General features: G+C 42.4%; 1 protein-coding gene across 10 annotated transcripts; it reads right to left on the bottom strand.

Moving 5' to 3' along the window:
• Nucleotides 1–15567: 15567 nt before the first annotated feature.
• phactr4a (phosphatase and actin regulator 4a) lies at nt 15568–62308 on the bottom strand. 10 transcript variants are annotated; one of them, XM_055894065.1, is made up of 17 exons: nt 62030–62308; nt 57416–57531; nt 50740–50822; nt 50532–50633; nt 50310–50354; nt 30892–31062; nt 30657–30737; nt 29290–30354; nt 28301–28717; nt 22558–23149; nt 22094–22353; nt 21224–21389; nt 21083–21138; nt 20194–20255; nt 19842–19979; nt 17323–17399; nt 15568–17078 (listed from the first exon to the last, which is right to left on the bottom strand). In XM_055894065.1, exons 5-17 carry the CDS (start codon nt 50320–50322, stop codon nt 17063–17065), a joined length of 3114 nt encoding a protein of 1037 aa, XP_055750040.1. In that variant the 5' UTR covers nt 50323–50354; nt 50532–50633; nt 50740–50822; nt 57416–57531; nt 62030–62308; the 3' UTR covers nt 15568–17062. The 10 variants fall into 10 exon arrangements, with proteins under 10 accessions (XP_055750040.1, XP_055750041.1, XP_055750042.1 ...); XM_055894066.1 differs by having other exon boundaries at nt 50532–50568; XM_055894067.1 differs by lacking the exons at nt 50532–50633; nt 50740–50822 and having other exon boundaries at nt 57412–57531.
• Nucleotides 62309–72089: the final 9781 nt, after the last annotated feature.

Here is a 72089-nt window from a genome sequence, read left to right as displayed (position 1 = left end):
TCAAGACATCAGTCAGGAAGTTAAAGCTTGGTCGCAAATGGGTCTTCCAAATGTACAATAGCACCAAGCATTTTTCCAAAGTTGTGTCAAAATGGCTTAGCTTGGCTTTCGAAGACCTTAGAAAGGCAGCATAGGATAGATATAGGTCTGTAGCAGTTTGGGTCTAGAGTGTCTCCCCCTTTGACGAGGGGGATGATCGAGGCAGCTTTCCAATCTTTGGAAAGATGATACGAAAGAGAGGTTGAACAGGCTAACAATTTCGGCAGATAATTTTAGAAAGAGGGTTAATAGACGTCAGCATGCCACTTTTTGTCACTCTAAACACCAACAAACAACTTAGTTTTTATTGGTAGAAGCTATTCCTAATCCGCTCTTTTCCATCAGAGGGGTATAGCCCACCCTTCTCCTCAGAGACAGAAAAACTAGCGTTACTAGGCAACAGTAGCCTTGGCAACACTGCTGCCTTTTGGTGAAAGCAAGAGAGACGCAGGCTAAAATAGTTAGTTTGCGCTTTAATATGAACTAAACACTGCACTCTGACCCACAAAACGACTTTGCTAGATTCATGATAGTGTTGTTAGACAAAGCAAGGAAAGTGAACTTCAAAACGTGATGTAGTTTGATCGGAAACTGCAGCTGTTGTTGGTAAATAATTAATCTGATAACTTCTGACATGATTTACTGCAGCTAGAAAGAGAGCAGGCAATGGGTTAGTAAAACGGCTCTAGTTACAGATTGATAGAAAATATTCCAAATCCGTTTTTGGATTTGATGCCATTGAACGTGTTTCTAACTTGTTGGGTAAGTGGTCAAAATGGCGGTTGTTTGAAAAAAGATGGAAGAAAAGATGGTAACACAGTTAATAAAACAGCTGTACCGTAAGATCTGTAGTATTTTGGTTCCGCAAACAGATATAAATAGCAGAGAAGTAGACGAATATTCCATACACTCTAACTTTGTCTTAACTGGTTGAGGGTAGTGGTCAAAACCGCAAAAATGTTCGGTATGCAGTTACTTAAACAGCTGTAACTTTTTATCAGAATATTATTTTTTGTTTAAACGCCAGATTTGAGTAGCAGAGAATTATACGAAGATGTGAACGCTTCTTGTAAAGTGGTCAAAGTAGCCGATTTGTGTCAAAAGTTTCATTATTCCATGTACAGATAATGGCTGTTGGAAGTGATGTTGTCACAATCCTCAGTAAGTAAAGTAGCTATTGGCTGTCCTAAAAGTCGCTAAATGACATCATCACCTAATTTGCCATGTGCATGTAATTGTGATGGACGCTGTAGGAGAGCGGAATAACGTTGTGGGAGAGACAAAAAGTAAATTAAAAAACATCCTAAATATGTTTAGAACCACAAATGAACTTTCTTCTGTCGATTCTTGTTTTTTTTATGTCACAATTCCAACCCTCCTCCTTTATCCGGGCTTGGGACTGGCAAAAGTGACCCAGAGACACTTTTATTTATTTTTTATTTGTTTTGTTTTAGTTTTCTTAATTTGATTTTGTTTTTAACCTTATGGCCACTTAGGAGCATACAACAAGTCACAGTAAAACATGAAAAGTTTTAACCATACATTTTTTTTTTTTTTTTGTATACAATCTACATTAACAATCTCAATGGCCCAAAAAGAGACAATAGAAAAAACTGTCAATGGCAATGTGAAAAAACTATGGTAACTAGTCTGGCCCTAATTCAGGTTAATTGTTTCGTTTTTTTACAGACCCCCTTCCACACACACACAGGCTGTGCTGGCTCACAGAAAGAATGGGTCATCATCATTTTGGTCAAGGCTCTCTATGGCAGGTTCAGCAACCGAGGGAGCTGACTTAAATGAGTAAGCAGATGATGTGCCAAAAAGCTGCAAGCCTCACCAGACAGCTTCAGTCCATATTGAATGTACAGGATGGAGTTAAGGGTCTGCAAGGACATCCGATTTCTAAGTTTGCTTTTTACCACACTCATCTGGCTGAATACTCTCTCGACTTCAGCATTCGAGTGTGGCAAGGACAACACAGACACAGCAGCCATGGCAAGTTCTTGAAACGGGTTGATATCAGCTGCATCCCTGAACTTCCAAATCTCACTCCAGAAGCCCAGTGTGTTTTTTGTCTCATTCCATTTACTAAGATGGATGGCACGTGATTGCTGGACAATCTTGTCTATCTCTGCAGGGGAGTAGCCAAGGAGCTTGGCTATTTTTTCTATTTCTCCATGGCTCTTATTTTGCTTTATTGTGTTTCCTCCACATTGAAAACTGACATGTACTGCAATGCTTCGATGTTGTCCGTTAGTCTCAACCTCAACTCATTAGTGAGGGAGATGGTGAAGGCTACACACCGCTTTCTGACATTGTTTTCATCCTCAGGCGCAAGGTGGAGGAGCTCAGCTGCCTTTGACTCAAAAAGGTAGCCAAGGTACGGTTTGGGACTGATGTATCCATCTCTTGGCCCTTTGAGTACATCAACATTTGCCAGTGGATTCAGCACCCTGCTGCTCACAGACTTGATCAGGCTAACCAAGCTGTCAAGTAGCTTAAGAGGATCTACTTGCTCTCCCTCAAAAGCCTTGATGGCCAACTGTACCTCACCCAGCACTGACTTCAAAAAAGTCAAATACAATATGTTTGAGGATCACTGTACATGGAGTATAAAACTACAGCCATGTAGCAGTGTTCACTGGACTTGGTGAATGCGAAATGCAGCCTAAGCTCCTCCCACTGGTCCAAAATGTGTGAAACCGCAGGTTCAATGGAGAGCCAACGTGTGGCAAACACCTTGGTTATCTGTAAAGGTTTCTCCCCACAGTTGATGGTCTCATATATGGCCTTGTAGGCCTCCCTGTGCTTTAGAGACACTGAAAACCAGTTATAAGTCTCTCGTACCAAGTACTCCACACTACGGGGGATGGTGTCATTGGAAGTATGACTTACAGCAAGCTGCAGAGAGTGGCACACACTGCGAATAAGAACCAGATATTTGAGGCCATACTCCTCCTTCAGCACTTTATGGACCCCATTGTTAATCCCCGTCATAACAGAGGCATTGTCAGTCCCTATCCCCAGAAGCTTCTCTTTTTTAAGACAACACTTCTCGAGGAAAGCCCCAACAGCACGGGCTATAGATTTGGCATCTCCTCCCTCCAAATCAACAAGCCCCAGAAATGTTGATACAATTGTCTGCTTGGTGTCACTAAAGTACCTTATCACAACCCCAAGGTACTTACATCCGTGGACTCATCGAGGAGGAGGCTGAAACTCTGGTCACCTACATCTGCAACCAACTTTTTCAGAAAGTATGGTGCTAGTGCACCATTAATCATTTCTGTGCACTTTGAAGTGGGTAGCAGCAGTGTAGTCTGAGAAAGCAGCTCTACATGCTTCTCCAATGTGATCACATGCCAGCATGGAACAGTGTTCAGCGATAGCTAATGCCATGGTGGCCTCAGCCTTTTATGCAGTCAATTTTTTGTTATAAGGCCTTGCCTTTTGAGTATGTTTTTTAGTTATATTTTTTTACATCTCTAAGCATAGAAATCAGCCTTACAATACAGACAGTATGCCCGTGTATCATCTCCAATAAACGGCTTCAACCAGCCTTTGAATTCTGGGTTTGATTCCCACTCCTTTCTGTATTTTGAGTGTACAGTTTAGACTGAGACATGAGCTAGCCAGTGTGAAGATTGAGCTGATTTGTTGGTTTCTACACATTCCTCAGTTCCTGTTTTCTTGTTATTCAGCATTTTTCCTACACATTCCTCAGTTCCTGTTTTCTTGTTATTCAGCATTTTTCCTACACATTCCTCAGTTCCTGTTTTCTTGTTATTCAGCATTTTTCCTACACATTCCTCAGTTCCTGTTTTCTTGTTATTCAGCATTTTTCCTACACATTCCTCAGTTCCTGTTTTCTTGTTATTCAGCATTTTTACATCTTGTCTCAACCTTGTGGTTTGCACAGTCGACACCCTAGATTAACAACAGCTTTTCTGCAGTCACGCTATGTTTTGTGATTAACATGTCCTTTTTCTATAAGGCATACATTTATGTTAAAAGAGAACAAAACCATCCTTCACACCAGCTAGATGTTTAGCTTATGTCACAGAGAGGCACAAACACAATGGACAAGGTGAGTAAGTGACGGAGGCTGTGGCTGTGTGAGTCAAATGCAGTGACTTATTTTAGACAAAGAACATTTTACATTTACATCCCGCCCTGAATGTAAGCCAGGGTGGGATCAGCCAGCGGCTGCTTCCCGCATGCGCGATTCATTTGCAGTCTAGACGTGGAGGGGTGAACATCTGCTGCTCTGACTGCAGCTGGGAGGGACTGCTGCGTGAGGACTGGGCCACCTGTGAGTGCTTTGGGACAGGGTGGGGCCCACGGCAGCACCCGCTGCCCGTTGAGAAGAGTAAGAACGATACGTGCTTTCACGTCAGTCTCCAAAAGTCTCCAATAACACCAGAAAAAGTCACTAGACTTGTCGCTAGGCGATTTTTTGAAAATGTGTTGCTAGAGGGGTCTGAATAAGTCGCGAAGTTGGCAACACTGCAATGGAGAGCTTCAGTATGTTGAAGAAATGCCGTGAAAGTGGATGGAAGACAAAGAAAATAGTTGTACTGTACACAAGCAACTTGAGTGTGACCATTCCACACGCTTCGACGTCTGAACAGCGTTTCTAGCTTAAACAGTGTAGGATGAGTAGTGTGCTAAAGAATATGAAGAAGAAAAAAAAAACTGGGGCTTTTGCTGCGCATGCCCTACAATAAAACAGGTCTACCAACACTACATAAAGGCTATGTGTAATTATGCATTTTGTCCCCAAAATTCATATAGAGGTCTACAGGTCTACACCTGTCCAATTTACATACCTACAGTATGCACCTGTGCTTGAACCCAATAAGTCAACTAAGCCAGGTTTAAATGTGACAAAGCCTGAATACTAAAATTGTAAACCTGTTCTACCCCTGCACCACAGCTCCAGTACTCTGACAAGGTCTACACCTTTGACTGAGTCCCAATACTAATATAAACCAGATCTACTCCTGCATATCTCAGTGGAAATACCAATACGAACCAGGTTTGCACCTATGGCTATGTTCCAATACTCTGATAAACCAGGTCTACCCTTGTGACTAGTCATCAACACTCACTACCATTGTGCAAGAGACACTAAACAAACCTATTGATATTATGTATTTGTTAAATTATTACATTAATTAAGTTTTCGGGTCTATACATGGCCAATTCCCCCTGAAATAAAACAAACATGACATTTCACACTCAAAATCACTTCTTAAGACTAGGGGGCGACATTTTCACTTTTGGATTAATTGGTGCCCAAATTGAACAGCCTCCTACTCTGTCCTAGATCATAATATATGCATATCATTATTACTATAGAATAGAAAACACTCTGAAGTTTCTAAAACTGTTTGAATTATATCTGTGTTTTCATGACTTTGACTATGCACATTTGAGGATCATTCTTAGCCTACAAAATGAGGATAGAGTAAGTGCCACTTTCATACGTTGTATCACTTCACATATACAGTATAATACATCTGAGAGAAGAACTGTATGGGAAAGGATTTATATCTCATTACTGTATTAAACCAGATCGACAACACAACCATGATCCCTTCCATATATCAGATTTGTCCATAGTTACCAAGCAACTGTGTTCCAAAGGTTGATAAAAACATTATAATGGAGCAAAATGACTACAAATTCAGATCCATGATCAACATTGTCCTGTACAGTAGAATTTACTAAAGTGAACAAATACATAGACAGAAATAGATGGGTAGATAAGTGGGTGTTTTGTGAACAAGTAAGGAGTGGTATAGTGCCAGTTGACATTCAGCTCAGCTGAATAACTGTAATTACACTTCAAAACCTTCCATTTGCCTGTTGTGCAATAAAATAGATTTGTTACCCAGAATCAAACGTCTGTCACGGGGAACTAAGCCTAAAGTAGTCTACATGACAACAACGATTACATGGTAGAGAGAGAAATCCGTCCACTGTCAGTCCATTGAATAGGGAAAGGTAGGGTCAGTGTTATGGTAGATATTGGGTTGTTAAAATGTCATAATCTCGTAACCCAGAAGGAAATCTCACAGTACATCAGGCTTACTGTCTTAGTAGCTTGGAAAGGTCCAACATTTCCAGGAGCCAAGAAGGTACATTAAATATACCTTCTTTTGTTTTGGTATTTGAAATGGTTAACAGGATTTTGATAATCTGTTTCAGAGGAAACACCATTTAACACTTTTTCAACAGGACCATATTGTTGCCAATGGCAACTTGAATAAGGCAGAACCAGGGAGGGCCCATGGGCTAAATGCTTTGAGATGAAATACAAAACTACAAGGGCATATAGATGGATCTCCAATATACATTATAAATAATAGCAATGTAGGTTACTGCTGAAAAGCGAGCCACAATTTTATTGTCTTGCGTCTCCCCAGATAAGTACTCTACTCTCCATTTTATACACCAGTGAGTGGAGTCTCTGGCAGAGTCCCAAATGATCAAAAGTTGTGATTATATAGGGAATTGGGAGCCATTTGGGACAGAGCCTATCATTTATCTAGTCATCCTTTTAACTCTCTTTTGAAGGAGGAAGGGGGCATAATAGGTTGCAATCACTATTACAGAGCAATCGCTAGCACCGAATGTCTCAGAGCCTGAAGCTGTATGATCACCTCTGGTAGATGTGCTGTAGGATTCCTCCTTTAAGCTCTACAAGGGACTAAATGGAGGCAACATAGCAGGAACACAAAGCCTTACCAATCTGTTAACATTTTTGGGATAGGGGGAAGCATTTTCACTTTTGGATGAATAGCGTTCCCAGAGTGAACTGCCTCCTACTCTGTCCCAGATGCTAATATATGTATATTATTACTACTATTGGATAGAAGACACTCTGACGTTTCTAAAACTGTTTGAATGATGTCTGTGAGTATAACAGAACTCAATCAAACAGACTCCAACCTCTCCACAATGGCCAAGACCAGAAAGCTGTGTAAGGACATCAGGGATAAAATTGTAGATTTGCACAAGGCTGGGATGGGCTACAGGACAATAGGCAAGCAGCTTGGTGAGAAGGCAACAACTGTTTCCGCAATTATTAGAAAATGGAAGAAGTTCAAGATGACGGTCAATCACCCTCGGTCTGGGGCTCCATGCAAGATCTCACCTCGTGGGGCATCAATGATCATGAGGAAGGTGAGGGATCAGCCCAGAATTAAACGGCAGGACCTGGTCAATGACCTGAAGAGAGCTGGGACCACAGTCTCAAATAAAACCATTAGTAACACACTACGCCGTCATGGATTAAAATCCTGCAGCTCACGCAAGGTCCCCCTGCTCAAGCCAGCGCATGTCCAGGCCTGTCTGAAGTTTGCCAATGACCATCAGGATGATCCAGAGGAGGAATGGGAGAAGGTCATGTGGTCTGATGAGACAAAAATAGAGCTTTTTGGCCTGAAATCCACTTGCCGTGTTTGGAGGAAGAAGAAGGATGAGTACAACCCCAAGAACACCGTCCCAACCGTGAAGCATGGAGGTGGAAACATCATTCTTTGGGGATGCTTTTCTGCAAAGGGGACAGGACGACTCCAACGTATTGAGGGAGGATGGATGGGGCCATGTATCGCGAGATCTTGGCCAACAACCTCCTTCCCTCAGTAAGAGCATTGAAGATGGGTCGTGGCTGGGTCTTCCAGCATTACAACGACCCGAAACACACAGCCAGGGCAACTAAGTAATTGGTTCCGTAAGAAGCATCTCAAGGTCCTGGAGTGGCTTAGCCAGTCTCTAGACCTGAACCCAATATAATATCTTTGGAGGGAGCTGAAAGTCCGTATTGCCCAGCGACAGCCGCGAACCCTGAAGGATCTGGAGAAGGTCTGTATGGAGGAGTGGGCCAAAATCCCTGCTGCAGTGTGTGCAAACCTGGTCAAGAACTACAGGAAACGTATGATCTCTGTAATTGCAAACAAAGGTTTCTGTACCAAATATTAAGTTCTGCTTTTCTGATGTATCAAATACTTATCTTTTTTTTCGGTTTTGTACATCAACTTCAAACAGCCGAAAATGATTACCAAGGTAGCTTAGCAGTTCAGACGTATTTTTCCGTGTTGTCGTGTCGTGTCCTGTATATATATATATTTACACCTTTTCTTCACATATCTGTTATTTATTTTATTATCCAAGAACTCAACTACAAAAGCTTTCCTGCAAAAGCTTTCCTGCAACCCGCTTCACCAATTACAATAAGTACTATTCACCTCAATCTGAAAATCCATCGTGGAAGATAGCCAGGGGCTAATTCAGAAGCTAGCCTGAAAGCTAATCCAGAAGCTACTCCGATAGCTAGCCAGAAGCTAATCTGTAGCTGCCCCGAAATTAGCCGGTTTGCTGGCTAGCGTTGGTGTTTCAGCTGCCCACGTTTTGCGGTCATCAGCTATTCCTCTAGCTCGATAATCTACCGGCACTTTAGTGCAACGCGACTCGGACCGGAGCATTCCGGGACTTTTTTTCTCTCAGTTTCCCCGGATTCCAACCGCAGCCTCAGCCTCTATTTTGCACCTTGATTTCGCAGCTAGCTAGCTGCATACCGTGTGACTATTGGCTTACGTCGACCCCGGAGCTAACTCAAATCATGCTGGAGCTAGCCAGCTGAGGAGTTCCATCACCATCCGGACCCGCTTCTTTGTTGCTGCTGCAGATACGGAACCCCACCGGGCCTTCACGACTGACTGCCGACGTTATCTGCCCGAGGGATTTATCCAACCGGCACCTCCGTCCCGGCGTTACCTGAACGCTCATCTGAGGCCCGCTAATCGTTAGCTGTCTTATCGGCTGCTATCTGAACAAAACCCCACTACACGGAACCTACCGACGGAAACGCACGAGGTATCTACAAACAGACCTCCATCCTATGCTGCTACCGATAGCCATATACCCGGCCAGCTGTCTGGATCGCCACGACCCCAACCAACCTCTACTCACTGGACCCTTATTTATCACTCGATTAAGCTTGCCTCTCCTTAATGTAAATATGCCTTGTCCATTGCTGTTCTGGTTAGTGTTTATTGGCTTATTTCACTGTAGAGATTCTAGCCCTGCTCTCTATACCATATCCAACCCTGCAGTTCCACCACCCACATATGCGATGACATCACCTGGTTTCAATGATGTTTCTAGAGACAAGATCTCTCTCATCATCACTCAATACCTAGGTTTACCTCCACTGTATTCACATCCTACCATACCTTTGTCTGTACATTATTCCTTTAAACTATTTTATCGCCCCCAGAAACTTCCTTTTACTCTCTGCTCTGGTAGCTCTAGGCGACCAATTCTCATAGCTTTTAGCCGTACTATTATCCTACTTCTCCTCTGTTCATCTGGTGATGTAGAGGTGAATCCAGGCCCTGCAGTACCTGGCTCCACTCCTATTCCCCAGGCGCTCTCTTTTGATGACTTCTGTAACCGTAATAGCCTTGGCTTCATGCATGTTAACATTAGGAGCCTCCTCCCTAAGTTTGTTTTGTTCACTGCTTTAGCACACTCTACCAACCCGGATGTATTAGCCGTGTCTGAATCCTGGCTTAGAAAGACCACCAAAAATTCAGACATTTTTATCCCCAATTACAATATTTTCAGACAAGATAGAACGGCCAAAGGGGGCGGTGTTGCAATCTACTGCAAAGACTGCCTGCAGAGTTCTGTTATACTATCCAGGTCTGTTCCCAAACAATTTGAACTTCTACTTTTAAAAATCCACCTCTCTAAAAACAAGTCTCTCACCGTTGCCGCCTGCTATAGACCACCCTCTGCCCCCAGCTGTGCTCTGGACACTATATGTGAACTGATTGCCCCCCATCTATCTTCAGAGCTCGTGCTGCTAGGCGACCTAAATTTGAACATGCTCAACACCCCAGCCACCCTACAATCTAAGCTTGATGCCCTCAATCTCACACAAATTATTAATGAACCTACCAGGTACCACCCCAATTCCGTAAACACGGGTACCCTCATAGATATCATCCTAACAAACTTGCCCTCCAAATACACCTCTGCTGTTTTTAACCAAGATCTCAGCGATCACTGCCTCATTGCCTGCATCCGTAATGGGTCAGCGGTCAAACGACCTCCACTCATCACTGTCAAACGCTCCCTGAAACACTTCAGCGAGCAGGCCTTCCTAATTGACCTGGCCGGGGTATCCTGGAAGGATATTGATCTCATCCCGTCAGTAGAGGATGCCTGGTCATTTTTTAAAAATGCCTTCCTCACCATCTTGAATAAGCATGCCCCATTCAAGAAATTTAGAACCAGGAACAGATATAGCCCTTGGTTCTCTCCTGACCTGACTGCCCTTAACCAACAGAAAAACATCCTATGGCGTTCTGCATTAGCATCGAACAGCCCCCGTGATATGCAACTTTTCAGGGAAGCCAGAAACCAATATACACAGGCAGTTAGAACAGCCAAGGCTAGCTTTTTCAAGCAGAAATTTGCTTCCTGCAACACAAATTCAAAAAAGTTCTGGGACACCGTAAAGTCCATGGAGAATAAGAACACCTCCTCCCAGCTTCCAACCGCCCTGAAGATAGGAAACACTGTCACCACCGACAAATCCACTATAATTGAGAATTTCAATAAGCCTTTTTCTACGGCTGGCCATGCTTTCCACCTGGCTACCCCTACCCGGGACAACAGCACTGCCCTCCCCTCTGCTACTCGCCCAAGCCTTCCCCATTTCTCTTTCTCCCAAATACAGTCAGCTGATGTTCTTAATGAGCTGCAAAATCTGGACCCTTACAAATCAGCCGGGCTAGATAATCTGGACCCTTTCTTTCTAAAACTATCTGCTGAAATTGTTGCCACCCCTATTACTAGCCTCTTCAACCTCTCTTTCGTGTCGTCTGAGATACCCAAAGATTGGAAAGCAGCTGCGGTTATCCCCCTCTTCAAAGGGGGGGACACCCTTGACCCTAACTGCTACAGACCTATATCTATCCTACCCTGCCTTTCTAAGGTCTTCGAAAGCCAAGTCAACAAACAGATTACCGACCATTTCGAATCACAACACACCTTCTCCGCTATGCAATCTGGTTTCAGAGCTGGTCATGGGTGCACCTCAGCCACGCTCAAGGTCATAAACGATATCGTAACCGCCATCGATAGGAAACAATACTGTGCAGCCGTATTCATTGACCTGGCCAAGGCTTTTGACTCTGTCAATCACCACATCCTCATTGGCAGACTCGACAGCCTTGGTTTCTCTAATGATTGCCTCGCCTGGTTCACCAACTACTTCTCTGATAGAGTTCAGTGTGTCAAATCGGAGGGTCTGTTGTCCGGGCCTCTGGCAGTCTCTATGGGGGTGCCACAGGGTTCAATTCTTGGACCGACTCTCTTCTCTGTTTACATCAATGATGTCGCTCTTGCTGCTGGTGATTCTCTGATCCACCTCTACGCAGACGACACTATTCTGTATACTTCTGGCCCTTCTTTTGACACTGTGTTAACAACCCTCCAGGCGAGCTTCAATGCCATACAACTCTCCTTCCGTGGCCTCCAACTGCTCTTAAATACAAGTAAAACCAAATGCATGCTCTTCAACCGATCGCTGCCTGCTCCGGCCCGCCTGTCCAACATCACTACTTTGGACGGCTCTGACTTAGAATATGTGGACAACTACAAATACCTAGGTGTCTGGTTAGACTGTAAACTCTCCTTCCAGACCCACATCAAACATCTCCAATCCAAAGTCAAATCTAGAATTGGCTTCCTATTCCGCAACAAAGCATCCTTTACTCATGCTGCCAAACATACCCTTGTAAAACTGACCATCCTACCAATCCTCGACTTCGGTGATGTCATTTACAAAATAGCCTCCAAAACCCTACTCAATAAATTGGATGCAGTCTATCACAGTGCCATCCGTTTTGTCACCAAAGCCCCATATACTACCCACCACTGCGACCTGTACACTCTCGTTGGCTGGCCCTCGCTTCATACTCGTCGCCAAACCCATTGGTTCCAGGTCATCTACAAGACCCTGCTAGGTAAAGTCCCCCCTTATCTCAGCTCGCTGGTCACCATAGCAGCACCTACCCGTAGCACGCGCTCCAGCAGGTATATCTCTCTAGTCACCCCCAAAACCAATTCTTCCTTTGGACGCCTCTCCTTCCAGTTCTCTGCTGCCAATGACTGGAACGAACTACAAAAATCTCTGAAACTGGAAACACCTATCTCCCTCACTAGCTTTAAGCACCAGCTGTCAGAGCAGCTCATAGATTACTGCACCTGTACATAACCCATCTACAATTTAGCCCAAACAACTACCTCTTTACCTACTGTATTTATTTATTAATTTATTTTGCTCCTTTGCACCCCATTATTTCTGTCTCTACTTTGCACTTTCTTCCAATGCAAACCAACCATTCCAGTGTTTTTTTTTTTTTAGTTTTTATTTTACTTGCTGTGTTGTACTCACTTCGCCTCCATGGCCTTTTTATATTTTTATTTATTTATACATATATCTGTTTGCCTTCACCTCCCTTATCTCACCTCACTTGCTCACATTGTATATAGACTTATTTTTTTTATCTTTTTCACTGTATTATTGACTGTATGTTTGTTTTTACTCCATGTGTAACTATGTGTTGTTGTATGTGTCGAACTGCTTTGCTTTATCTTGGCCAGGTCGCAATTGTAAATGAGAACGTGTTCTCAATTTGCCTACCTGGTTAAATAAAGGTTAAATAAAAAAATAAAATAAAAATGTCATGCAATAAAATGCAAATGAATTACTTAAAAATCATACAATGTGATTTTCTGGATTTTTACAGACCTCTACATGCTTTGTAAGTAGGAAAACCTGCAAAATCGGCAGTGTATCAAATACTTGTTCTCCCCACTGTATGTATTGTGTAACATGAAGTCCTATGAGTGTCATCTGATGAAGATCATCAAAGGTTAGTGATTCATTTTATCTCTATTTCTGCTTTTTGTGACTCCTATCTTTGGCTGGAAAAATGGCTGTGTTTTTTTGACTTGGTGATCTAACATAATCATATGTTGTGCTTTCGCTGTAAAGCATTTTTGAAATCGGACACGATGGGTAGATTAATAAGATGTTCATCTTTCATTTGCTGTATTGGACTTGTTAATGTGTGAAAGTTACATATTTCTAAAAAATATTTTTGAATTTCCCATGCTGCCTTTTCAGCGGAATATTGTCGAGGGGTTCCGCTAGCGGAACGCATGTCCCTAGACAGGTTAAAAATATGGTCTTCTCTAAAACCTGTTTCAAATTAAAGGACATTTTATTTGGCACATGCGCCAAATACAGCTGTGAAATGCTTGCTTACGAGCCCTTCCTAACAATGCAGTAAAAAAAGACAAAAAGAATAAAATACACATGAATGAAGCTATATACAAGGAATATCAGATCAATGTGCAGAGGTACTTGAGGTAGATATGTACATGAAAGCAGGGTAAAGTAACTAGGCATCAGGATAGACAAAACTAAAACAAAAAACAGAGCAGCAGCAGCAAATTATGTGTAAATGTGTATATGTATGCTTGTGTGTGTTATGTGTCAGTAGAGAGTGTGTGTACAGCGCCTTCAGAAAGTATTCATACCTCTTGACTTAATCCATATTTTGTGTGGATTAAAAATTGATGAAATGTATTGTTCTTACCCATCTACACAAAATACCCCATAATGACAAAGTGAAAACGTGTTTTTAGAAATTTTTGACAAATTTATAGAAACTGAACTATAGAAATATCTCACACCCTTATTCAATACTTTGTAGAAGCACATTTGGCAGCGATTACAGCTTTCAGCCGTCTTGGGTATGTCTATATCATCTTTGCACATCTGGTTTTGGGGACTTTCTCCCATTCGCCCTAGCAGATTTTCTCAAGCTTTGTTAAGTTAGATGGGCGCGGCGGTGAACAGCAATTTCATTTTGTTCAGATTTTAAATGGGATTCAATTCTGGGCTTTGGCTGGGTCACTCAAGGACATTCACATTCGTGTTCTGAAGCCATTCCAGCATTGCTTTGGCTGAATACTTGGGGTCGTTGTCCTGTTGGAACGTAAATCTTCGCCCCAGTCTGTCATTTGCACTCTGAAGCGGGTTCTCATCAAGGATTTGCCTGTATTTGGCTCTATTTAAAGCATCCTCATAGCGTGACGCTGCCACAACCATGCTTCACGGTAGGAATGGTGTTAGACGGCTGATGAGCTGTGCCTGGTTTTCTCCAGAGCCACATACGATTCCCCACATGGCAGCTTCTTGTCATTGTTGCTAGAGATCTGACCTTTCAGAATCATAACACCACACATCCTTCTGCCTCATCGATGCGCAGGCATCTTTTGTGACATTGTCAGCCAACCCGTCTAAAGCGTGCATAGAGTCTGTGCAAAATAGGGTCGAGGTAACCATTTAATTAGCTATTTAGCAGTCTTATGGCTTGGGGGTAGAAGCTATTTTGTCATTTAGCAGACAGTCTTATCCAGAGCGACTTACAAGTAGTGAGTGCATACATTTTCATTTTTTTCCTTCCCCTGTACAGGCTCTCTCGGAGCCTGATGGTTCGAGAGCCAATGCTACGGTACCGTTTGCCAGACAGTAGCAGAGTCAACAGTCTATGGCTTAGGTGGCTGAAGTCTACAGCAATTTTCTGGGCCTTCCTCTGAGACCGCTTGATATAGAGGTCCTGGAGGGCGGGGAGCTCGGCCCCAGGGATGTACTGGGCTGTTTGCACCACCCTCTGTAGTGCTTTGCGGTCGAGGGCTGTGCATTTGCCATACCAAGCAGTTATGCAGCCAGTCATGATACTCTCGATGATGCAGCGGTTTTTAATGACGTCGGTATCGGTAAGGACCCACTGACGGCTATTGCTGGTGGAACACATTGTCCACAATTGATAGTCTAAAGACTCAATGAAATAAGAAAAATGTAACATTAAAAACAGAAAACATCAACAAAGATGAAAGGCAATAAAGAGTGGAAGAGTATTAGATATTAGTTCACTCCGCTAAAAAAAATGGCATAATAATATTCTTGGGCCAATTGGCTTAGAAGAACTAACATGAGGTAGAGTGGGCACATTTAATATGTATTTCTATTACGCAACTCCATAATTAGCAATTCAAAGGCTGACGAGAGGAGCAAATAGGACCCGATTTAACTTGGGGCTCGATGTGCAGTATGATATAACATGTCTGATCGAGGAAGGCTGTTTATCCCATGCACCAACGGTCGAAGAAGATACACAATAATACTCTATTGCCATAGCTAGGGTACACAGTAGACTACACTTCTCATCTGCATGTATGACGATAGGAAAGACTCATAATAGTTTCAAGGCTATTGTTGACCCAAAACAACACACACAATTGCCCTGTATTTTCCACCCAGAATAGAAGTTGCAAGACACAGACAAACTATACAGTTTGTGTAATACTGCCCTCACCTGGAGTACTTTTTAAAAGGCAAATGGTTGGGGAAATGACAAGTTGACAACATTCTTTATGATAAACCACTTATTTTAATTTGAGTGCAAGTTGACCATTCATTTATACAATAGGTTTGCAAATAATTTTAAAGATCTCTTCATAAAAAACATCTGTAAAATAAGGGGAGGCTTTTTCGGTACCAATTTCTGTAACATTATTAGAAAATAGCACTGTTGTAATACTTTAATTATATTTAAAACACATTAGGAAGACATGCACTATTTAATATAAAGTCAAATCTACGGGATAAGTTTATACAGCTGAGGCCAACCATTGGCCTACATACAAAGTAACATTAAAAAAAAAAGTTAAAATATATCCATGTTCCTGCCGCAGGTCTTCAACACCATCCGTGAAATAATTATAGTGCATGTAAGCTTTATGTTATGTCTTATTAAATTATTCTAACGTTTCAAATTGTACAATTAAATTTTTACAATACGGTGTCTTATTACTATGCCTGAAAAAACAATTAGTCAGCTTGTATTACTGGCTGTCAGAAAATCAACAGAATACAGTAAAATGCACATCATTGTGTATGGGGAGAATGGAGCCCGTTGAATAAGATCTAGGTCTATGTAAAACAGCTAGTAAGCTGACTAGTTGAGGCTACATTTAAGTTTCCTTTAACTAAACCCGTCACCGATATATGTAGGCTACATATAGCCATTTCACATTTCCTCTGTACAGTTTCCATACCAATCCATGTATTGTCCCAAAAGCGATAAGGCTAGTACCAGTGGGTACCCATACACACACAAGTTGGAGGGTTTCACCAGTGTCATGTAGTCTAAGAAAGTTCAGTATCTCATTTATTTGGACATTAAATCATTAGTACCACCGTGTACTAATGTCAACCATCATCATGATCAACAATCAATACAATACGTACACAATTCTTTCCTCTCCTCAAATAAAAATATGGCAAAGTGTTGAGGGAAGGTACAGAAAGGCCTCTTGGGAATATTCTTGCCTTAGCTAGCGACATAGAGAATGTAGATGTGATGAACAAAAAAGGACATTCTCTGTCAATCTCTGTCCCTTTTGTCATGCCTATCGTAAGTCACAGTGTTGGCACAGGGAAGTAACAAAATGTCCTCTGAAATAGGCCTAAACCACCACCTCTGTTGTTCTCCTCCTGCTTCCCCGTGGGTCATCTTGTCAGGAAGCTCAACGCTGCAGTACAGTAGTACCTGTACCACCATGGTTTCATATCTGAGGGCTTGGACCGATGGGCCTCACATCTAGTCTGTGGCTTCAACAATGACTGGATAGACCAAGGGACCACATCAACAGATTCATAGTCCATGGTCACAGACAGCCCATGGTTTCAGATACAGCCATCAATAGTGTGCCTTCCGGGAGAGGAACAGGCTTGTTCCAGGACAAGGGACTAGATATTGTAGTCACCAGGGGGTCTGTGCGTTCCATATTGAAGTCCTGCAAACCCCCGGCTCCGTATTGCATTTTAGTGCTTCTTTTGCAGCCAGAACAGGGAGCACAGCTAAGGCCGATGGAATCTGAGGAGTGAGGATGGAGGAAAATTATGATGCACACTGGCTAGAAAGATATAGGGCTCCAACTTACAACATTCAACAACAGTTGAGTTTTAGAGAAATCCTGGTTAGTTCCGAGTTCCGGGCCTGGATATAAGTAAATCAAATATTAATCATAAAGTTGGAAGAAATGTTGTGTAGTGTTCAGCTAAATCTGAGGAGTCATTTTGAATAATTTATAGACATTGGTGTTGTATAGGACACTAACCTGGTATAGATCCTGCTCTCTTCATGAACCTCCATCTCAGAGCTCTTGAACTCATTAAGTTCCTTGCGGATGGCAGCCTAGATAGAAAATAATAGAGGGGAAGATGCACACCGGAGTCACTGTACTGGCAGCAACAACCTAGAGCAGTTCTACTTTGTAATCCTGTAAGGTACAGACAAATAGATCAAGCGATTAGTGCCTAGACTTCAGGCTTTATTCAATGAGAATCAATTGACAAGCAAGCCAGTGTCTGCTCTTCTCTCCAGCGGAGTCAGATATAAACTCCGTAAAAAAATAAAATGTCTCTTTCAGGACCCTGTCTTTCAAAGATCATTCAAAAAAATTCAAATAACCTCCCAGATCTGCATTGTAAAGGGTTTAAACACTGTTTCCCATGCTTGTTCAATGAACCATAAACAATTAATGAACATGCACCTGTGGAACGGTCGTTAAGAGACTAACAGCTTACAGACGGTAGGCAATTAAGGTCACAGTTATGAAAACTTAGGACACTAAAAAGGCCTTTCTACTGACCCTGAAAAACACCAAAAGAAAGATGCCCAGGGTCCATGCTCATCTGCATGAATGTGCCTTAGGCAGGCTGCAAGGAGGCATGAGGACTGCAGATGTGGCCAGGTCAATAGATTGCAATGTCTGTACTGTGAGATGCCTAAGACAGCGCTACAGGGAGACAAGACAGACAGCTGATCGTCCTCGCAGTGGCAGACCACGTGTAACACCTGCACAGGATCGGTACATCCGAACATCACACCTGCGGGACAGGTACAGGATGGAAACAACTGCCCGAGTTACACCAGGAACGCACAATCCCTCCATCAGTGCTCAGACTGTCCGCAATAGGCTGAGAGGCTGGACTGGGGACTTGTAGGCCTGTTGTAAGGAAGGTCCTCACCAGACATCACCAACAACAACGTCACCTGTGGGCACAAACCCACCGTCGCTGGACCAGACAGGACTGGCTAAAAGAGCTCTTCAACGACGAGTCGCAGTTTTGTCTCATCGGGGGTGATGGATGGATTCGGTTTCATCGTCGAAGGAATGAGCGTTACACCGAGGCCTGTACTCTGGACCGGGATCGATTTGGAGGTGGAGGGTCCGTCATGGTCTGGGGCGGTGTGTCACAGCATCATCGGACTGAGCTTGTTGTCATTGCAGGCAATCTCAACGCTGTGCATTACAGGGAAGACATCCTCCTCCCTCATGTGGTACCCTTCCTGAAGGCTCATCCTGACATGACCCTCCAGCATGACAATGCCACCAGCCATACTGCTCATTCTGTGCATGATTTCCTGCAAGACAGGAATGCCAGTGTTCTGCCATGGCCAGCGAAGAGCCCAGATCACGTCTGGGACCTGTTGGATCGGAGGGTGAGGGCTAGGGCCATTTCCCCCCAGAAATCTCACAGCAAGAAGTGGCAAATCTGGTGCAGTCCATGAGGAGGAGATGCACTGCAGTACTTAATGCAGCTGGTGGCCACACCAGATACTGACTTCCTTTTGAGCCCCCGTTGTTCAGGGACACATTATTCCATTACTATTAGTCACATGTCTGTGGAACTTGGTCAGTTTGTCTCAGTTGTTGAATCTTTTGTTCATACAAATATTTACACGTTAAGTTTGCTGAAAATAAACGCAGTAGACAGTAAGAGGACGTTTCTTTTTTTTGCTGAGTTTAGATTATTTTAGTTTAATTTAGTTTATTTGCGATGGCACACGTATCCAAATCCTGCCTTATATCCAAATCCTGGCACCTCAGAACTTCCATCCAATCATAAATATGAACTTCTCAATATTTTAACTTGGCAATAAAAGTTCTGCAACTTAAAAAAAATAAAAAAGCAAATGTTTTAAGACCTCAGTTTTCATCTAAGAAATGGTGACGGATTTTAAACCTCTGAATAGCAGAAAGTTCTGTTTCAACCTCTTCTCCTAGCTTCACTGGGCCAGGTAATATCCTGGGGACAACTCAGCACAGCCATTAAGAAGCGATTATATTGCATTCTTGGGATTTTTGTTTGACACAGTATGTGTCTGGAATCCAAAACCCTGCTGAAATGATAAAAGATCTCTCAGTATGAAGAGGTTTAAACCTCAGAAGACTTCCTGGTATAAATAAAGGTACAAAGGTTTAAAAGTGTGTGACAGGCTGTTATTACTATGACTCTATATTACAGTTGAGCACTCTTACCATTTTTTACCAGTCTTTGACAACCTTATATTCATCATCTCCAGCACCACCTCAACATATGAAAATAGCTATGTTTAGTAGTAAAAAAGATGACATCTACCAATTAGTAGACAATTAGTAGTCAATGCATACTCATCGTTGGTCAAAATCACATGATGCACACTGATGATGTCATTGGAAACATCCATCTTCCTCCATCTTTTTTTCACAAAACATAGAAACGCGCCATTTTCGCAAGATGTTGAGATGGTGCTGGAGATGATTAATATGAAGTTGAACATGTATGAAAATGCCCCTTAACTGAGTCTCACCTTATCAGAGGGAGTGAGCTTGGTCCAGGGTTTGTCTGCACGTCGGTCGTAATCTTGAGTTGTGGTACACTCTACATACTCATGGAAACGCAGGATCTTCCTGGCCTGAAGCTCTGCTATGGTGGGCCTCTGGGACAGCTGCCCGGGGGGGAGGGGGGGGGGTAGAAAGAAAACACACTGACTGTCTGGAACTAAAATGCTAAGTTAACACTTTATGGTGATTAGTTACATTTGAGTGTTTTATTTGTATATCTGTGTATGATTGTTTTGTCACCGGAGTGTGTGTATATATGCCGGATAATGTACTGTATCTTTGTGTGTTTTCATTCTGCAGTGTGTGTGTCAGGCTAACCTTTCTGGTTAGTCTGCGTTTGATCTCGCTCCTCTCTGCCCTGATATCAGCTTCGTTCCTGGCTACAATAAGACAAGACATTCCATCAGAGGCAGAACAGAAACACTGCAGTCAGTTAGACACAGAGAGAGAGAGAGAGAGAGAGCGCGAGCAGGTAGACTGGACCAGGGCCCATATTCACTAAGCGTCTCAGAATAGGAGTGCTGATCTAGAATCCGTTTTTCCTTTCAGATCATAATGAATATGATTATATGGTCAGGGGGGACCTGATACTAGACCAGCACTCAGGTCCCTGAGCTTCTCCTGGCATCTACACAGCACAGGAGTAACAGGAGTTGTTTTAAATCCGTCTTTCCCCTCTCGGGGACAAGTCCTTTGTCTAATACGCACTCTGCACATTGTGTAGTCCTTTTACAAAGCTGTCTAAGGACAAAGCTTTTAAGTAGTGCTTTCAGAGTAGTCTGAGGACAACCATAAGACATGTGAAAACGTTCCATTTTGGATACCTGAGCGGAAATATGTTTTCTAAAATATAATCTCAAATTCTTAAAGTGTTGGCACTACCGTTTTGGTCCCAATGCTAAACTCAAGAACAAACAAGTGCAATGGTTAACTTACACCGTGAAGCAAGCCATATCTTTTCTTGTATGGAAGTACTTTTACAGACCACTAGAGGGTAGGCAGATGTCTTCAACACATTGACATCTCACACTGTATTAGATACAGTTTTGGTTACTAGTAAAACCAGAGAGATGCTTGTCTATCTAGACGTAACGGACATTAAAGCAATTGAGGGGAAATGAATGAAGCATGAAGTTGATATTGACTGGAAACATAATAAAACCTGACATAAAAATGCAGACCAAAAATATGAGAGCGCGAGAGTTACCTGGAAGGATGTTTCTCTGCTCCAACTCCTCTGCTGTGGGTCTCTGACTCAACCTCCTGATTAGAGAAACACACAACACACGCCTGTTCAGGATAGGGGAACACACCCCCACAACACACACCAGTCTCTAGATGTAGTTACCTGTTGAGCGTAGTACCGATCTTGTTCCTGAGTGCCTCCCACTGCTCTCTGCTCTGCCAGGCGACTCCGTCCTGTCCTTCTCCTCCCTCCTGCTCCTCTCTCTCCTGCTGTCTCTCCAGCTTCAGGGCCAGGGTGTCCTTCCTCGTCACACGGCTCGCCAAGGCACCTGGGTGGTGCAGACAAAAACAGACAGTTCAACTTGGGGCTATACTTTCGCTCTACATCACATTAGACTACTCATTTGGTTTAGCTTTACCTGCAAGTAGTAAAATGCATACAATGAAGGAAGAAAATCAAAAGATACAGGCTCAAATTGAATTTCCCTTATTGATGTTCACTAATAATGAAAGTGTCTTCCTAATACTATTGTACTTCTTCTGAGATTGAAATCAACACCAGACCCATGTGATATCATCAACCAACTTCAGATCTACTTACTACATTCAACACCAGACCCATGTGATATCATCAACCAACTTCAGATCTACTTACTACATTCAACACCAGACCCATGTGATATCATCAACCAACTTCAGATCTACTTACTACATTCAACACCAGACCCATGTGATATCATCAACCAACTTCAGATCTACTTACTACATTCAACACCAGACCCATGTGATATCATCAACCAACTTCAGATCTACTTACTACATTCAACACCAGACCCATGTGATATCATCAACCAACTTCAGATCTACTTACTACATTCAACACCAGACCCATGTGATTTCATCAACCAACTTCAGATCTACTTACTACATTCAACACCAGACCCATGTGATATCATCAACCAACTTCAGATCTACTTACTACATTCAACACCAGACCCATGTGATATCATCAACCAACTTCAGATCTACTTACTTGGTGGATCTTCGTCCTCGTCTTCATCGTCATCTCTGTAGAGGATGGGTCCGTCAGAGTCCGTCTCCTCATCTTCATCCTCCTCACTGCTGTCTCCGGGCCCCCGGCCCTCTGGAATCACACTGACCCTGGGTTCCCCTATCAGACCCCTTCTGTTCCTGGACTCCAGCTCAGGCTGCCTGGGGGACTGGGAGGGCAGCATCCGCCTGGGGTGAAGCTTCTCCAACTCCTCCTCCATGTTGAAGTCATCATCCTCAGGTCTGGAGGGATCGAAAGAAAGAGGGATAAATGTCAATAATTGAGTCTGTTGAATAGAGTGTGATCGTGTGTTTGAAGTATGTCTATAATTTTTCTGTTGTAATGATTGGAGCCACATTTTTAGCCTAACATCAATATTGATCCAGTTGATATTGGTTAATAGATATGCTGTGACATTATGGAAGCATGATAAGTTCAGCACTCACAGTCTGAGCAGTTCTATGGTGACGGGTAGAGAGCGTCGGCCTCCAGCCTCAGTGAGGAACTCTGGAGGGGACTCAAACAGCATGGAGTGGGCTCTCTGGGATCCGTCTGGGTTAGCCTGGGCCGGGCTGGGGGAGCACAGGGCCCGCTGGATCAGGATGTGCAGAGGGATGGCTGGGACTGAGGCTGGGGGGTGGCTGGGTGGCTCTGTGGTGGGGCTGGGAGGATCCTTCTGATGGATAGAGAGGGGGACGGAGACAGGGTTGGGGAGAGGTAGGTTGGGGTGGGAGCTAGGAGTGGAAATCTGTATATGGGACAGAGGTCGTGGTGCAGGGTCAGAGGTGGGTAGTTGGAAGCCTACTGCCTTAAGGGTGTCCTGATTGTCATCTTGGTCAGTGCTGGGGGGTACAGAGACAGTAGGTATGGGGACTGGAACAGGGGCAGAACTAGAGGGGAAGGAGGCCTCTGCCTCAGGGGACGGGTCGTCGGAGAGGTGCTTGGTGACGGGGGTCATCCTCTTGGGCGGAGTGGGTGGAGAGGGCCTGGTGGGGGCAGGAAACACGATGACACCACTGCCAGCCTGAGAGAGCTCCGCTATGGAACAAAAAACACACAACAGAATGAATACTGGTCATTTACAAGGACATAACTGAGAGAGAAGGTCAGAGGGAAAGAGGGCATCAAAGCATCACATTCACACTTAAGGAAACTGGTTAAAGGATTATGATGAGTTGTTTAGTTTCATGAAGGCACAATGCATTTTTACCCTGTGGATGGATGGGATATACAGTGGGGCAAAAAAGTATTTAGTCAGCCACCAATTGTGCAAGTTCTCCCACTTAAAATGATGAGAGAGGCCTGTAATTTTCAGCATAGGTACACTTCAAATATGACAGACAAAATGAGAAGAAAAAAATCCAGAAAATCACATTGTAGGATTTTTTATGAATTTATTTGCAAATTATGGTGGAAAATAAGTATTTGGTCAATAACAAAAGTTTCTCAATACTTTGTTATATACCCTTTGTTGGCAATGACAGAGGTCAAACGTTTTCTGTAAGTCTTCACAAGGTTTTCACACGTTTCATCTTCAATTCCCTTGCTGATGGAAGGAGGTTAAGATGAAACGTGGCTGGGTCTTTCAGCATGACAATGATCCCAAACACACCGCCCGGGCAACGAAGGAGTGGCTTTGTAAGAAGCATTTCAAGGTCATGGAGTGGCCTAGCCAGTCTCCAGATCTCAACCCCATAGAAAATCTTTGGAGGGAGTTGAAAGTCCATGTTGCCCAGCAACAGCCCCAAAACATCACTGCTCTAGAGGAGATCTGCATGGAGGAATGGGCCAAAATACCAGCAACAGTGTGTGAAAACCTTGTGAAGACTTACAGAAAACGTTTGACCTCTGTCATTGCCAACAAAGGGTATATAACAAAGTATTGAGATAAACTTTTGTTATTGACCAAATACTTATTTTCCACCATAATTTGCAAATAAATTCATAGAAAATCCTACAATGTGATTTTCTGGATATTTTTTTCTCATTTTGACTGTCATAGTTGAAGTGTACCTATGATGAAAATTACAGGCCTCTCTCATATTTTTAGGTGGGAGAACTTGCACAATTGCTGGCTGACTAAATACTTTTTTGCCCCACTATTTGAAAAAGGATGATGATATCAGGTCTGGATATTAGCAGCATGGCCCATATCTTATCCTATGGTTCAGATGGAAATCATTCCGTGCAGTATTAAAGCCTGAAAACAACCTGAAAAGCATTTTATTAGTCTTAATCCATTATTTGTAAGTCATTTCACACGCCTCAGCAGTCTCTCTTGACCTCTCTTTAAAGTCAAAGACGACACAACCAGCAAGCTGGGGCACACTGCCTGGCAGTTAGCCTAACTTCCATGCATTGTTTTCATTCCAACCAAGTCAAGTTAGTTCAGTCAGTTCAGCCACAACTCAATCTGACATGCAATGAATAAAGTGGGGGATGATCGATCTATGCTGGTGGTGCATCACATCACTTGCTATGGGCAGAACGGGGAACAGTTGTTCCAATGTCATCAGTTCCTGTCAGACTAACCTATCAGACTTGGTGGTGTCATAACACGTGCTGTGGAGCGGTTACGGTTATTCAGTGCTAAGCCCATGAATGGACAGCGTGGCATGGCAGGCTTGTGCCCCTCAGGACAGGGTATCTGAACAGGCTTGTTCAGCCCGTCGGTAGCGGAGGTAGTAGGTGGACAGGGAGAGGTAGAGGCCCAGCTCCCCCTGCCTTCTCCAACTTGTCCAGTAGTGCAGAGGATGGGGACCGTGGACCCTTGAGGCTCTGTTCAATGTGGACGCTGCCAGAGATGAGTGAGGTCAGAGGTCAAGGCCTTCAGCGGACTGGTTGACGGTGCGAGACATTGAATAACTGGCCACTGTTGCCCAGCTAGGCAGATTATTACCTCAATATCTAACATCTTATTATATCTAATATTTAACCTAAAGATAGGCTTCGGATATAGAAAACTGCCAGGCAGCATGATTGTCTGTTGACAGACTGGTGAGGACGTTAGCCTATTGTATGTATATACTGTGATACAGTATATACAGTGACAGAATGGATGTTTGTATTCTGTGGATCCTGTATGGTTTACGACCAATGACAGGGTTACATAACCATTGACAAACGCCACTCTTGGGATTAGCCAGGAGACATGCACTGTGTGTCACTGTAGCAGCCAATCAGAACACAGACTCAGAATGCCTATCAGGGAGGAGATCCACATAATGAATACTAACTATAATTTCTGCTGTACACAACTGTCAACCAGATGCTATTGTAAAATGGAGTAACGTATCTATGAGGACTATGCCTTCAGAATGGCATAGGACTTTTCTAATTGTGTCACAACTAGGGCTGTGGTGGTCACGAAATTCCATCACCGGGTGATTGTCAAGAAAATAAACTGTCGGTCTCATGGTAATTGACCATTAATTAAAAAACACATTTAGCATCTCCTGGCTACCACACAGCCTACAAGCCACTGATGCGGACCTTTGGAACATCTACATTTTAAAAGTCTAATAAATCCATGTAATATAGCCTACACCTTCACAATAAATCCATTATTTATTTTAGACAGGTCTGAAGAAACATGATATGAAGAAAATGTAGTCCATTTCATAAGAACAGAATAGCTTACTGAGTTGTCCTGATCTGGCTATGCCATATGGCTGTGGGCTACACTAGTTCATTTAGCAGACAAGATTTGCTTAGAATTCCATGGCATTATTTTATAGTAAGAAGAATACAATTGAACAAAGCTGAATAAAAATAATGGGTATTTTCTCCAAATGATGAGGGAGTGCGGACATATGCTGAGCTGTTAACAACGAAATAGGTACTTCTATATGGTTAATTTAGAGTTAATAATGTAACTTTAGTTGGTCTACAAACATTGGGCTGGATTTTTAGATGTTTAATACATTGTAAGGCTGCATGATGAGACTAATGATGATTTGAAAAAAAGTAACTTGAAAGGCATGAGCTCTGCTTTGTTTTTTGTGCAGACTGTTCACACTTCGTCAGTTTCTCGTTCACAATTTGAGAAGCACCTGATAATGCTTTGAATTTCCCGGCAGAATCCTCTGTGTGGAAATAATGCACCCTAAAAAAAACATGCCTTTTGCAGCCCTTCTCCCTGAGTGCTGCCTGCTTCACACTATAAGTGCAACAATGCACACACTGTAGGCTATAAGCGTCAATGTTCCATTAGCGGGAAAACACCTTTATCAAAAGTGACCACAAATGCAATTATACATGCAATGTTTTTATTATAAAGGTGCATTTTTATGGTGAAAATGATCTACCCCAAACTTGAAACTCACACGCTACTTATGTATGCCAGTTAGGCTCTACACCGGTTGTAAAGCGGTTTCATGTGCTTCATTTTAAGAAGCCATTTGGTCACTTTAGCTGTGACGCAAACCTTATCAAAACATATTGGCCTATGTGCTAGGCTACATGAGGTGTGGACTAGGATTCGAAAAAGTTAAAATAATAAAAAAGGCATTGTTTCTTGCCTTAAGCTGGGCATTATACACAAGTGATAATATCTAACTCACAAGTGATAGGCTAATTTTGTCATCCATCAGACTATTCATGATTTAGTATTAACTTTACATATACGTGTGAAATCCGTTTTGATTTAGATTGGACCATTATCATGCATCTGTTTTGAAACAGGGGCAGGTGAAAAAATACATGTAATCTCTACACTTAAATAGTGAATGGAGGATGCTTTTCCTGTAGTTCATTTTAATGCCAACCAGGTAGGCTATACACCTGTTGTAAAGATAAGCAATGTGCTTAATATTTGCTTAATATTAGGAAAGTTGAGAAATAAATACACTAGGCCTAGCCTATAGAAATCTAATGGGATCCTCCTCTTTTTAATAGAGGCCATCAGTGTTTCTCGCACAATTTCATAGCCTATAGAAATGTTGCGCAACATGAGCTCATGGCATCTCATGAAGTGTTTGATTAGATTTTCATTGATGTCAGAGTGATTAGAGGGATAATAGAGTGCTGAGTACCAGGCCGTTAGCAAATTTGGTAGGCTACTAATTACCGGTCACCACAACAGCCCTAGTCACAACAACTGTTACTATACAGACTGTTGGAATGGGCTCCAGACCTAAGGCAGCTGGGGCAGAGGATGTGGAAAACTGAGGCAGCCAATCAGAGCCCTGGATTCTCTGGAATTGCTCCAGGCATGTTGGAGGAGCGCCAGCACAGCATTGTGTGTGTGTGTATATGTGAGAGCGGAGCTTGAATAAACCCGGTAAAGAAAAGCCCTTGCCTGCCCCTCTTTTTGGAGACTGTCTCGCTGTACACAAACTGCAGACTAGGGCCTTTTCTTGTTTGGACATAAGTCTGTCCTCCGCCCTCTCTACTCTGTGACCGGAATATCGATGAGTGGTCGAGGAACGTGTAAATTCGTTAGTAGGCAAATGGAAGATGGTCCTGCCCTCCTCAATAGACTTGTTTTGGCGAGGAAGCACAAGTATATTCTACTCAAGTCCTTTACGGAAGAGTTTCGAAATCTGCCACATACCATTGTTTTCTCGAAGGAGAAAATGATGCAAACGTTTAAAAACGATATGCTACTTATCGTTTTATCTATAAAAATGTCTTGCACAACTAACATAAAAACATATCACTTTATACATTTATTTTGGGATCCACCCTTGTAAAAGTAATTAGCCTGATGTGAGTGGAGATCAGTACAAACGCATTTCTTCCACATTCCCTCTCCTCGATTACCTTTGACTTTTTTCAAAAGGATGTGAGAGAGGATGCAAGAGTTGAGCAAATCTAACTGAGAAAAGGCCTAGGTACTGCATAGAACACCCTGTGTTTCAGTACACATCGAGACCAACCACTATACTGCAGGAGGACATATTCTGTTGAAACAGCAAAGGACACTTAGAAACACCAGAGTCATTGATTTGGGTTCAAAAAGGTCAAATGTAATTGTAACACTTTACTTGAGGGGTACAGGACTTACCTCATCCATAAACCTACGTAAAACAATGATAACCAGTACATTATGTTGTGAAATCATAAGGTGAATGCACCAATTTGTAAGTCGCTCTGGATAAGAGCGTCTGCTAAATGACTTAAAAGTAATTGTAAAATGTAAATGTGAAACAGCAGTACAAACAGGGAGCAGAGGCAGGGTAAACTCACCAAACAGAGCGGGGTTGCTGTTGCGGTTGGTGAGTTTGGGTGGGGGTACAGGTGGCTGCTTGGCATGGGGGGGTACAGGGGGAGGAGTGGCCGACTCTCCCGGGGTGAAGGATGGGGGTACATGGCTAAACCGCGCAGGGGGGACGGGGCTGGGAGGAGGAGGAGGGTCATCACTGATGACCAGGGAAACAGTCCTGGGTGGCTTGGCCACCGCTATAGCAGAGGAGGTGGAGGAAGTAGAGGAGGAGGAGGAGGAAGGTGGGGTGGAGGTCCGGCCAGGCTCCGTGGAGGAGGTGGTGGTGGGTTGGCCCTTGGGAGGGAGCATGGCCTGTTTGGTAGGAGGCTGAGCACTCCGGGAGGAGGAGTTAAAGGCGGAGTCTGGGGCGGGGCCAGGAGCGAAGCGGACACCAGTGGACTCTACAGACAGAACATGGAGATCGACAGAGACAAAACACGGAGACCGACAGAGACAAAACACGGAGACCGACAGAGACAAAACACGGAGACCGACAGAGACAAAACACGGAGACCGACAGAGACAAAACACGGAGACAGACAGGAAGTCAGAAGGATAATAAGTGTTTCTATTCCACCTGGTCCTTGGGGCTCAAAGTGCAGCCTCAAAAACACACACTGTTACTGTACAGTGCTGAGCACATAGAACACAGAGCTGAGATAAGCTGCAACTCAACGTTAGACAATAAGCAGCTTTTTAACAGATTAACTAACTAAAGACGGATACTGGTCAAGTCCTCACACCTTTCACAGGGATGAGAACAAGGAGATGTACGAGTTACCGTATATACAACACAGTAGAATGGAAAGAATCTTCTAGACACTCAACTAGCAGACATTGCCTTGCAAAGTGCCCAATAAACTGCTTTAAAATGCTTTTTTCCACTAATAATTGTTGAACTTCAACAACTGAAGAGCAACCTTCAGACGTACAAGTGAGAGGATATACTTATACATCCCAGGCAGTTTCTTACCTGCTCTTCCGCGGGTTTCCCCTCGTTTGGTCTCCTCAGATGGTATGTACCTGGGCAAGGTGCTTCCACAGTAAGTCTCGGAGGCAGGGCGGACCCTGGTACGGAGGTCCTCTGAGGAGGTCTTCTGGAGACTGGGCCTCAGCTCCATCTCAGAGTGGGGTCTGACCACCGGACGACTCCCTTCTACAGGTCTCAAGATAGTCTCTGGTTTCCCAGCCCTAGGACTCCTTCTCCTATCCTTCTCCTCACCATCGTCCCTGCGATCACGAGCATCTCTCCTTTCACAATCGATTCTCTTGTCATCTTTTATTTCCCAGTCATCCCTCCTCTCTCGATCATCTCTCTTCTCGTCTCTTTTCTCTTTTCCCTCTCTCCGGTCATCTTTTTCTCCCTTCCCATCTCTCTTCTCCTTGTCCTCCTCTCGATTATCTCTGTCCCTCCTTTCCCTATCTTCTCTCCTCTCCCTGTCATCTCTCCTGTCTCTCTTTTCCTTGTCTTTATCATTCCTCCGTTCGCCTCCCTCCCGGTCTCTCTCCTCCCTCTGATCCTTTCTTTCTCTCTCATCACACGGATCTCTTTTCTCCCCTTTCCCATCCGCTCTCCTCTCCTCTTTCCCATCTCTCCTCTCTCCTTTCCTCTCCTCTTTCCCATCTCTCCTCTCCTCTCGCTTGTCCTCTTTCCCCTCCCTCCGGTGCTTCCCATCCTCAGGAGCAGGTCCTCTCGGTAGTGACCCTCCTTTCCTCTTTTCCCCCGACACGTCAGAGGGCAGTCTGCTCCGTCTCTCCAGATCTATGGCCGATAGCCTGGCGTGCGAGTCTACGTCCAGTGGGGCTCGGTTGGAGCGAGAGGCATCGGAGGGCACCCTGCTCCTGCTCCGGGGGTCATCAGAAGGGACAGTGCCCCGCCGGGGGTCCACTCCCTGGGGCAGCCAAGTGGGGTTGAGCCCTGGGCCTGGCTCCCCCCGCGACCCCCTGACCCCTGACTCTGAGACCCGGTCAACGTCCATGGATACTGGCTGGCCATTCTTCACCCCCGTAACTTTGGAGTGGTTCACATCGTTGCTCTCTGTCACACAGAAACACATACTGATAAGGAATCTGAAGTCAGCAAAGATATTCGACATCAATATTCTCTAAAATTGTTACCCTACTATATTTTTGTTACTCGTTGATAAAATATAGGCTACCAGTATCTCTGTAGGTCCTTTGCCTATCAGGGCCCGTATGCACAAAGCATCTCAGAGTCGGAGTGCAGATCTAGGATATTTCCATATAATCATATTCATTATGATCTAAACGGCTAAACCGGTCCTAGATCAGCACTCCTACTCGGAGAGGCTTTGTGGATACGGGCATTGGTCTGCATACCATTCTCTGGAAGTTCTTTCAGCACTCCCCTGTCGATTAGCTCCTGACGAGGTCTCCTTACCGAGATCTTCCTCTCCAACACTGAAAGTAAACAAATGTTTAATTTTCCCGTAACTGAAGTGGCTTGATGAGTAACATTGTCTGAGACCATGAAGACTTGAGCTGACTTAAAATAACAGGTCCTTACAGTTGTACAATCCATACATCAAGGTTACTATTTATAAAGGGGAGGTACCTATTGAGGTTTCCAGAAACGTCTCACTGCTCTTCTTCTTCCTCCACTTCCAGGGCTTGAACATATTGCCGAAGCTGGAGAACTTGCCCTTGCGTTTGGAGGGAGGGGTTTCGCCTGATGAGTTCCCCCCCTCGCTCCCTGTCGTACTATGCTGCAAGTCCACCTCATCATCTAGAGAGGGAGGGAGAGAGGGAGGGGAGTGGCATGATGCTTATTACAAGACATAAGATGAAGGCAAGGGGGATAGAAAATGATAATAGACCTACTGCTGCCCTATTCGTAAAAAAGGGATCGATTTTCCTCTATAGACTGGGCCCTAACTAACTCTACAGTATGTCTTCAACAGTAACGTTACAGTATGAACTAGGCCTGAGCTGGTTGGTGCTACATTCCATTGTCATGTTAAATTACAGCCGTGGCCAAAAGTTGAATGATACAAATATTAATTTCGACAAAGATTTCTGCTTCAGTGTTTTTAGATATTTTTGTCAGATGTTACTATGGAATACTGAAGTATAATTACAAGCATTTCATAAGTGTCAAAGGCTTTTATTGACAATTACATGAAGTTGATGCAAAGAGTCAATATTTGCAGTGTTGACCCTTCTTTTTCAAGACCTCTGCAATCCGCCCTGGCATGCTGTAAATTAACTTCTGAGCCACATCCTGACTGATTGCAGCCAATTCTTGCATCATCAATGCTTGGAGTTTGTCAGAATTTGTGGGGTTTTGTTTGTCCACCTGCCTCTTGAGGATTGACCACAAGTTCAATGGGATTAAGGTCTGGTGAGTTTCCTGGCCATGGACCCAAAATATCAATGTTTTGTTCCCCGAGCCACTTAGTTATCACTTTTTCCGTATGGCAAGGTGCTCCATCATGCTGGAAAAGGCATTGTTCGTCACCAAACTGTTCCTGGATGGTTGGGAGAAGTTGCTCTCGGAGGATGTGTTGGTACCATTCTTTATTCATGGCTGTGTTCTTCGGCAAAGTTGTGAGTGAGTCCACTCCCTTGGCTGAGAAGCAACCCCACACATGAATGGTCTCAGGATGCTTTACTGTTGGCATGACACAGAACGGATGGTAGCACTCACCTCGTCTTCTCCGAACAAGCTTTTTCCAGATGCCCCAACCAATCGGAAAGGGGATTCAGAGAAAATGACAGTCCAATCCCTGTACCTTTTGCAGAATATCAATCTGTCCCTGATGTTTTTCCTGGAGAGAAGTGACTTCTTTGCTGCCCTTCTTGACACCAGGCCATCCTCCAAAAGTCTTCACCTCACTGTGCGTGCAGATGCACTCACACCTGCCAGCTGCCATTCCTGAGCAAGCTCTGTACTGGTGGTGCCCCGATCCCGCAGCCGAATCAACTTTAGGAGATGGTCCTGGCGCTTGCTGGACTTTCTTGGGCGCCCTGAAGCCTTCTTCACAACAATTGAACAGCTCTCTTTGAAGTTCTTGATGATCCGATAAAGGGTTGATTTAGGTGCACTCTTACTGGCAGCAATATCCTTGCCTGTGAAGCCCTTTTTGTGCAAAGCAATGATGACGGTACGTGTTTCCTTGCAGGTAACCATGGTTGACATAAGAACAATGATTCCAAGCACCACCCCACTTTTGAAGCTGTCTGTTATTCGAACTCAATCAGCATGACAGAGTCATCTCCAGCCTTGTCCTCGTCAACACACACACACCTGTGTTAACGAGAGAATCACTGACATGATGTCAGGAGGGCCTTTTGTGGCAGGACTGAAATGCAGTGGAAATGTTTTTTGGGGATTCAGTTCATTTGCATGGCAAAGAGGGACTTTGCAATTAATTGCAATTCATCTGATCACTCTTCATAACATTCTTGAGTATATGCAAATTGCCATCATACAAACTGAGGCAGCAGACTTTGTGAAAATTAATATTTATGTAATTCTCAAAACGTTTTGCAACGACTGTACAGTGTGTTATACTAGACCACAATACAGACTGAGCCAGGCTGAAGGCTGCTCTGAATTCCACTCTTATTGGCTGCCGAGTTCCTAACATTGAACTGAGACTTCTCCCCACCAGAATGGAAAGACAGAGTGGGATGGTTTCAATACAAACATAAGCCCAACACACTTCCTGTCAAGAGTACAAACATAATTACTACAGAAACTGCAGACAGAGAGCAGAATAAACAAACAAGCAACACATTGGAGAGGATAAGGTTAGTCTCCCAGAAACCATGACTCATAACTGGTCTCCAGCTGATGACATCACATGCTGCTGTAAACCATGCAATAGAGCAAGGAAGACTCATTATGGGCGTGAAATATCCACACATTCTTAGGTGATGAGTCAACCACACATACACACACTTGCTGCACAAGAGGACGGTGCTTAGGATACACAGCATGTTGATGGTTGACTTACTGAGTCACTCCCTAAGGAACAAACCAGGAAGCTTTGAATAGCATGAGATCTATATAAAAACACCAGACATATGTTTACAGTCATCGGCCTTACATTGATGAGGTCACAACAATCCAGTCTATGGGTCACACTTTAGGACAGTGGCAATTTGCATCCTCAATTTCATTCATTCATTCATCCCACTCCTTCCATCTCTCCCTAATCCCCCTGTATTCTGACTCTTACCAGAAAACACCCTGGCATGAGAAAGAGGGATGAAAGGTAAGCAAAGAGCAACAGATCGAAATCACTTGATTGATAATTTTACAGAGACAGACAGACAGAGACAGGTATATTATGCCCCTAAATAGTATGAATAGGTAAACTAATGCTAAAAACAGGTTACCAGAGAAATTCACTGAGGGCAAGGGTGTTAGTTAAACAAATAGATAAATGTTTTAAAAGACTAGTAGAGAGAGGGAGAGAGAGGAAAGAGAAAGAAAGCGGGAGAGCAAAACAGCAAAAAGAGAGGGGTTGGAGACAAGACATGGCAAGTCGTGCGAGACGGGGCCAGGATTCATAAGGGGAGAATTAGAGTGTTGATATCCCTGTGGCAGGCAGGCAGGCAGGCAGGCGCCAGTTCCACAGAAAACAGTTTGAGAGTGAGCGAGACAAGCCAGTCAGTGGCAGCAAAAACAAAACAATTAGAGAATCCCAGCAGAACTTTGAGGTCAGTTGTTGTTCTGTCTGTAGCATCTAGCCTGCAGATTATGTCAGACCTAATGCCAATATTCATCTGAAAACATGCATCTAGTATGCATAATATATACTGTAAATACTGTACTTCCACATCCAGGCCACATGGTAATTGTGCTGGTCTGGAAACAGTGAACTCAGAGATGCAGTTCCCAGCAATACTGTAGTTCTTCTCAAGGTTAGTCTAAGCTAAATGTAGCAGCAGCAAAGCTCAGGATATTACATTTCAATTGGGTACAGACAGTCCCATACAGGAACAACTGAGGAATCATACATTATCATGGTCACCAGAACTATCAGTACTAACTGAACTTCAAAACACCAGCAATCACTATGCCAAGTTACCATAACTGTTAGCTTAGCTACATTGTATAGTACATTAACTCATTTTGGATTAAGTCTAAGCCTTAGTTTACATTGCTGTGAATGATTAATCTCATTCAAATGAGTGTTCCTTTTTAAGACCATTTAAATTCACAACCATGTTGTCAGATGCATGTATCTCTTTGAGATAGTCTGTTTGTCCGTTTAGTTCCTATATGGGTCTCGTGTGATCCCCAGTTGACCGCGGAGAGGTCCTAACCTGAACTGTATGGCACTGCAGTGATGCGGGGGACAGGGAGCGGTGGTGGGCGTTGAAGCTTCCCTCTGTCAAACACATTAGCCTCACAGCTGTTCCTGACACTTACTGTATCTTGGACAGACAGACACTAATTGGTGCTGGAAGGGGCTCTGTCTGTGTGGGGCGAGGCGACCTTGTGTTACAATAGAATGCGACAACGTGAGAAGAGAAGGCAGGTATCAGAGTTGGTCAATAAAAGGTGACTGCAGAGTCAAACAACCCTGGACTGACTGACGGTAACCACTGCTCCCCAGGGACTGACATGCCATCAAAGATAAACAGATTGACATCCATCTACAGGCTGAGCACTGTCTTACTGGCATGCAGGCTACATATTTTACAACACACCAATAGTACACACACACACAGGTCTTGTTTGAACAGAAATCTGTGACAATATTGTCAAGGTGAATGTACCCATTGTTTCGTGGTGAACATGACAAGCAGAGAGAAGCAGAGAGCTGCTAGAGAAGCCTTGGTTTGCTCTTACTCAACCAGCAGTCATTCTGAATGGTCCATAAGGTAAATGACCAATGACATGACACGCACTGAGTCAACAAAGTCTCCGACAACTGCATTGAGTAGTGTAACCATGAAGTTCGAATGACATTCTATTACTATGAGCATAGCACGGTGGTGGTATACCATACATGCATGCAGTGGAAGCATGCACAGGAGAGTACTGTACTAAAGAAATACAATTACACTTTTTTCAGTTTGTTACGTTACAGCCTTATTCTAAAATGTATTTAAATCCCCCCCCCCCCCCCCCTTAATCTACACACAATACCCAATAATGACAATGCAAAAACAGCTTTTAAGAATAAAACAAAATATTACATTTACATAAAATTCAGACCCTTTAACAAAGTACTTTGTTGAAGCACCTTTGGCAGCGATTACAGCCTCGACACTCCTTGGGTATGACATTACAAAGCTTGACACACCTGTATTTGGGGAGTTTCTCCCATTCTTCTCTGCAGATCCTCTCCTTCGACCCTGACTAGTCTCCCAGTCCCTGCCGCTGAAAAACATCCCCCCAGCATGATTCTGCCACCACCATGCTTTACCGTAGGGATGGTGCCAGGTTTCCTCCAGTTGTGACGCTTGATATTCAGGCCAAAGTGTTCAATCTTGGTTTCATCAGACCAAAGAAACTTGTTTAGGTGTCTTTTGGCAAACTCCAAGCGGGCTGTCATGTGCCTTTTACTGAGGAGTGGCTTCCGTCTGACCACTCTACCAAAAAGGCCTGATTGGTGGAGTGCTGCAGAGATGGTTGTCCTTCTGGAAGGTTCTCCCATCTCCACAGAGGAACTCTGGAGCTCTGTCAGAGTGACCATCGGGTTCTTGTTCACCTCCCTGACCAAGGCCCTTCTCCCCCGATTGCTCAGTTTGGCCAGGTGGCCAGCTCTAGGAAGAGCCTTGGTGGTTCCAAACATCTTCCATTTAAGAATGATGGAGGCCACTGTGTTCTTGAGGGACCTTCAATGCTGCATACATTTTTTTGGTACCCTTCCCCAGATCTGTGCCTTGACACAATCCTGTCTCGGAGCTCTACGGACAATTCCTTCGACCTCATTTCTTGGTTTTTGCTCTGACATGAACTGTCAACTGTGGGACCTTATATAGACAGGCATGTACCTGTCCAAATCATGTCCAATCAATTGAATTTACCACAGGTTGATGCCAATCAAGTTGTAGAAACGTCAAGGATGATCAATGGAAACAAGATGCACCTGAGCTCAATTTCGAGTCTCATAGCAAAGGGTCTGAATACTTATGTAAATGTATAATAAAAAAAAAAAATTGTAATACATTTGCACAAATTTCTAAAAACCTGTTTTCGCTTTGTCATTGTGGGGTACTGTGTGTAGATTGATTCGTTTTTTATTTTATACATTTTAGAATAAGGCTGCAACATAACAAAATGTGGAAAAAGGGAAGGGGTCTGAATACTTTCCGAATGTACTGCATGTGCTGCACTGTATTTGTCACCATGTGTTACAAGTTTATTGTATGTAATAACTACATTACCAAGTCAATCAGTGTAAAGTACGCAATTCCAACTAATACTAGGCCTACACTACATTAACATTCCCCAACGGGCTCCAATATAAAACCCAGGTGTTCAGAAAAAAATAGCTAAACCAAGGCACACAATTTGTTTAGTTATTAAAGAGTTGAAAGTACAGTGCACAACAAAACAATGCTAACCTATTAAAGTCCACAACATTACACAGCAAACACTGACTGACCAGACCGTGTCATGTGGTTCACATTTTTACTAAGCAAATAACCCTACTAAGTTAGACGGATTAGAAACTCACAATACAAGCCCAATAAACTTGAGCACAAGAAGAAGCAGGATAATATAGAGATGACTTTGTCCACAGAAATTAGCATGCTGCTTTATTCCAACCTGTCTAAGACAATCTCAGATGAGCCACCACCCCCACCTAAACTCAGCATAGTACAGAGACAATTAGGCCTAAATCCAACTGTAATGTGTTCTTCTCACTGACTAGAACTCACAATCCAAGCCTAATAAACTACACTGAGCCACCACACCATCAAGAGACCCCTCCCTGCACAGTTTACTATGGAGCAGTCAAGTTGTCCAAATTCAACAGTTATGTGTTCCGCCCTCTGACAGACAAAGTCACAGAGGCAAAAACAGGTTTCTGTGTTTGTCTCTGTATATTAGAGAGAGGAACGATGGGGGCTTTAGGCTAGGCAAACGGTACAGCACCATAATAAGAGATGGAATCCTGAGACAGACAACGGCAGATTTTTTTTTATTTAACTAGGCAAGTCAGTTAAGAACAAATTCTTATTTACAATGACGGCCTACACCGGCCAAACCCTGACGAAGTGGGCCAATAGTGCACCGCCCTATGGGACTGCCAATCACGGCCGGTTGTGATACAGCCTGGTGCCTTGCACTCCCTGTTTTTAATAAAGAATCCCATGTTCCGTTGTAAAAACAGGGGGGAGGGAGAGAGTGAGGGAAAAAGAGGAGTTTAGACAGCAGTGTGGGTCGGTGAGGTTGGTGTATTACACAATCACCACATTCCATCAGCATACATTCCCTCACCTGTCTGTGCCTGCCCATCTCCGCCTCCTCTCTCTCTCTCTCGCTTTCCAACACAAAAACCCCTGCAACACAATTCTTCCATATCCACCTAACCTTTCTGTTCCATGCTAACAAACAGTTCTCTACAAAACATTCAACAAACAAACTCCTCGTCCATAGACAGCAATACAAAAGCAGGTTCTTCCACGCTAAAACAAACAAATAGCGCTTTCCTGAGTCGGCTACTTCAAACTCCTCCTCCAAAAACAAATACAAAAGCTCATGTCCTCAGGTTCTGTACAGGTTCCTGTTCTGTCCTTGGACTCACCAGTGTTGTGTTGAGCAGGTTGCGGTTGGTGTTGCCGGGGCACTGTCTCTGCGTCGCTGGCACTCTGTCCCATGCTACCCCACGCCCTTGTCCCCTCTGGCCCACCGGCCCCTAACACTCCTGGGGTCCACGGTCGGGAGGGATACAGACAGAGGACAAATAGATCCCCTGCTATGATCCTCGCCAACAAACCCAACCGCCTTATCGCTCCTGTAACCCAAGACTCTCCTACTCCCTTGGCTCACGTTGTTCTCTTCCTTCCTCCGTCTATTTCACTGTGTGTTTTGGTCTCACTCTCTCACACACACTCTCACTCACTCAATTTGCAAAGTCCCTCCTCCCCTGGTCTGTGCAGCTGACTTTCTTAAATAAGGTACACCAGTTATAAGGCAGTGGCATACCGGCAGACTCCGAAGCCTGTCATTCCTCATGGCAAAGTTCACAGGAGGCAAAACAGTATTTGAGAGAATTCAAATAGTATTTGATCCCAGTTCTCCTGAGGAAAAGTGGTTGGTAAGTGGAGGGGAGGTCTCTCCCTCTCTGTAACATGAGAAGTGGTGGAAGGTGAGACGAGTCTAGGTGGAGCTCCGCACCAGGCAGAGAGGATGTGATGTCACTCAGGTGTCGTATTGCACACTCGAAGTCAACCATATAGCCGATAATGTGCATGTGTTGTTTGTACAGAAGGCCAGCTGAATGTTAGAGCTGTTGCTGACAGCTTAATTGAAACACTTTTCTTATTTTATGGATAGATTAGTTTGGATGGACAGTTTGAGGAGAGAACTGTTGAGGAGGAGAGAAGACACTAGCATAGCAGCTCACCTAAGATGCCCCAACCTCAACACAACGCTAAATCAACACCACCACAATATCTCAGGGCACGCTAAATTCTACACCGAAGCACATATTTCCTCAATAGGTGTTTCTGCTTTCTAAAAATGGGCCATTCTTTCACAGTGGGACTATTGGGGGAAGTGAACTGACAAAGGAGCAGGAGATTTCAGTGAATGCTTAATGTGTCAGTCAGTCAGAAATCCCTGTTGAGCATGGAGAACAGCAATCTTCCTTCAGTCCTGTTGTACTGAACTGTATTAGCAGTAAGTGATGTGGTTACATGTAATCAGTCTGTTTAGAGTGATAGGGGGAGAGGAGAAATAGCTAAGGGGATAAGGTTAGTTAGAGGGATGGAGGTAAGAAGAAGGTATGTCAGAGCGGGATGTGCAACCCCTTCAAGTCCGCAAACACATTCCATTTACTGACAATCTCGTCCAGAGCAGATTTGACAATTGCCAGACCAGTCAGCGTTGCCTGGTTGACTGCGAGGCGAATTTGTGAATAGCTAGGCCTATAGCCTAACAAAGTATCGTTAATTTTGAATCACTCCTGGGGAAAAAATCTTGCAGAGATGAATAAATGCCTACACTCAAACTCAGTCTGTGGCAATACATAACACAGATTAGCCCACCTAAAAATGTGATAATCTGCTATGAAACACAGTAACCCCTGCTGGATGATAGATGTTTTCTCTAAGTAATACCAATAGCAACGTGCAGAAAGTCCATCTCATACTATGATTGGGAGCATGAAGGAATCAACAGTTGCTTCTTCCCCTAGCCTAGCTATAATTGCCTAAGACTAAGTTAATTAGTAGCCTAATTAACCTACGCAGTCACAGAAGTGCATTTACTCAACCATTAAAGACTAGCCTACAATAAAAGACAATCAAACTCATATAGCCTGAGTTGAACTGTGTGAATAAAATGGTTTGCGCTAACAGACGTGGCCGTGGCATGCTATATGACGCAAGCAGACAGGTAACGAGGCATTCAGTTACTGTTTGATTGAACGTTACATTTGCATTGATGTCAGAGTGATGAGAGGGACAAGAGAGTGCTCAGTACCAGGCAGTTTGCAAGTTTGGTAGACTACTAATGACCATCAGCAGCATCAGAGCTTGGACAAGCCTAGTTACCGTGACAAAACGGTCACGTGGAGTTTGACTGCGGTCGTGACTCGTGACCGCCGTTGTGGCTGTAATACGGTCACCGTAACAGCCCTAGGTCTGATCGTCGGAGACAAGTGTGCCGGTTCCGGTATCTCAGAAACGGACCGCCCTCCTGTGCTTTCAAGCATGAGTGTCTAGGGTTACTGAGAATGGTGCGACAAACAAAAAACATCCAGTCCTGTGGGCGCATACAGCTTCTTGAGGAGAGGTCGAAAGAAAAATGAAAGGAATCGTGCAACCAAACAGGCGAGCCAGAACAGCATCTCTGAACACACAACTCATTGGTCCTTGTCACAGATAGGCTAATGCAGCAGAGGACGAATCCCGGTTCCTGTTGCGTCATGCTGATGGCAGAGTCAGGATTTTGCGTAAGCAGCATGAGTCCACGGCCCCATCCTGCCTAGTGTCAACGGTACAGGCTGGTGGCATTATAGTGTGGGGAATGTTTTCCTGGCACACGTTAGGTCCCTTGAAACCAATTGAGCAACGTTTCCATGCCACAAAGAATTCAGGCTGTTCTGGAGGCAAAGGGGGGTCTGACCCAATACTAGATGGGTGTACCTAACAAACTGGCCACAGTGTAGTAGTAACAATTATAATAATAAACCAATTGGCAGACACTTTTATCCAAAGTGACTTAGAGGCATGCGAGCATATTGTTTTATATATATTTTTTAACTTCTGGGTGGTGCCGGGAATCGAACCTACAAGTGACATGCTCTACTAACTGAGCTACACAGGTACACCATAAATCAATGAATGATTGACAGACCAGTTGTCTGTGGGAATGTGCAGCTTGTTTGTTGACACTGTAAAGCACCTCAACGGCAGAGACAACTACGATGAAGTCAATGAGTTGACACGGAACATATGACACGTGCCTAAACCGTTCAATTACAGGTGGAACAATTCTTGGCTCGATAACTTACTTCACACAAGTTCAAACCTATGTCAATGTTTCAAACAGTAGCTATTTTTTACGTGTGTAACCCATAAAAGTAGCCAACTATTCTGAATGAAGTCATCAGTTTGTGAATGTCTACAGTGATTTACCTTAACTTAAAATAAAGATTGAATGTGTGTGTGCGCGCGTCTTCTCAAATCTGACACTACTCCATTCCAAAACCTTTGCCTCTGTTGAGCTACAGCACACACCGCTGTAGCTCTCTCTAGAGGTGGAACCAAGTAACGACACAAAAGAGCTCTTTCAAGGGGAAATGACAGGCAGGAATGTTAGGAATGCGAGGCTATAGGTGATCATTTTGATAAAAGGTCCTAATCAGGCTCACTACCCTGGGAACCATCCATTGGCTGTCAGCTGCTCAGCTGGTCTCTATAGGAAACCATACCGGCCTTACTGACAATTATCAAGGAAAACAGATTCTGTGATAATGAATAGGTAGATTTTTTTTCTCCTCATCACATCTATGAAAAAAACAGTTGAGCTGAATAAAAATAGGCTACTGCATGACTCAACACAATACAAATTCCACAATACTGATGAATTATCAAGTCACACACAGGAGTCAAGGGCAATATGATCTTCTTATTGCTTACAGTTGGAGTTGGAAGTTCACATACACCTTAGCCAAATACATTTAAACTCAGTTTCACAATTCCTGACATTTAATCCTAGTAAAAATTCCCTGTTTTAGGTCAGTTAGGATCACCACTTTATTTTACGAATGTCAAATGTCAATAATAGTAGAGACAATGATTTTTCAGCTTCCACCCCCCATCACAATCCCAGTGGGTCAAAAGTTTACATACACTCAATTAGTATTTGGTAGCATTGCCTTTAAATTGTTTAACTTGGGTCAAACGTTTCGGGTAGCCTTTCACAAGCTTCCCACAATAAGTTGGGTGAATTTTGACCCAGTCCTCCTGACAGAGCTGGTGTAACTGAGTCAGGTTTGTAGCCCTCCTTGCTCGCACACACCTTTTCAGTTCTGCCCACATATTTTCTAGAGGATTGAGGTCAGGGCTTTGTGATGGCCACTCCAATACTTTGACTTTGCTGTCCTTAAGCCATTTGCCACAACTTTGGAAGTATGCTTGGGGTCATTGCCATTTGGAAGACCCATTTGCAAACAAGCTTTAACTTCCTGACTAATGTCTTGAGATGTTGCTTCAATATATCCACATAATTGTCGCTCCTCATGATGCCATCTATTTTGTGAAGTGCACCAGTCCCTCCTAAAGCAAAGCACCCCCACAACATGATGCTGCTACCCCCGTGCTTCACAAATGGGATGGTGTTCTTCAGCTTGAAAGCCTCCCCCCTTTTCCTCCAAACATAACAATGGTCATTATGGCCAAACAGTTCTATTTTTGTTTAACTTTTTTGGGATAGGGGGCAGCATTTTCACTTTTGGATGAATAGCGTGCCCAGAGTGAACTGCCTCCTACTCTGTCCCAGATGCTAATATATGCATATTATTATTACTATTGAATAGAAAACCCTCTGAAGTTTCTAAAACTGTTTGAATGATGTCGGAGTATAACAGAACTCATATGGCAGGCAAAAACCTGAGAAAAATCCAAACAGGAAGTGGGATATTTGAGGTTGGTCGATTTTGAGGTTGGTCGATCGCCTATTGAATGCACAGGATATGGATATGTTTGCACTTCCTACGGCTTCCACTAGATGTCAACAGTCTGTAGAACCTTGAATGCAGCTTCTACTGTGATGTGGAGCCGGATGGGAGCTGTTTGAGTCAGTGGTCTGGCAGAGAGCCAGGTCCTGGTCATGAGCATTTCACATGATAGCGACCTGCGTTCCATTGCTTCTCTACACACAAAGGAACTCTCCGGTTGGAACGTTTTTGAATATTTATGATAACAACATCCTGAAGATTGATTCTATACTTAGTTTGACATGTTTCTTCGACCTGTAATATACCTTTTTTAAGTTAAGTTTTCTTCCGACGTTCGCCTGGACCTGCACGAGCGTTTGGATATGTGTACTAAACGCGCTAACAAAAGTAGCTACTTGGACATAAATAATGGACATTATCGAACAAAACAACAATTTATTGTAAAACTAGGATTCCTGGGAGTGCATTCTGATGAAGATCATCAAAGGGAATATTTATAACGTAATTTCTGATTTCTGTTGACTCCAACATGGAGGATTTTTTTCCCCTTTTCTTTCTGAGCACCATCTCAGATTATTGCATGGTTTGCTTTTTCCGCAAAGTTTTTTTGAAATCTGACACAGCGGTTGCATTAAGAACAAGGTATCTTTAATTCTATGTAAAACATGTATCTTTCATCAAAGTTTATGAGTATTTATGTTATTTGACGTAGCTCTGCAATTTCTCAAGATATTTTGGAGGCATTTCTGAACATGGCGCCAATGTAAACTGAGATTTTTGGATATAAATATTAACTTTATCGAACAAAACATATGTATTGTGTAACATAAAGTCCTATGAGTGTCATCTGATGAAGATCAAAGGTTAGTGATTCATTTTCTCCATTTCTGCTTTTTGTGACTCCTGTCTTTGGCTGGAAAAATAGCTGTGTGTTTTGACAATCATATGTTGTGCTTTCGCTGTAAAGCATTTTTGAAAATCGGACACAATGGGTAGATTAACAAGATGTTAATCTTTCATTTGTTGTATTGGACTTGTTAATGTGTGAAAGTTACATATTTCAAAAAAATATTTTTGAATTTCCCGCGCTGCCTTTTCAGCAGAATGTTGTCGAGGGGTTCCGCTAGCGGAACTCATGTCCTAGACAGGTTAACCTTTTATGGCTAGAGGTTCCGCTAGCGGAACGTTGACAACATCCGGTGAAATTTCAGAGCGCGAAATCCAAAATAAATTTGAAATATTTAACTTTCATACAATCACAAGTGCAATACACCAAAATACAACTTAACTTCTTGTTAATCCAGCCACCATGTCAGATTTCAAAAAGGCTTTACGGCGAAAGCAAACCATGCGATTATCTGAGGACAGCACCACATCAAACAAACACATGACAATCATATTTCAACCCGCCAGGCGCGACACAAAACTCAGAAATAACGATATAATTCATGCCTTACCTTTGAAGATCTTCTGTTGGCACTCCAATATGTCCCATAAACATCACAAAATGGTCCTTTTGTTCGATTAATTTCGTCATTATATCCCAAAAATGTCAATTTATTTGGCGCGTTTGATTCAGAAAAACACTGGTTCCAACTCGCCCAACATGACTACACATTATCTAATACATTACCTGTAATCTTGGTCCAAACAACTTTCCTAATCCAGCTTTAGGTATTTTAAAACGTAAATAATCGATCAAATTTAACAAGAAATTTGTGGAGTGGTTGAAAAACAAGTTAATGACGCCAACCTATGTAAACTTCGAGACTTCAACTGTATATCTAATTACTGCCTCTGACATTCCAGTTACTGCCAAAACCACCACCATTGAGATAAAAGGCCCCATTAGTGCCCTATACGGCTCTGGCAGGGAGGGAATCAGTCACGTTTAAACACCAGTTCAAGAGACAGGTATCTAATCAAATCAGTGAGGTATATTTATACTGAGCTGGGCCACTAGGCCAGCCAGGGTGAGGAGGCCAGTCAGGGACAGGGTTGAGTAGATCTGTCCTAGCTAGTGGACAGTGTGTCTATTCCTCTAGGCCAGTGGTCACCAATCTTTTCTGAGTCAAGATCGCTTTGAGTCAAAATGCAAGCCCAATACATTATCACTGCATATTGGCTATGCTTGAAATTGTCCTACCAATGTTGTTCTTCTCAGACCATTTATAAAATGATATTTCAAAATGTTAGGGATATGATCACACTGGTATAGATTATTTGTTGTAATACTTGTGAGGCACAGCTGAGTGAGCATAATAACATTATTTTTTTTACTGGACTGAAGGCCTGCATCTGATGGGCGGGAGGATCTATGAGGCTGCCTCTCACCCGACTCACCGTCCGTCCTCTCGCTGCTGAGAAAAGGGGACATTCCTCCAGCTGATGGAGAAACTTAAGTCGCACTGCATTACTGCTGCCTAATGCACCAATTCATGTTGTTACTCCAATGACCAGAGAAAGTTAAATACTCCTCCATATTAAAAAAGCCGCAAATAATAAGCTTATCGAAACTGGCATTTCATGGCTTATAACTATGTGGAACAAAGTGTTGACAATGCTGAATAACTACTTAAATTTACTCATAAAAACAGCAGCTCTTTGCTGTATTCATTGCGTCTCTCTAGACATGGTTTAAAAGGTGTTGAAATCTCACATTATCAACTTTGCTTTGCGTTGGAGGCTTCTTTTTACTGTCTATGACACGAGGAAACTTTGCAGACACGGTGATCTGAGCCATCTGATTGGCCAGCGGTAGACCTACAGGTGCACTTAATTTGCAGTCTGGATCGTGATGACCGGTTGGTGACGACTGCTATAGGCCTAATGTGTGTTGGTCAACCAGGCCCTAACCTGTCCAAGGGCCTCATTTAAAAACGTTCCGTAGGCACAAAGGCGTACGCCACTTTCTAAGCAAACTTTGACATTTATAAAAAAAAAAACGAACTTGACGTGAGAATGTGCGGTCCTCTTTGACCCATACGTACGCACATTAAAAAACTGGAGAAATTAGAAACTGCGACTGATGGCAGGAGGATGAAACTCGAGAAACGCTTAGAAATGTATACCATTGTGTAAAATAAATAGAAATATTACATCTCACATTATATATGAAGAGTTCCCTGGATTGCACACAAAATAAAAAAACACAAAAAAACATTTAGGATAATAAAAAGAGATATTGGTTTTTACAAAATAACCCCTCAAATAAGTTGTACAGCTTAATAGGGAATGATATTTAATTGGATCTGTAATTATTAAAACAACAGTTGCATGTTATGAAATGTATTTTCATAAATAATAAGGTGAACAGTAGGACAAATTACATTTAAACTGATGCGGTTTTCGATGCCTCAGTCAGGCAGATACATGTTATCACATGTTCGTTGCACAGAACTGTCAATGTGATAATGGCCCTGTCATTGTCAGTTACAATCAGGGTAATTACCACACCTGAAGGTGATTTTTGCAATTGGGTAGCTTTGACAATCAAATGGGTGGGTAAAAAAGACATGCAATTACAATGCATAATGATGCACAATGGCTGCTTTGGCACTGTTGGAAGATTTGGCAAATGGAAGAATTTGGAGAGAGCAAATTTTCAGAGACCAGCTAGATTTACTGGTCAATGATGAGTGACTTGAGGCGGTTCGGATTACCAAGAGCTGTTGGATTGACGCACCTCTAGATAAAAGTGTCCTTACACGGTGGGTGAACAGACAAATAAAAAAAAGTGCAATTTGCAGCAATGTCCGGTTTCCCAAATGTATTCGGTGCTATTAACTGCACTCATGTTGGTATAAGGTCACCAAGTGAGAATAAATTAGCTTTCATTAAATCGAAAGCATTCGCATTCCATTAATGTCTAAATCAAATGTGATGCGGACATGGTACTGACTAATGTAGTGGCTTGGTGGCCTGAGTCAACCCATGACTCATGCATATGGAGAAACAGCAGTATTGGGTGCAGACTTGAGGCCGGAGCTGTGCGTGATGGCTGGCTTCTAGTTACGGATGAGTAATGTAGAAATTCTAAATCAATTGCAATTTCTCTACCGCAGTGCCTAACCCATTCACTAAATCTTGCAGGTGGCAGTGGATATCCCCTCAAGTGGTGGCTGCACACCCCTTTCTCCAACCCACAGAGCGCAGAGGAACTACAATGTGCGCCATTGCCAGGTACGTGCTGTTGTGGAGCGCACCATCGGGCTTCTGAAGGGCAGATGTCACTGCCTCCACTCTTGGCGGAAACCTTTTATACAAGCCTGAATAGGTCAGCGACATTGTGGGGCCTGTGTGCTGTGATATACATAATGTGGCACAGCTAAGGAACGTGACTTTACCCCCTGACGCTGTTGGTTGTGTTGGCTCCGACCACGACCCCTATCCCCAGGCATTTGAACCAAACGCAGCTGCCATAAGCCAGCGTGTGGATGTGATGCGTTGCTTGTAAGAACACAAGGTATGGAAACAAATAACATTAATCATTGAGTAATTCTTTCAATGTACAGCTAATATCACACACAACATTTATTATTTCCTTTAACTCCTTGGCAATCTCGTTAATAGCATCGATGGCGTCTCTTTGCGTTTGCAGGACTGCATCTGTGTGGACACGGACACTGTAGGGTTGTGACGCACGAGGTGCAGTGAAGGCTGGGCGCACTCAGCTCCTGCTCAGCTGCAGCACCACTGGCCTTGTTGGTACATGCAGCGACCAAAAACAATAGAAAATGTCAATTGTTTGTGTAAATAAATGTTTGAGATGAAGGAAAAGGAAACCGCACACTGCTCTTGATAGTATCACCGATATTTAATGAGCTTACGTATCGGCCACACGGCCTTCGTCAGAGCTTTTGGGATTTTTTGAAAGTTGCACCCTTATGTAGACCTGGCTCCACCCACATCCGTTCTACACATCGAAGGGGGTTGGAAGCAAAGGAAAATAAATAAGTGCTACCAAATATAACAATGTGCATTTCATAAATATTACAAAAGTGTATAAATAAGGCATATTGAACACTTCTGTATAATCTCAATGAGGACATAGCAAGTTCATTAGTCATTGGGTACATCATATGAAAAACGTCAGAATAATCTACAAGAGACACACATTTCATGTTCCAATTCACAGCATAACATACAAAGGCATTTCATCATTAAGTCCTTTTGGAAACAATGTCTGGAGGGTGAAAATCCAAAAACATTCTCTTTTACTCAGAGTATTATTAATATCACCTCCCCTGTCTTATCTTAACTTTCTCTATGCCACAAAATCTAAAGGTGGAAATGTCATGCTTCATGTCATTGAAATGTACAGCGACTGGATAATCCCTGTCGTTTCTCCTGATTGAACTTTTATGTTAACTAATTGTCTGTTTGAGAGAGCGGGTGGTTTTACCGACATAAGAGCCCACATGGACATTTAATAATGTAAATAACATGGGTGGTGGAACACGTAATAATGTCATTTATTTGGAACCTTTTGCCTTTGTATGTTATGCTGTGAATTGGAACATGAAATGTGTGTCTCTTGTAGATTATTCTGACGTTTTTCATATGATGTACCCAATGACTAATGAACTTGCTATGTCCTCATTGAGATTATACAGAAGTGTTCAATACGCCTTTCTTATACACTTTTGTAATATTTATGAAATGCACATTGTTATATTTGGTAGCACTTATTTATTTTCCTTTGCTTCCAACCCCCTTCGATGTGTAGAACGGATGTGGGTGGAGCCAGGTCTACATAAGGGTGCAACTTTCAAAAAATCCCAAAAGCTCTGACGAAGGCCGTGTGGCCGATACGTAAGCTCATTAAATATCGGTGATACTATCAAGAGCAGTGTGCGGTTTCCTTTTCCTTCATCTTGTTCAATTGATGCCATGCACCTGCAAATAAGATTGCTCAGATGTGCGAGTGCCTTTTTGTATTTGTAAATAAATGTTTAAAAACAACTTTGGTTTACTCTTTTCAAAACGAGGGAAAACTAAATTACATACCTGAATTGTCTGTGTCCCCCTCCGTCACTACTCCACTCAGGAGGGATTCCCCTATAACACCGGCAAGTCGCTCATCAAGGGGGTTGAGCTCCGGTGTCCCCTTTCCCCCACCCGTGGCACAAACACTTTGTCTAAGGCTATGTGCTTTTTGGCCTCTACTTTTATGCCGGACCACTTTTTAATTTCTGAGAGGATCCAACCTTCTGAGCCAGCAGCATTTCACAGCATCTGCCACAAGCACCTTTTTGGCATTTGTAATGCCCATACTGTGTCCACCAAACACTTTTTTTTTTTTCTTGGTTCAACCTCCACTACAAGAACTTCCATTCTTTTTTTGCCTTTGTCGGGATTTGCCTTCATTGTCGTCATGCAGTTAGTATGGATGAGTATTAATTAGGGGCGTTTCACTGACTATTTATAGTCAAAAGGCCGTTAAAAGGGTGGGACAAGGCGCTCCAAATTTCGAGTTGATCGCAAATTATGAAGGGAAACCGGCGTGGGATATGCGTGCACATTGTGTTATAAATCAGAATATTTTTGTGCGTAAGCACTTTGTTTTGTCCGCACGCCACCATTTGACAGGAATCTTCTGTTTTATAAATGAGGACCCAGATCTGCACTAGACCAGCCCCCACATCTTTCACTGCCTGGCTTAGGGAGGCCACACACACACGCTACCCATCACGATGTGGATCAGCTTACAGTACAAACAAGTCACACCTCTCTCTCATTCAATTATCATATTCAGTCTTTCAGATAAAACCGCCTTACAAATAACTGACATTGTTCAACAGTTTCAGAAAAAAATACAAAAAACATTCAACAGAACAATCAAAATCACCAACAGAAATAGTATTTTACTCACATCTATACTCCGATCGTACAACCATTGTTGAGCCTTTCATAGATCAATTAACAGATTAGAACAATACATCCAAGGACAGAACAGATCGGTCTGTGACAAGGACAGGCAGCAACTACAGAGTCTGGACCAGATACTGTGTCCTCTTCCATGGACTCACACGGAGGTCCTTCAGCGGTTGAAACAAGAGACTAGAGCCAAGGTTGTGTGGGGCTGGTAGAGAAAAACAGCCGTTTCCTAACCTTTACAGGCGTGTCCTCTACTTGGGGAAAGACCCAATCAGATAGCCCCATACAGGTGTGTGCTCTGGGACAGGCCCAATCAAATAGCTCTGTTGAATAGTGTAAAGTGGCTGCGCTGGCGATACTAGGCAGTCCTATCCATTATGTGGTTGGCGCAACGTGACACATAGCCCCTCTATGTGTCACGTTGCACCAACCACATAATGGATAGGCCTACCTAGTATCGCCAGCGCAGCCACTTTACACTATTAGTGTTGACTCACCACTTTCGGCTTTCCTGATACCATGTCTGATAGTAATCTCCAAAGCACAACACTGTCGCATGTGAGACTTATCAGAACTAGCTAGAACAGTCTTCTGTGGGCTTTCAGATGTTTTGACTTAGCTTTTGCACTAAGACCACCCCTTACAAAATCAAATTTTCCTAGACAATAAGGCCTAAGCCATTTACACAAAAGGGCATGACATGTTAGAAATAAAGCCATTTTCATAAAGGAATAGGCTAGGATACAGGCCTACATAGAAATCATACTTTTCTTACCCCGATTTGCCATCACAGAGTCCAAAGCACAGCAGACAACAGCTCCTGAGTCAGACAAAACAAGGGACGTAACTGAGCAAATGAGGAAATAGAATTAACAACAGAATAAAATAGGCACCAGACACAAACGAATGAGAGGACTGTGTGTGTGTCAATGGATACTATCATCAAAATGTCCTTATCCCTCATATAACAGTGTTGGTTAAAAAGAGTAATTCACACCTTATAGATCATCTTTCCATCAGGCCTAGCATTCAGTCTGTAAGAGGGGGAGAGGAGCCACAGAGTAGTAAAATGGTGCTTTCCTCTCATTTCCCCAACAGACTAAGACAGGCCTCAATCAGGAAGAAGCAGTTTAGTTACGGTAAAATGAATAGCTCTAGCCCCATATTCAAAATGGTTTATCCGAGTTTAGAAATCAGTCTCTCACCTTCCCAAGTCATGAACATGGCCCTTAATCCTCTGGCTGCACTGGCTGCTAACTACCTGTGGTGTTCACTGCGTTAATGGACCCTGACCAGACAGGAAGAAATCGATGTTGAGCTTTCCACTTCAGACACAGAAACAAATGCCATGTTCAATCACACACACAATTCATTTTGGACTCTGGGCACATGGGACAGCAGCAAGTTGTTTTTTAAACAAACACACCAAACCATAAAATAACATACAACCTGCAGTGAAGTTGCTCAACATTTACATTAAGTAATTTAACCTCTTTGGGCTCAAGGGGCAGTATTGAGTAGCCAGAGAAAAAGGTGACCATTTCAAAAAGGCCTCCTACTCAATTCTTGCTCGTACAATATGCATATTATTATTATTATTTGATAGAAAACAGTCTCTAGTTTCTATAGCCGTTGAAATTTTGTCTCTGAGTGGAACAGAACTCATTCTACAGCAATTTCCCTGACATGGAGTCAGATTTCACACATCTTGGCCCCTGATCTGGAGTCAGTTTAAAGGTCCCCGTGAATCCTATGAGGATACAGACACTGCTTACGTCTTCCCCTGGATGTCTTTACGTGACGACGCTTTGAATGGTGTCGATTGCGCAATCACAGCCTCTATAAAACAGATCAACGTGTAGGTAGTAACTCTTTTCCAGCTGCGCCGGACGCGCGGTGGACACCGACCTGCTCTTTTTCCAAGCATTAGTGTAGCCAGTAATATTTCTCCGGTCATGTTTTTACTTGTAATAGGTGTTAAAGACATCATAAGGTAGTTAATTTAAACCGTTTTATAGCAATTTATATCCGTTTAGTGCGATTTTGGGACATTTATTTCTGAGACACTTTGAATCTCTGGGCACGTTTCCAGTTCATGCCGAACGCAGTGGGCATTTCCACATGGCAAGAGGACAGCTTTCGACCAAAAGACGATTAGACCCAAGAAAGGATTCTTTGCCCAAGATTCTGATGGAAGAACAGCTCAAAGTAAGAACAATTTATGATAAATCGTGTTTGTCGAAAAATGTTAATCGCTTATGACGCCATTTTGTTAGACGTAGCTTCGCTTGGCGCAAACTGTATTGAAAAGGATAATTAAAAAAATGTAAATCAGCGATTGTATTAAGAATTAAATTGTCTATCAATCGCTGTCCACCCTATATTTTTTAGTCACGTTTATGAGTATTTATGTATAAGACTAGATCACTGTCTAATATGGCGCACGACATTTTCTGACCAGCTGGGCAACTTTTGTCATTGTCTAACCATGATTTTGGTGGCTAAATATGCACATTTTCGAACAAACTCTATATGTATGTTGTAATATGATGTTACAGGAGTGTCATCTGAAGAATTCTGAGAAGGTTAGTGAAAAAATGTATATATTTTGGCGATGTTGACGTTATCGCTCTCTTTGGCTAGAATCAATGCTCTGGTAATGTTTGCACATGTGGTATGCTAATATAACGATTTATTGTGTTTTCGCTGTAAGACACTTAGAAAATCTGAAATATTGTCTGTATTCACAGGATCTGTGTCTTTCGATTAGTGTATGCTGTGTATTTTTACGAAATGTTTGATGATTAGTAATTAGGTAATACACGTTGCTCTATGTATTTATTCTAGTCTAGTTGTGACGGTGGGAGCAATTGTAAACTATGATTTATACCTGAAATATGCACATTTTTCTAACAAAAGCTATCCTATACCATAAATATGTTATCAGACTGTCATCTGATGAGGTTTTTTCTTGGTTAGTGGCTATCAATATCTTAGTTTAGCCAAATTGGTAATAGCTACTGGTGTTGGTGGACAAAGAAAAAATGGTTTCTTTTGCTAAGGTTTTTAGCTAATAGATTTACATAGTGTCTTCCCTGTAAAACATTTTAAAAATCGGACATGTTGGCTGGATTCACACGATCTGTATCTTTCATTAGCTGTATTGGACTTGTTAATGTGTGAAAGTTAAATATTTTAAAAAAATATTTTTTTTGAATTTCGCGCCCTGCCTTTTCAGGGGAATGTGGGAGGAGTGCAGCTAGCGGCACCCCTGGCCTAGAAAGGCTAGCAGACTCCCACCCAGGGTCAAGCACCCCACCCAACTGCACGTCGACAGATCTCCCACCAAGTCAAATCAGGGACCCGAACCAGCCAGGCCAACAACCATCCAAGATTACCCCACAATTCCCCGAGAGCTGCCCATCAACCATCCGAGACCCCCTCTCCCTCCATTCACCACCCCCAAACAAATAGATTTAGTGTTACAAGCCACAAAATCTTTAAGACTCAGATTGATGATTTACACAGTCCCAAAGAGCAGATGGAAGGAGGAGGCCATGTGAATGAACCAATGTCAGTGTGAATGTCTGCCTGGGGTTAAAACCCAGCCAAAAGGAGTCAGGGGCTGACTTGTCTATTACATGTGCTCCAAGCAAGCTTTTAGAAAACAGATTCAAGCAGGGTTGCATCACAGGTCCTAAATGTTTGTTAGCCAATTACAACCACAGTACCAGCTGCACAGCTTCCGCTTATTAACAGAAACAAGCTTCCTGCCATCCAGGACCTCTATTCCAGGCAGTGTCAGAGGAAGGCCCTAAAACTTGACTAAGTCTCCAGCCACCCTAGTCATAGACTGTTCTCTCTGCTACCGCACGGAAAGCGGTACCGTAGCGCCAAGTCTAGGTCCAAGAGGCTTCTAAACATCTTCTACCCCCAAGCCACAAGACTCCTGAACACCTAATCAAATGGCTACCCAGACTATTTGCATTGCCCCCTCCCCCCGCGCGTTTACACCGCTGCTACTCTTATCATCTATGCATAGTCACTTTAATAACTCTACCTACATGTACATATTACCTCAACTAACCGGTGCCCCCGCACATTGACTCTGTACCGGTACCCCCCTGTGTGTGTATATATATAGTCTTGCGATTGTTATTTTACTGCTGCGCTTTAATTACTTGTTACTTTTATTTCTTATCTGTTTTCTTAACTGCATTGTTGGTTAGTAAGCATTTCACTGTAAGGTCTACACCTGTTTTATTCGGCGCATGTGACTAATACAATTTGATTTTGACATGTGGAGGCAATATCACGTAGGGTTCTTTATTACATGACAAACAATGTATAAACAAAGCACCAGTTAGTTATGTTACTCTCTATTCTGGACAGTGGGACAGGCCAAGTGTAGCCGGTGACTTATTACATTAAATGGAAGCCTACGTCTGTATATGGCCCACAGGAACAATCCCCTCTTCAAGTGATCAGATACCTTTCCTGTAATCACAGCTAAGGACAGCTTTACAGGGTATACAGGGAAGCTCAGAGCAGCTCTTTGAACTGAGAGAGAAACAGTCAGTGGGAGTGTTTGTTCATTGACGCAGATGCAACCAGACCCAGGGCTGGATCAGGACTTGACAAAGTTGATTACCACAAAGGGCCAATCCCATGAAGATCACTACAGAATTGAACAGTCAATGCAGCAACACAGAATGCTGTGTTCACCCAGCTTGTGATTTGTGTGGAGTAGGTGTGGCCCTGGAATATCGTAGCAGGAAATGGGTAGGGCGGTTAGTGGTAGGTACAGCACTTTGGAATGTAGTAGTCCCTGAACAAAGTCCCCTGACCAAAATAAACAGATTCTCTCCCTGCTGCCCACGTGACTAACCTGAGCAGAAACAAGGTAGGGTTGCGTTCAGCTATTCAAAACGTTGCGGAACGTCCAGATAGAAATACAAGTATTCACACCCCGGGACTTTTTTTAATTTGTTGTGTTACAAAGTGGGATTAAAATGGATTTAATAGTCTTTATATATATTTTTTTTTTACAATGAACACAAAATACTCCAATGTCAAAGTGGAAGAAAAATTTGAACATTTGTTTAAAAAAAAATTGTGTTTCTTGATTAGATAGGTAACCCTCGGAGTCAATACAATTTAGAATTACCTTTGGAGCTTTCCACACCTGGATTGTGAAACCTTCGTCCATTATTCTTCAAGCTCTGTCAAATTGGTTGTTGACTGGGGCTCCCGAGTGGCGCAGCGGTCTAAGACACTGCATCTCAGTGCTTGAGGCGTCACTACAGATACCCTGGTTCGTATTCAGGCTTTTTCACAACCGGCCGTGATTGGGAGTACCATAGGGCGGCGCAAAAATGGCCCAGCGTCGTCCGAGTTTGGCCGGTGAAGGCTCTCATTGTAAATAAGAATTTGTTCTTAACTGACTTGCCTAGTTAAATTTAAAAAAAGTAAAAGACAACCATTCTCAGGTCTTGCCAGATTTTAGACAAAAAAATGGCGACTCAGGAACATTCCCCGTCTTATTGGTAAGCAACTCCAGTGTAGATTTGGCCTTGTGTTTTAGGTTATTGTCTGCTGAAAGGTGAATAAAAAAGGTTTGTATTTTACACTGCTCATTTGTCAGAGTTGAAAATCACACACTGAAAAGTACTTCAGAGCCTTTTTTACCTGTTTTTCCTCACACCTATTCCTAACTTAAAATCAGCCAACACAATGTGCTGTAGGACTTTGGAACCCAGCCAGGCAATAATGCAGTCTCTCACTCTTCACTGAATGAATGACAAATGGATAATTGTGCACCTTAGTTCACAATTGCATTTAAATTAGGCCTAACTGAATAAGGAAGGTAAAGCGGTTGATTTAATTTAGAAACACAATGAGTTTGTGTTATGCCTATTAAAATCAGCAGTAAATCCTTTGACCGCATACCTTGCGGGTTGATACCATTCTCTTATGATTAAATTTGTTAAAAGAAGCGGTTATGGGACAGTTTTATTTACTATAACTAATCAAATGTATTGTAATGGAAACAAAAACATGCTACATATTGCAGTAGGCCTTAAGAATAATGCAAAACATATCCTTGTCTATCTAGCAAAGCAAATGATGCCAGCCCACTTATGAATGGCAAATGGGCGATAATTGTGTAAGTCACTTCACAATATAATTTAAATTAGGACTGTAGTAGTGTGATGATGAGTAGTGTGAACAACAGTGTGATGATGAGTTTGTGCTGCCTATTTATCAGCGTTGGCGCTCATTTTAATCATTTGATGGCACACCCTGCAGGTTGATACCATTCTCTGACATTTTACATTGTAAAAAGAAGCTGTTACAGGACTGTTTTATTTACTGTAACTATTACTATTTTAATTTATTGTAAGGGAAATGAAAACATGCCATGTGTTGCAGAAGGCCTTTAGAATAATAAAAACATCCTTGACTCTAGCCAAGTTGATGAGGGGGAAACAAATGATGCCAGTCAACCTGCACATCGAAACTACACCAAAACCAATTTCACATAATAGAGTTAACCTATAGACAAGATTAAATCGACAATAACCTGATGAGTGACAACATTAAGCATATCAGTTGTCAAATTGTACATGAAGAGAAGGGCGCATCTTGTAATTGACAGTTGCGGGGAAAGGAGCATTGCTTTATCAAATCCTCCTTCAGTCACATGAAGGTAAAACATTGTGATTTCTATATAGTATCTGAAAGAGAATATTCTGCAGTTTCTATGACACTTACCTTAGTCAAATAACTCCAAATTCAAGAGGTCCAAATGCCACTTTCTCCAAGAATATCCGTGTTGTCCATGCATTAGGCACATGACCACTCACATGACCACTGGGCGCTAGAAACCAGATAGAAACTGATAACGGTGCATGTGACTTCAGTAAAATGTTGGTTAGCCGCCAGTGTCGAAAACCAAGTACTTGCTCAATGGCTTTCCATATCTGGGGAAAGATGAGACAAGGCCAGTGGGTGAGCAACTGTCCAATAGTGTGGTTTTGAGACTCGGGGAGCCTTACATGGGCAAAGGCAGAAATGTGACCACGGACAACTTCACATCAATTTCCATGGCAGACAAGTTGATTGCATAGACTAGCCTGCGTAGAACAGTGAATAAACAAAGACGGGAGTTGCCCCCCTCTGCACAAAACATACGAGCGGAGGTGTACTCCACATCAGTGATGGAGAGTGGTAAAGCAACACATAGCTTGCACGGCTATGCAGTGTCTTAGACCATTATGCCACTCAGGCGCTGTACAACGTGACTGGGCGGGAGTGGCATAGAGTACTACCGTATGAGCAAAATAATCCTAACAAAATAAAATAAAAACCCTAGTGTAACATTTTAGTAAGTAATACTGAAGTCGAGCACAATTATCAGTTACTATTTATGCCGCCCATTCATTGTCAGTTAGAGACACAGTAGGACCCAAAAGCATAATCAGTGCTCTAACTCCCCCTTGTGCTGGTCTGGAGCAATGAAGTAGTGACGCAGGGTACCGTACTAAACCACATATTACCTCCAAGTCCCGTGGCGTAACCTCGCAACTTTTATCTACTGATGCACAGTATGTAAAGTAGAAAAGCCTTGGTGATACCGCTGGGCGTGATCGAGTGGGTTTCCATTTGAGAATATCTGACTGTAGTGTGCACACACCTCCCGCAAGTCGGGTTGGCTTATATACCCCCTCGTATCAAATTGAGGAAAATCAATGAAGCGGGGGTGTATAAGGAGGAACCACTGTATCAATCAGAAGGTAACAGCCCTGGCAAGGTGGCCAGTGAGCATGACTTGGACTAAGTAGAGCCAGTTCTGGGCCAACAGCTAGGTTACTTACTCACTTCAAAAGACCATAGGCCTTGTAACGTCCCCAGTCAGTAGTAGTGTCTGGGATTCCTGTGATTAGAGCCAAGTAGTGTCTGGGATTCCTGACTTCTGTGAAGGACTTGAATTATTCCTATAAAAAAGAGAAAAACAAAGTCAGTGAAGGTCAAACAAAAGAGGTGAGGTGTGACTACTACTGCAGTTTTGTATTGTACTGTACTAGAGAGTGCCGACAACACTGAAGCCCTCTGGGGCCGATAAAACACATACAGATCAATATCTCTACCAAGGAGAAAGACAGGGACGGTCACTAGGGACTAATACATCCAGACACATCATGACAACTTCAACTTGACAAGTGACAACATGAAAAGCACACCGCTTGAACGGCTGACCCTGAACACTAACGTAGCTGCTGCGCGTTGGAGATGTAAATAACCAATAGAACAGTCAGGACATAGGCTAGGCCGTCCTGTTTCAGCTGCAGCAATCTCACGCATGGTCAGCTTTGCTCTGTCTAACCGGTTTGGCAATGTCACTGCAGTGAGTAGACACTGACACAGAAACAGACACACGTGATGTCATTCCCCACGGCAGTAGCAATGTACGTCTGTACGCCACTCTGTACACCACTTAAATTAGCCTAACTAATCCCCACTGCCAGGGCACTAGGCTCAGGCACATGTGGAACTAGACAGAGCTTGCCAAGTATCTGCCTGGTCATTATGCTTGCTCTTATTGAATGGCATAATCAGTAGACTATTTCTTATAGGCCTACATGTATATAGCCAATGCCTTTGACCTACTCATGGATGCCCGAGTAAAGCCAACGTGAGGTTGCTCACAAATTATTCACGAGAGAGAAAGATCTGTGCTTCACTCAGTTCCATACTCAAAGTTCCAAGCTGTGCATTAGGGCCTAGCTCATAGACTACTTCAACTCACATGCAGATCTGAAGAGAGGTAGACTAGGCTAGCTTTTAAAAAGCAACAAATGACTAGTTATGGGCAGGCAGGAAAGGCAAACAAAATGGAGAGTTAATGTTCACCTGGCTGCTGCTGCTTTGTGTGGCCAATCAGAGAGTAAAGTAGAGGTTAGACTAGGCCTCCATAATGCACAACAAAAGGTCCTGGCCTGAACACTTGAACAAGCAACAGATAGTCTCACACACACCTCGGTCTAGCGCCATTTAACTTCAAATGGCGAGCAGAGCAGGTAATGACCCATCTCTCTGTGCTTATTGGTATGTTTAGGTGGTTGTTAGACTGTTTTAGAGTCCTATGGCCTCTCTCCTGCATCAGGACACCAGAACCTGACATAAAAAGGAATGGTGAAGGTGAAGGAAACCAGATTTTCAGGTTTGGTAAGGTTTCTGTGTTTCTCCTTGAAGTTGCGAGTGGTGTTTTTTTTAATACGATCAATTACTTGGACAACGTTGATTCTTTTTTTAAAAATGTATTACCTACATGTAGGCCTATTAATCAGGTAGCATGGATGTGACGATGTGCTGAATTGGAAAGTGAAGAAATCTATAATTTCTGTTCAGAAAAATTACATTACAATCTCTCAGCCATGAGATTTTGGGTACTTTCATCAAAATGAAAGTGTGTGTGTGACTGCTCCAGCGACTGTGCCAATTACATACACACATTGCTTACATGGGCGACAGGTTAGAGCATGGGCCAGTAATTGAAAGGTTGCTAGTTCAAATCCCTGAGCCATTAAGGTGAAAAATCTGCCAATGTGCCCTTGAACAAGGCACCTAACCCTAATTGCGTCAGGATTGCCATTGATAATGCCAGACGCTGGCCATGACCCTACTATCCGAGGGTGTCTCAGGGGAGTTACGATATGCAAAAAACACATTTACAATTCACACGTGTTTAATATACACTTGTACATGTGAGATCTAACAAATATAAGCACCTACCTAATTTTTTATGTTTTACTTATTAGGCTATAGATTAGTAATGCCACCTGTACGTGTCATTTGAAAAGTAACTTCTCAAACTGAACTGATGCAATAAAACGCCTACATCAGGCTAAAAATGCATACATAAAATAACTTCTGGTGCTAAATCAGCTGCTCTCAATTTTCATTGTGAGACAGCGTTCACAAATATTGTAGAGAGCAACAACCAGTGCAGCTTATTCTGTGCTCCCTGACATCTTATTAGCGGCTAGTTCCTAGAGCAGAGCATAATGGTGCAAGCCTGGGAAGAGCTTGAAAGACATGGGTGGGTACAATCACCCATTGTGTCGGGTTCATTCTGGGGGGGGGGGGGGGGGGGGGGGGGGCTTGGTATAATTTATTCATATAGCCAACTGACAGCAAAGCAGTAACCATTTAAAAGTCTGACAATAATTAACCACATATCATTAACTTTCCATTGGAAACAAATAGGCCCTAATTAACTACACGTAGGCCTATTAATCAGGTAGCATCGATGTGACGATGTGCTGAATTGGAAAGTGAAGAAATCTATAATTTCTGTTCAGATAAATTACATTACAACCTCTTCACAAAAACCATGGACCTGAACCCAGACTACAGATTTCCATCACCTTTTGCAGTGAAGTGTTAAAGCAGCCTATATAAAACAAAGTGAAACAATAGCCTTACCTTTAAAACGACTGACTTGCATACAATTGAGTATCTCGATCTGATAAAACTGTAGTAAAACAATTCCTTTCTTTCATCTTCTCTCTAGAAGAACCGGACAACTCAGACAAACCCTGAGGTATCCTATTCTACAGAGCTGTTTACCACCTCCAGTCAGCACTGAAGGCACTTGACACTTGTTGGAACAAGCAGAAATTGCTGTAAGGGAATTCCTGAGAGGTATTTGCTCATCTACTCTCTAAAAGAGTGGAAACTAAAACGCCCAGCAACATGACAGTCAACTAATCTTATGTTTTACATGGTTACACACGCAGTCTCTTTTCAAGTCAAATCACAACCGTAATGAAACCAGAGAGATCAAACTGAACGAGGCACAGGGTAATTAAACTGGAGAAACTAATAATGCTGAATGAGACTTTGCTCAAGATGCGAGTATTTGTAACACAGTGAAACTAAATTGTAGTTCATCTAGATGGGGCTTGTGAAAAAGAGCTTACCTCAAAGGGTTATTACTGTTTGCTTCGTCCTGCAACGAGCCATTGTTTACAGCCTGGCATCCTTGATCAACCAAACCTAAACTACTCTGGTTCACCAAAATAAAGTTTCCCATCAACAGAGATATTTCCAATATCTCTAGGAACAATACTTACGAGTTGGCATGTTGAATGTGTCCTTCGCTATCAAATAAGCATTTAAAATAAGTTTTATTTAGAGAGGCTCCCATTTTCTACCTGTGGGCTGCCATTGTAGTCCAGTCTAGACCACGAGAGAGTAAGCTACCATGTAATCACCCACTTCTACAAGAGACCCTGGATAAAAATGGGTTTTAAACAGTTCTTTGATAGCGAAAGACACATTCAACCTGACATTTACATTTTAGTCATTTAGTAGACACTCTTATCCATAGCGACTTACAGTGAGTGTATTTTCATCTTAAAATAGCTAGGTGGGACAACCACATGTCAGTCATAGTTACTTTGAGTTAAAATGTACTTACTATCAGCAAAGTCAAGTGTGAGTGTTAGTTCACGAAATAGTAGGGGGGTGAATCGTACGTATTGTTCCAAGAGAGATTAGATATGCCTCGACATTAAACGTTATTTTGGTGAAAACTAATAGTTTAGGTTTGGTTGATCAAGGACCCCAGAAATGAGCCATCTGTAAACAATGGCTTCATCTGTTTTTTGCTGACATGATGATACACAATGTCCTGAAAACAATCCAACTGATGACTGTAGTAGACAAAATAGACCTAGCCCATTTAAAACTGCCTTGTGGGCACGTGTGTGTGTGCGTGTGCTAAACTACTTGTATGCCTATTTGATGGCATACAGATGGAAATATAGTATGAAATTGTGGTAAAAGTCAAGTCTATTCAGCCTTCAATAACCTAAAATTATGTACATGATATTGTTTTTTTGGCACTTGGCATTACAGGTGGGCAAACCAGAGCAGGGCACTGACTGGGTCTATCATCAAGCAGAAATAACTAATGCGCTAACTAACTTACCATCAACTTAGTATTTAGTCGTCAAAATGTTGGCTGTGTCATTAACGTTATAGTGGCACAAAATAATCGGTAAACGAGTTACGTTATGGAAAATGGGGTTGTGCACTGCACCTGACTGGATAGCCAGCTAGCTAGTTGCACTAATTTATCATATAGTTACTGTAGCTGGTTAGCTATAAGAACACTTAGTCAAACAGAATAAAGATTGACCTTAACTATAACGTTAATGAAAAGGCTAGCTAGCATGTTGATACACAAAAAGTATGAGATAGACTACTATAGTTAAAGTACTGGAGCTTACGAGCAAAATAGCTGACGCAAGAAAGCAACAGGTGGCTATAGTAGTTTTCAGAGTTCCGGCTAATGTCTGAATGACTAGCTATTCGCTAACCAGTCAACAACTTTCCTGACCTAACAATGAACACAATAATGCTTCTTCTCAGTGAGACAGTTATGCATCTTGAAAAATAAGATATGATAGCTAGCTATGCACTTACCTTTGAAATATTGCTCCAAAAACTGGGTCGCTCGACCTAAATCCCCGTGTTAGCTACAAAGCCGGAACTAGTTATTAAAATAACCAGCTAATTTAGCTACCTAAAGTATCAAAACTACAGCAACATCTAATATCAGGTTACTATAGTCTATACATTTTCATTTGTACATAGACTGCTTAGATAGATATTAACTTACGTAGTAGCTAGCTACGTATTTGAATACTGAGCCCAGAAATCGCTGTTGAAAGTGGACAGAGATTAGTGAGTCTGCACATGCGCACTGAAGATGTAAAATGAGGCGCTCCACCTTTGCAGTGACGTAAACTGTAGGTTATTTGTTTTTTTTGCGGCCTACTATTGTAGATTGAGTGCGTTCCAAACATTTAGAGAATCAAAAGAATGAATGAACTGCTTAAATACGGGAAACAAACGTATACATCGAGTGTAGAAATGTTTAGCTAGCCCATACAAACAATGCGGCCTCTCCGAGGATGGAGTGGTAATGAAATGTCACGTAAAGTTTGACACAACAAAATGTTTGTTTGACTGTCTGATGGGCATTGTTAGTGTTCGCTGGACCCCTGAAAATAGTATCCCTTCCCATCTCCAAATAACTGAAGTTGATTTCAAAATCATAGATGACTGTATGATGATAGGCCTATCCTAACAAGCGATAGATGGGCAACTTTGATTGGGGTGAGGGCCACAAAAAAATCTTAACTCATCATGAGAGGGCGCTGTTGCTCGCGGGTCTGCCCACGTTCATTGTGCCCTTGAGCAAGGCACTTAAACCCCCCATGCCTCTCCAAAATCCTATGTATGTATGTATGTATGTGTGTCTTTCGGAGGGGGTAGGGTTAAAAGCGGAAGTAAAATTTCGGTTGGACCTTGTGTGCAATTGATCAATAAAGTTATCTTAATGTGATATGATTGCATTGTCGAAGCTAAAATGCTTGTTTTTCAGCTGTCAAAAATGTGAGTACTCTGATCTCTGCTGGTCATTATGTGAAATTGCAGGGTAGAGATAAAGCCACACTTTACTTGGGCTGCCACCTACTGGATTATTTAGAAATACCAGCACGATCTGACAGGGAAACGAGGGAGAGCGGGAAGGACAGTCCTGCTCAAAAGTAGTGCACTATATAGGGACTAGGGTGCCATTTGGGAAAGAAGCCATTGCACAGCGAGAGTGTAAGGACCTTTGTGCTATTTCACAAAAAGGCTTGGCTATTTTATTGTACAGGAACATATTTATTGTACTATACAGCAAATATAAATAGGGATATGTTTTATCTGATATGTCTTATCTAATCTCCAATAAAAGAAGGGGTATGCATGGGCACATGTTTGTGTGAAGGATGGCACTGTGCTGCCAACATCTTTGCTTCCTCCACTGTCCCTCTACTGGCTCCTGAGTGGTGCAGCGGTCTAAGGCACTGCATCTCAGTGCAAGAGACATCACTGCAGTCCCTGGTTTGATTCCAGGCTGTGTCACATCTTACCGTGATTGGAAGTCCCATAGGGTGGCTCACAATCGGTCCAGGTTTGGCCGGGGTAGGCTGTCATCGTAAATATGAATTTGTTCTTAATAAAGGATTAGACACTTTTTTTCAATTTTGCCTAAAATGACATACCCAAATCTAACTGCCTGTAGCTCAGGACTTGAAGCAAGGATATGCATATTCTTGATACCATTTGAAAGGAAACACTTTGAAGTTTGTGGAAATGTGAAATTAATGTAGGAGAATATAACACAATAGATCTGGTATAAGATAATACAAAGAAAGAATATGCAGGGTTTTTTTGTACCATCATCTTTCAAATGCAAGAGAAAGGCCATAATGTATTATTCCAACCCAGGCACAATTTAGCTTTTGGCCACTAGGTGGCAGCAGTGTGTGTGTGTGTGTGTGTGCAAAGTTTTAGACTGATTCAATAAACCATTGCATCTATGTTCAAAATGTTGTATCAAGACTGCCCAAATGTGCCCAATAGGTTTATTAATACATTTTCAAGTTCATTATTGTGCACTCTCCTCAAACAATAGTATAGTACTCTTTCACTAGTATAGTACTCTTCCACTATAATAGCTACTGTAAATTGGACAGTGCAGTTAGATTAACAAGAATTTAAGCTTTCTGCCCACATCAGATATGTCTATGTCCCGGGAAATTTTGGGGAAACCTCATGCTAATCACATTAGCTTACATTAGCTCAACCATCCCGCGGGGGGGGGGGGGGGGGGGGGGGGGGGGGAGCCGATCCCGTAGAGGTTTTAACTGACTCGCCTAGTTAAATAAAGGTTAAATTAAACAAAAACACTAGGCTCGAATCAATAGTCCTCTGTTCGCCAACACATATGACCGCACAGCCACTGAAAAGGATCCTCGTCAATGGTGCCATTGGCGGTATTTCATGCTGTGGGGTGAGCTTATCCGGTACAATTTGGAAACAGAACCTGTTACATTTGCATAGCCTCTACTCTATGGATCAAGGGCATTTTATATTGTACAGTCAACATGGCAATTATAACCAGGGGTTGGAACCGTTTCAGGGAACAGAACCGAAAGCTGGAAATAGAACACATTTTTTTGAGTAATAGAAACAGTACTGAAACGAAAGTGATCTCTAGTTTTCTGAAACATTACCTTTATTTTCAACTCTTGAGAACTGATTACTAATGTTCTTTTTTGTTCCAAAAATATTCCTAATGTCTAGTGTATCATTTCGTAATTCTGTGAAGTTATGATGTTAATAATAGCCTAACTGACCAATTAAACGTGCTAACTGGTGAGGTAAAATAATTAGCTAAATGTAAAAACGATGTTGATTTCAAAGGTTTAAAACATTTATGAAAAGGAACTATATGAACCATTACTTTGAGTGCGTTCGTAAATTCACTCTGGCTATCTATTCCAATTTCAAAGCACTCTCGTCTGAGTGTATCAGAGCGCAGAATAACTGATGAATTTACGAACACGCAACACCTGTTGAATATAAATGTCAGCAAAAAAAACTTTATTAAATTATTTCCAGCAGCACAGTTACAGTCAACGCTCTAGATAACATGAAAACAGCCTAACCACATCTGCTAGGATGAGTAAAATGGTCAGAGTGAGGTGTTCTCTCATTTGTGTCTGGAAGTAGCTAACAAGCTAGCCAACTTTAGCCAGTTATTTCAAACCTTGCTTACGTTTGTGTACGATCACAACTGTCTCTCTATTATGCGTGGGAATACTTAAGAACACATTAACAAAATTAAAATCACTTGGAGCTGATTTCCTGGTGTTTTTATAGTTGTTTATGTCAAATAATAAAAAATAACTTGGGGGGGCAAATCAAACCACCTGCAGGCCGAATCCTGCCCGCAGGCCACCAGTTGGGGAACCCTGCTGTACGTCATCAAAGCATAGAGGTTTCCAGGCGCTTTTGATGGAATGATAACTTCCTCAATACTACTCTGACATCATACAGACTAGGGCTGGGAATTGCCAGGGACCTCACAATACAATATTATCACGATACTTAGGTGCAGATACTATATGTATGGCGATTCTCACTATTCTATATGTATTGTGATTCCATGCTGTGATTTTATTGCGATTCAATGTTCCAAACATATTGCTCATGATATGTTTGCTGCAGAGGGACAAATTCGAGCCATGAGAAATCAAGTTTTGATCAGTCATGGAAATAAAAGTGCTCAAAATAATTTGCTCCCTATTTAAAAACATGGGCCTGGGAGGCTCACATGGATATTAGTATCCACACACCAATTATCAATTTTTCAACTTAAAACTGCAATATGTAACTTCTTTGATGACCCAACCAAGTTTACATAGCTATTTCAATACTTCCTGATCAGATTCATTTTTCCATCTTAATATAGGTTTTGTACACTATCTTCAAACAGCAAAAAATAGACTGAACAAAAATATAAACACAACATGTAACAATTTCAAAGATTTTACTGAGTTACAGTTCATATACTGTAAGTAAATCAGTCAATTGAAATAAATTCATTTGGCCCTAATCTGGATTTCACATGACTAAGAATACAGATATGCATATGTTGGTCACAGATACCTTAAAAAAAGGTAGGGGCGTGGATCAGAAATCCAGTCAGTATCTGGTGTAACCACCATTTGCTTCATGCAGCGCGACACATGTCCTTCGCATAGAGTTGATCAGGCTGTTGATTGTGGACTGTGGAAAGTTGTCCCACTCCTCTTTAATGGCTGTGCAAAGTTGCTGGATATTGGCGGGAACTGGAACACGCTGTCGTACACATTGATCCAGAGCATCCCAAACATGCTCAATGGGTGACATGTCTGGTGAGTATGCAGGCGGTGAGCAGGTGGTGAGTATGCAGGCCATGGAAGAACTGGGAAATGTTCAGGTTCCAGGAATTGTGTACAGATCCTTGCGACATGGGGCCGTGTATTATTATGCTAAAACATGAGGTGATGGCGGTCGATGAATGGCACAACAATGGGCCTCAGGATCTCGTCATGGTATCTCTGTGCATTCAATTTGCCATTGATAAAATTCAATTGTGTTCGTTGTCCGTTGCTTATGCCTGCCCGTACCACTACATTTACATCAGCAAACCACTCACCCACACAATGCCATACACGTGGTCTGCGGTTGTTACGCCGGTTGGACGTAATACCAAATTATGTAAAACGATGTTAGAGGTTGCTTATGGTAGAGAAATTAACATAACAATTCTCTGGCAACAGCTCTGGTTGACATTCCTGCAGTCAGCATGCCAAATGCACGTTCCTTCAAAACTTGAGATATCTGTGGCATTGTGTTGTGTGACAAAACTGGACATTTTTGAGTTGCCGTTTGATGTCCCCAGCACAAGGTGCACCTGTGTAATGATCATGCTGTTAATCAGCATCTTGATATGCCACACCTGTCAGGTGGATGGATTTTCTTGGCAAAATAGAAATGCTCACTAACAGGGATGTAAACACATTTGTGGATTTTTATTTGTAGAGAAATTAGCTTTTTGTGCATATGGAACATTTCTGGGATCGTTTAACTCAACTCATGAAACATGGAACCAACACTTTACATATGGCGTTGATATTTTTGTACAGTGTATAACGTTGAATCATCTGTATACATAGACACACAGGCTTTGTTTAAGGCTAGTGGTAGATCGTTAGTAAAAATAGAGAATAGTAATGGTCCAAGACAGGGTCCTTGTGGAATGCAACACTTTATATGTTTTACCCCAGAGAAGCTACCATTTAAAAAATGATCTGTTCTATTAGATAGAAAGCTTTCTATCCATGACATGGCAGATGATGGTCAATAATATTCGTTTTTTCATTAAAACGGGGGAGGCACGAGATTGGTGCCCCCCCCCCCACGGGACGCTTGAGCTAACATAGGCTAATGTGATTAGCATGAGGTTGTAAGTAACAAGAACATTTCCCAGGACATAGACATATCTGATATGGGCAGAAAGCTTAAATTCTTGTTAATCTAACTGTACTGTCCAATTGGCAGTAGCTATTATAGTGAAAGAGTACCATGCTATTGTTTGAGGAGAGTGCACAATAACAAACTTGAAAATGTATTAATAAACCAATTAGGCACATTTGGGCAGTCCTGATACAACATTTTGAACAGAGATGCAATGGTTCATTGGAATGGTCTAAAACTTTGCACATACACTGCTGCCATCTAGTGAGCAACATCTAAATTGCTCATGGGCTGGAGTAGTACATTATGGCCTTTGTTTTGCATTTGAACAATGATGGTACAAAAAAAAATAAAAAATAATCTTTGTATATTCTTTTACCAGATCTAATGTGTTATATTCTCCTACATTAATTTCACATTTCCACAAACTTTAAAGTGTTTCCTTTCAAATGGTATCAAGAATATGCATATCCTTGCTTTAGGTCCTGAGCTAGTTAGATTTGGGTATGTAATTTTAGGCGAAAATTGGAAAAAAGGGTCCGATCCTTAATTAAGAGGTTTTAACAAATGATGGTCAATAATATCGAAGGCTGCACTGACGTCTAACTATACAGCTCCCACAATCTTATTATTATTCTGTAATTTGTGTCAGTGCAGTACATGTTGAGTGCCATTCCCTATAAGCATGCTGTTAGAGCCAGTAAAGGGTGCTCTACCATTTTGAGGTAACACGGTGCTATCACTTTGGCTTCCCTCCATGTCTGTGGACAAACCCTTCTCCAGACTCAGATTAAAGATGTGGCAAATAGGAGTGCCAACATTGTCCACTACCATTCTCAGTAGCTTTCCATCTTGGTTGTCAATACCAGATGGTTTCTCATTATTAATGGACAACAATAATTTTCCCACCGCACTAGCTTTACAAAATTCAAAATTACAATGCTATTCTTTCATTATTAGGTGGCTCACCGTTTGTTGTTGGCATTTCATGCCTGAGTTTGCCCACTGTGCCAATGAAATTGTCATTAAAATAAGTAGCAACATCAGAAGGTTTTGTGATAAATGAGCCATCTGATTCAATGAAAGATAGGATTGAATTAGTCTTTCTGCCCATAATTTCATTTAAAGTACCCCAAAGCTTTATTCCATCACACTTTATCATTTACTGTGCATTTGGAATGTATTCATACCCCTTGACAAATTCCACATTCAGCCTGAATTCAAAATGGATTAAAAAAACTAAATGATCTCGGCCATCTACACAATCTACCCCTTTATAACAAACTGAAAACATATATTTTTGAATTTTCGCAAATTTATTTAAAATTAAATACAGAATCTATATCTAATTTACATAAGTATTCACATCCTGAGTCAATACATGTTAGAATCACCTTTACCAGTGATTACAGCTGTGAGTCTTTCTGGGTAAGTCCCTAAGAGCTTTGCCCACCTGGATTGTACAATATTTGCACATTATTATTTTTGTAATTCTTCAAGCTCTGTCAAGTTGGTTGGTGATCATTGCTAGCAATTTCCAAGTCTTGCCATAGATTTTCAAGACAGTTTAAGTCAAAACTGTAACCAGGCCACTCAGGAAGATTCAATGTCATCTTGGTAAACAACTCCAATGTATATTATTGTCCTGCTGAAAGGTGAATTTGTCTCCCAGTGTTTGTTGTGAAGCAGACTGAACCAGATTTTCCTCTAGGATTTTGCGTGTGCTTAGCTCTATTCCATTTATTTTTATCCTAAATAAACTCCCTAGTCCTTGCCGATGACAAGCATACCTTTAACATGATGCAGCCACCACCATGCTTGAAAATATGAAAAGTGGTACGCAGTGATACATTGTATTGGATTTTCCCCAAACATAAAGCTTTGTATTCAAGACAAGTTTTAATTTTGCCTATTGCAAACAGGATGCATGTTTTGGAATATTTTTTTTCTGTACAGGCTTACTTCTTTTCACTCTGTCAATTAGGTTTGTATTGTGGAGTAACTACAATTCTGCTTATCCATCCTCAGTTTTCTCCTATCACAGCCAAAAAAAACTCTGTAACTGTTTTAAAGTCACCATCGGCCTCATGGTGAAATCCCTGAGCAGTTTCCTTCCTCTACGTCAACTGAATTAGGAAGGACGCCTGTCTCTTTGTAGTGACTGGGTGTATTGATACTGTAATAGCTGTCGCTTTCCTCATCCTCGGATGAGGTGAGGAGAGAAGGATCTTCGGACCAAAATGCGGAGTCAGGGAAATAAGCCATCTTTATTTTATAAACGACAAACTGAAATAATGATGGCAACACGAAAAAACAAACACTTTCAAAACTTACAAAATAACAAAACGACGTAGAACGAAAACCTGAACATAAACTTACATAACTGAAACGTAAACTCACGAACAGGCAACAGACGACATCGAAACAAAACGAACAGCCAAACAGTCCCGTTTGTGAATATACATCGACAACACGAAAACATCACAGGAGACAATCACCCACAAACAAACAGTGAGAATGCCCTACCTAAATATGACTCTTGATTAGAGGAAAATGCAAACCACCTGCCTCTAATCAAGAGCCATACCAGGCAAACCGAAACCAACATAGAAACAGATAACATAGACTGCCCACCCAAAACACATGCCCTGACCATAAACACATAAAAACTAACATAAATAGGTCAGGACTGTTACAGATACACCATCCAAAGTGTAATTAATAACTTCACCATGCTCAAAGGGATATTCAATGTCTGCTTTTTTTAACCCATCTACCAATAGGTGCAGTGGCGGTTCTAGCTTGTATGTCCCCCCTGTTACTTTTATTCAGATATTTGGAACAACACACATAAATAATCATAACATTTAAAACTATATAAATATATATACAAAAATAAGACTCATAAATATAAAAAAGAAGTATCAAAGGCAAATAGAAACAAATTGTAGTATATAAATACAAATAAAAAAGAGAATCAAATTATTACACTATTACTCTATTGCTAACAAAAACCACCGAAATAAAACTAAATTGCACAAATCTTATATCACACAAATACACAAATAGAATAACACACTTATAAAGAAGAGAACCTGACTTACACTATTGCACTTCAAAATAGAAACACACAAACTAAATTGCACAACTAATTGCGTTACTAATTGCATTAGTACTGTACAAAGTTAGAGGTGTGCTATTTGATAGATTCCCCTGCTCCCCCTACCTCGGGCTTCCAGTGGGGAGACCTGAGGTCAACCTACCCCCACCCTCCTCCCCATCTTGTACTTCTGAGTGGGAGACCTTCCCAGGCAGTAGCCTGCCCAGCTCACAAACTAGAATCAGGGCGCCCACTCCGACAAGGTTAACTGACCCACAGTCCCACACAGTGACATGATATCATTCAAATGAAGTGCAAATGAGCGATTGAAAACCGATCGCGCAAATGTCACCATTCAGAATATTATTTTTTGTATTTCTTTGTGTTTGATCTATTATTATTATTATTATTATTTTTGTGCGGGCGCCCCATGCTGCCCTCGGCAAGATGCCGCCCTGGTCGAATGCTCATGTTGCCTATGCCTAAATCTGCCACTGAATAGGTGCCCGTCTTTGCGAGGCATTGGAAAACCTCCTTAGTCTTTGTGGTTGAATCAGTTAATTGTATGTGTTAATTGTATGTGTAGGATACAAAGGGGTTGAATACTTATTGACTTATTGAATACTTTTCAGCTTTTGTAAAAAAATGTATTAACATGACATGCACTGGTTACAGTAAGAAGCTTCCATTTGATCGGACAGCTTGATGAATACCAGTCTATATTAAGGTCACCCAGAAAATAGACCTCTCTGTTAGCATCACACACATTATCAAGCATTTCACACATATTATCCAGATACTGACTGTTATCACTTGGTGGCCTATAGCATCACCCCAAAAGAAGAGGCTTTAGATTAGCCAGGTGAACTTGCAACCACAACACTTAGACAACATTAGACATGAGGTCCTCTCTAAGCTTTACAGGAATATGGCTCTGAACATAAACAGCAACACCTCCACCATAGTCACTCCTGTCTCTTTGGTAGATGATACATCCTTGTAGTGCTACTGCTCTATCATCAAATTAATTATGAAAGTGAATTTCAGAGATGGCCAACATATGAGTGCAGTCTCTGCTGACCGGTTTCACTACTTATAGTGACATGTAATGTGATTGTTGAGTTGCAGGAGGAATACGTCACAGAAAGAGAAATTGTATTTGTGACTTTCTTTTTGGGGCCAGTTTATCCATGTTTCCCTCTTTCTCCCCATATCTAAAAATAGCAGTCTTTCCCTTCAGTTACGGTGTTTCTGGCTGCTGTCCCTGACCCAGGGGTGGGGGATGTAGAAGGATTTGGGGATAAGGATTTGGGAGATGGACAGGGTCATCCCTGTGTAATCGTCTAGGCTGTTGTTGGTAGACTGGTGGCATTCCATAGGAAGTGGAGTTGGTTGGTTGATAAACAGATGGGGTGGTGGTTGGGTGCACCCTGACCCTGCCCTCGTTGGGCGTACTGAGCTAGTCCAGATGTGAGGTATCCTAGACAGCGGTGTCACTCAACTGTACTGTATGGCGGTGTC

Source organism: Salvelinus fontinalis, chromosome 32, assembly GCF_029448725.1.
Source record: "Salvelinus fontinalis isolate EN_2023a chromosome 32, ASM2944872v1, whole genome shotgun sequence".
In the NCBI taxonomy this organism is placed as follows: Eukaryota; Metazoa; Chordata; class Actinopteri; order Salmoniformes; family Salmonidae; genus Salvelinus; species Salvelinus fontinalis.
The sequence above is the reverse complement of the archived record's forward strand: the minus strand, read 5'-3'. Positions and strand labels throughout refer to the sequence as shown.

What these genes read in the sequence shown, in the direction of transcription:
- phactr4a (XM_055894062.1), bottom strand. Translation starts at nt 37,828, where the DNA reads ATGGAAGAATTGTGTTGCAGGGGTTTTTGTGTTGGAAAGCGAGAGAGA. An exon ending in AGATGGGCAGGCACAGACAG is followed by an intron (nt 31,063 to 37,746) that starts GTGAGGGAATGT and finishes CTCCCTCTCTAG; the next exon opens with ATGATGAGGTGGACTTGCAG. An exon ending in ATCGGTACTACGCTCAACAG is followed by an intron (nt 21,139 to 21,223) that starts GTAACTACATCT and finishes TTCTCTAATCAG; the next exon opens with GAGGTTGAGTCAGAGACCCA.